Source organism: Ailuropoda melanoleuca, chromosome 3 (genome assembly GCF_002007445.2).
Source record: "Ailuropoda melanoleuca isolate Jingjing chromosome 3, ASM200744v2, whole genome shotgun sequence".
Lineage (NCBI taxonomy): Eukaryota > Metazoa > Chordata > Mammalia > Carnivora > Ursidae > Ailuropoda > Ailuropoda melanoleuca.
Window position 1 is genome coordinate 13,461,563 of NC_048220.1, and position 72,089 is coordinate 13,533,651.

The 72,089-nt window shown below is 37.0% G+C and overlaps 1 protein-coding gene across 2 annotated transcripts; it reads left to right on the top strand.

Moving 5' to 3' along the window:
• Positions 1-9,436: 9,436 nt before the first annotated feature.
• SNX2 (sorting nexin 2) lies at positions 9,437-59,435 on the top strand. Of its 2 annotated transcripts, XM_002925658.4 has the most exons (15): positions 9,442-9,608; positions 26,112-26,229; positions 31,390-31,553; positions 32,819-32,885; positions 33,219-33,262; positions 34,606-34,747; positions 40,321-40,399; positions 47,615-47,690; positions 48,655-48,768; positions 49,023-49,116; positions 50,501-50,706; positions 54,612-54,755; positions 55,956-56,036; positions 56,121-56,192; positions 57,363-59,435. In XM_002925658.4, exons 1-15 carry the CDS (start codon positions 9,501-9,503, stop codon positions 57,411-57,413), a joined length of 1,560 nt encoding a protein of 519 aa, XP_002925704.1. In that variant the 5' UTR covers positions 9,442-9,500; the 3' UTR covers positions 57,414-59,435. The 2 variants fall into 2 exon arrangements, with proteins under 2 accessions (XP_011231186.1, XP_002925704.1); XM_011232884.3 differs by lacking the exon at positions 54,612-54,755 and having other exon boundaries at positions 9,437-9,608.
• Positions 59,436-72,089: the final 12,654 nt, after the last annotated feature.

Genomic DNA, 72,089 nt, shown 5'->3' on the forward strand with positions numbered 1-72,089 from the left:
AGGGACTCATGCCCCCTCTTCTGCATTGCTCTCCCGGTCCCAAGTTTACTTCATGGTCCAAGATGTCTGTCAGGGTGCCAGCAATTATGTTTAAATTCCAGCCTGCAGAAGGAGAAAGTGGGGGAAGGGCATGTTTCATCCTTTTAAAGACATTTCCCAGAAGTCGTGCATGAAATTCTGTTGACATTAAATAATTCAGTATTAAATAAGACGGCCAGAATTTAGAACATGGCCACCCCTGGCTGTAAGTAAAGGAGGAAAAAGTCTCTTTATTCTGGGTTGCCATGATGCCTGCTGAAACACAATGCTTACTACTAGGGAACAATGGGGTTCAATGTTCATAGCAGCAATATCCATAATAGCTAAACTGTGGAAGGAGCCAAGATGCCCTTCAACAGACAAATGGGTAAAGAAGATGTGGTTCATATATACAATGGAATATTACTCAGTCATCAGAAAGGATGATTACCCACCATTTGCATCGACATGGACGGAACTGGAGGGGATTATGCTAAGTGAACTAAGTCAGGCAGAGAAAGTCAATTATCATATGGTTTCACTTATTTGTGGAATGTAAGAAATAGCATGGAGGACATTAGGAGAAGGAAGGGAAATTGAAAGGGGAGGAAATCAGAGGGGGAGACAAACCATGATAGACTATGGACTCTGGGAAACAAACTGAGGGTTTTGGAGGGGAGAGGGGTGGAGGGGTGGGTTAGCCTGGTGATGGGTATTAAGGAGGGCACATATTGCATGGAGCACTGGGTGTTGTAAGCAAGGAAACAATGAATCATGGAACACTACATCAAAAACCATAGATGTACTGTTTGGTGACCAACATAATAAAAAGAAACCAATGGGGTAAGCCTAGATTTGGGGGATCAAGCCACCCGGGGGAGGGTGCAGGAGGGTGGGAATTCCTTCATGTTGGGAAGACAACAGGGTGAACTGGGGACTTCACAGAGCTGGAGCGTGTATACCCATAGAGATCTAGACCATACATAGCCAGATCTTTTAGTTTTTTAAAGAGAAGCCAGCAATCTGGATTTTTATGTGAAATTCCTGATTTTTAAATATTGCCAGTTCATTAAAATGTAAAAAAAACCAGTGTGGGCCAAATAAAACCCATCTGTGTCAAGCCCACAGGCTGACAGTTTGCTTCCTTTGATCTAAAAGAATTGGCCTTGTTTCTTTTTTAGATTTATTTTCAATTTAACAGCAAATATTGAGAGAGTATGATGTGTAAGGTACCAGGTCAAGGGCAATGAAGGACAAAAAGATATAATCTTTCCTTGGAACAAGAAAGTCTCTGATATAGGAGACAGGCTTTATGACACGAATTGGAAAAAAAAAAAGACGTTGCAATAACTGGTTTTTAGTTTTGTTTTATTTTGTTTTCATTTCGGTCCACTTTCTTTACCTGACCTCCAACACCATCTTATTTCCCTGGGTCTTTCCTCCATGTTTAATGGTTTCCATTCCCATTTTAGCTCACCCAAGCAAATAACTTTGTCCCCAGAGTTCTGTATTCATAAATACATCTCCTGGAAATATCAAATATCCTCTTATTTTTGTTGCCAATATTCTCTATTTTCCAAAAAATTGCCTTAAGCTTTTCTTCACCTGCACCAGTCCTTGGAAAGCTAACCTTATAAACATGCATTTCTGAACTTGCCTTTGTCCTCCAAAGAATGTATTGATGGGACAAGAATTATCAATATGTAAGTGTCTATAGCATTCACTCTGCTCCTCCCAGAAGGAGAAAGTTGAAAGCCAAGGGTGAAGCCACCAAAGCCACTTAATCAATCCTCTTAGGAAAAGCATTGAGAGTGGAGCACAAGCTAGTCTCCCTCTGCCCTGGGGGACAGGAGACACCCAATCCCTCTGCGTCTCCTGGTGCTGTCCTAACTGGCAGACCAGAGTCAGAACTGGTTATAAAATTTGCAAGACCCATTGCAAAATGAAAATGCAGGACCCCTTGTTCAAAATTGCTAAGAATTTGCAAACAGTGACATCAAAGCATTCAGCTAAGAGTGGGGGCACTTCTGAGTGCAAGATGCAGTGTGACTGCACACGTCTCATGGCCGTGAAGTTGGCCATGAGCACGGCAGTGGCCAGGGAATGGGGCAGCACGTGGGTGGCAGGAAAATACCATCCAGAAACATAAGGGGAGGGGTTCTGCAGGGGTATTGTGGGGTGAGAGAGGCACAGGGACAGTTGGTAGTATGAGGGGAAAAATGAAGGGGAAGGGATAATGGGGTTTTGTTCATTTAAGTGTTAGGATCTGCATGTCTCCCTTTATTGTGTTCAAAGAAATTTAAAACAAAAGTTATTTTGAGAGAATGGTTTAGTCTCTAGGACTCTGGTGCCATTCAGAGACTGAGACACAGGGGGTTACAACTATATATTCATTGCATAGCTATTAGTCAAGTCACAGGTTAAGGGATCACTGACACTTTGAGTAATGGTAGCTTGTTTGCATTTATGATCTGTAAGAACACCATGCTTGACTGACCGACTTCCTTCCTTCCTCCAACAAATGTGAAGTCCTTCGTTATCTTTCAGTAAGGAGCTTAAATATTTTCACTGAACAATTGTTAAAGTTAAGCAACCAAAGGATTATTTGGTTAAGCAACCAAAGGATTATTTTTCTCAATATAATTGCAAAGAAGATAATGACGGATCTCATGTGGTTCCTAGCTGATACCCTCTATGTCACCTCACTCACGAGAAGTTATGTTCAGGGGTAAGGTCTCTCCAAAGTCTTATTGATCTGTTGGCCTCACTCTTCCACAGCCTTCCATCCATATCTGACTTCCATTTCTCTTTTCAATATGGTCCTACAGCCACAATTTCCATGCAAACAAATGTTCTTACAACATCGATTGGTTCCCAGAAAATTCCTTTGACCCCCTTGCCTTGAGTAATAGGTCACTTTTCTCCAAAAGTATAGCCCCATATTGGGTTCTATATATTACTTTTATGCTGCCACTTTTTAATGTCCCTGAAAAAAGTTCTCTTCTTTAGATACACAACACCTGCTATTGCTCCTTGTCGTCGGAAACCTCCTACTTCTGGACACCCCTCTCTTTTCTTTCTTTTTTTTTTTTTTAAAGATTTTACTTATTTATTCGAGAGACAGAGAGAAGGTGAGCAAGAGAGCACAAGTAGGGAGAGCAGCAGAGCGAGAGAGAGAAGCAGACTCCCCGCTGAGCAGGGAGCCCGATGCAGGGCTTGATCCCAGGACCCTGGGATCATGACCTGAGCCAAAGGCAACCGCTTAACCAACTGAGCCACCCAGGTGCCTCAAGGACACCCCTCTCTTTTGGGAGGCCTCAAAATCCTTCGCTGCCTTAGCCTTCTACCAATCTCATTCTAAGAATGTCTAACCTTGAATCAATCCCACCACCCACCTCTACTCCTACACTGCCAAAGCTAGACAGGAGAAAATAACACAAACGTTGGGATTATTGCCACCAGAAACATATGGTCTCCATCTCACTTAGGCTTCCAGTACTGTTTGCCAGTTCCTTATATGTCCCTGGTGAATGTTCTCTCCAGATATTCACAGATCTATTGAAAATACTCTACAATTTCCTCATGCCACCTGTGCTGATACTGACCTCTTTTCTCTTAGAAATTAACCTCTCTTTCCCCACACGGGAAAAAAATATTGCTGTTGGGTGTGGACTTTTTCCATTTCCTGCTCCTGTTGTATTTACAAATAAGTCTCTGCATATATCCACCCTGTGGTAGACTGATTGCATCAATGGCCCAAATTAATGGCTTCTCTTTTCCACACCCTTTGCCCTGCAACTCTGTAGTCCCCTCCCTTTGTGACCCTGGACTTGACTGTGGGACTTTTGTGAAGGCTTGAAAAAGTTCTTGTGCGTCTCCACCTTCTTTTTTTTTTTTTTTTTTTGGNTTTTTTGGAACCCTGCCGCAGCCTTGAAAAGAAGCCCAGTCTAGAAGGATCAGAGTACATGCAGCAGAGCTGAAATGTCCCAGTCAGGACCAGCCTTGTGCTGTCAGCCCCTCGTCAATTCCTCAGCCAAACACAGATACAATACAAACAACCTGTAAGACAAGATTTGCCAAATCCGGCCCAGTAAAACCACCTTGCTGACCTGCAGACTCATTAGAAATAATAAACGGGTTTGTTTTCATTGACATAGTTTTGAGTGGTTTGTTACGCACAATAGCTAATACAAACTGTCACCCCCCCTTCTCTGTTCTCAGAGAAGAACTATACCTTCTTTTCTTAAGGCAAATTCCTACTTCTTGCTGTTTATACCATTCCTGCCTGTACACTTTCAGATCTCTTCCTTTCTGATTGTATCTCTCTATATTTTCAACCTCTTGCTCTGCTCTCATTTCTTTCCCAAATATATAAACATGTAAATCTCTGTAAAATAAAACAGACATGATAAAAAAGAACCTGTGTCTTCAGCAAGTTACTGACCTATTCTGTCATTCCTTCTATTTATTTGTCTTGAAAGAATAGTCTATCCTTCTACAGTTGTCCAGGTTCTCCAGAGAAACAGAACCAACAGGATGTACTATATATATCTAGAGAGATTTATTTTAAGGAATTGGCTTACACAATTGTGAAGACTTGGTGAGTCCAAAACACACACACACACACACACACACACACACACACACACGTATGATGGGTAGACCAGCAGGCCTGGAGACCCAGGGAAAAGTTGCCGTTCAAGTCCAAAGACAGAAGACAGTCTGGTGGCAGAATTCCTTCTTGCTTAGGGGAGGTCAGTCTTTGTTCTATTAAGGCCTTCAACTGAGTGGATGAGGCCCACCCATATTATACAGGATAATCTGCTTTATTCAAAGCCTGCTGATTTAAATGTTAATTTTATCCCAGCTACATCTGGGAAAATCCAGAAAGATGTTAGACCAAATATCTGGGCACCCATGCTCTGGGCAAGTTGACACATAAAATTAACCATCACAACTTGCTATATCCATTTCTGTACTCAGTAAGGCTTCACCCTTTTCAGTTAACATCTTATTAATATACCCAAGGCATTTGATACAACCACACACACTTGGTCCATTTACTTCCTTTGTAACCCTCTCTCCTAGACTGCTTCCTGTCTCTCTGACTACTGCTCTTCTGTTTTCTTCATAGCACTTCTTCCTTTGCCCGCTTCTGAAATGATCCTTAGGGTTGTGCTGCCCAGACTGTCTGGATCCTTGCTGTGCGAGTTGCTTTTTTTATGTTATATCTTCTACTTAGCCCTCTTTTTTGAGTCACGTACGCATTTATTTATTCATTGAAAGTGTCTATATTTTATTGAGTACTAAACACTATGGCAGTTTATGGCAACCTCTAAAATGGCCCCCAAGATCCCTTCCTTCTGTTATTCACGCCCTTGTTTTGCTCCTTCCCTTAAGTGTGAACTTGAAATAAACAGAATACAGCAAAAGCAATGAAATGCCACTTCTGAGATTAGGTTATAAAAAGACTCTGGTTTCTGTCTTGCTCACCCTCCCTTGTCCTTTCTCAGTGCTTTCCCACTCTCTCTTTCCTAGAGTCCTTGCTCTGGGGGAAGGAGGCTGATAGATGGTATGGGAGGGCTTATGGGGGGCCTTTTGTGGCAGTGAATTCACACATCCAGTCGACAGCCAGTGAGAACTTGAGTCATGCCATCAGACACCCCAAGTGAGCTTGGAAAGAGATCCTCTTCCAGTTGGATGTTGAGTTGACTGCAGCTCTGGTAGTTACCTTTATTGCAGACTTGTGAGACACCCAGAGTCAGAGGCACTCAGCTAAGGTGCACTTGGACTTCTGACCCACAGAAATCGTGAGAAAATACATATTTGTGTTTTTAAGTTGTTACGTTTGGTGTAATTTGTTTCACAACAATAGATAACTAATACAGGGCTACCCAGGATCCAAAGTCAATTAAGAGATAACCCCTAAATGCAATAATCTTCCAGACTATCAGGGGTGATAGGAAAGAGGCCATGATCACAGTATAATATGATCAGTGTCATAGAATCGTACACTGCGGGATGCCTGGGTGGTGCAGTTGGTTACATGTCTGACTTGTGGTTTTGGCTCAGGTTGTGATCTCAGGGTTGTGAGATTGAGCCTCACATTGGGCTCCATGCTCAGCATGGAGTCCTGCTTGTGACTCTCTCTCCCTCTCCCTCTGCCCCTACTCCACCTTTAATAAATAAATAAATCAATAAATCTTTTTTCTTTTTTTTTTTTAAGAAACACAGCAAGTGATGGCAGAACACAGAGAATTTTAATTGTGCTTGATACTAAAGGATTTACTCAGCAGATTTTATTTTGTCACCGAATGAGGATGCTAAGTGGTGTGACATAAATGAAGAGAAAAAGTGATAGGACAGTTAAGAGAAAGTAAATTTTTAGAACCTCTACAACAGTTGAAGGATTTGACAAAGAAACAAATAATGGTATCCATGCAGTGTGGAGTTGGGATTGAAGATCATGGACTTCGGGACCTTCTGTCAAGGTTGGGTTTATGTATCAAATGGTCTTAGCAATACGGATATAAGACTAGAGAGGCTGGTGGTTGAATTTGGGATTTCAGAGAAGATTAAAGAGAAGAGCAAAAAAACCAATGAAGAGGAATAGCTGAGAAAAACAGACAATTTTTATAGTTCTGGCTCACAGAATTCAGGTTGAATAGGGAAAGAAAGACAATCAAAGCTGCTGAGAGTCTGTGGGAAATACAGCCAATTCTGACCTCCCACCAATCCCTAGGACTAAGGGAGTCTGTGCTATTTGGTTTAAGCCTGGGTCATGCCCTCCATTCTTGAGTTGGAGGAGACTTCCAGCAGAGTGTGGGAAAGGAATGGTTACCCAGAAGGAAATGCAGTTATGCTACCATGAAGAGTGAATGAATATTTTATAACGGAGACTGCTGGTTCCCTACCATAATTTCTATTTCTTCCAGAGTTTGAGAACCTCTAGTTTTTAGGGAGTGAAGTAACAACTGCCTTTCTTCATCTCCTGTAGCTAGGGATAGCCATGCAACTAATTTGCTGCTCGAAGGGATGTGGACAGAAGTGTGTGTACAACTTCTGGACTTGGCCCTTAAAGGGAAGGGGATAACATTCCGTTTCCCTCTTACTCCTCTTCTGCCAGCTGGAAAACGGTTGTGGTGGTGAGCCAACTTGGACCATGAGGAAGAGATTACATCCTAGGGAGGGTAGAACAACAGAAGGAACCTATAATCCCTGGATGATCTCACGGAGTTTCATGATCCTATATGAGGGACAATTAAGCTACATTTTTCAAGATGCTTTGTGAACCAGACTAACGCCATCTTGGACAGATCTGCCATGATGACCCCTCTGTGACCTGAAGCCTTCTTGAGCACAGCCCCACTGACACCCCCTTCAACACATTCTTTCTTTTTGTTTAACCACACCCTTAAGTATACCCTCAGGGCATAATGTCCCTGATCTGCTTTGGAGATAGGACTATGACACATACCTATTTTCAAACACTCTCCTCCTGGGTTATCCCCAGCACGTACTCCCCAGCCTCTAGCGCTATAAAAGCAGATTTTATGAGGAGTGGGGCTGTGGAGATCTACTCGTCTTGCTGCCATCGAAGACGCGCTTCTGTCTGTAAGTTCTCTTAATAAAAAAACCATCTCTTGTGAAGCTGGACTTGTCCGGCCTTTTTCTTTGGTCTTATTGCCCCTTCAGCCTTTGGGGATTGTTCTTAATATACCTTCCTTTCACAAAACAGCCACTTTTTTTTTTTTTTAAGATTTTATTTATTTGACAGAGAGACAGCCAGCAAGAGAGGGAACACAAGCAGGGGGAGTGGGAGAGGAAGAAGGAGGCTCCTAGCAGAGAAGCCTGATGTGGGGCTCGATCCCAGAATTCTGGGATCACACCCTGAGCCAAAGGCAGACGCTTAACAACTGCACCACCCATAAAACAGCCACTTTTAATGTGGTCCTCTGTCACTGGACAGAGAATTAGGTCCAAGTGGCTGGACCTATATGTCAAGTAATTCAGATATGCAGTACAAAAAATAGCTGGAAATAGAAATGACCATGGCAGAAACAGAAAATACTAAGCAATAAACAAAGGCACAGGCAAAAATTAGGAGTGGGGAGAAACATCATTTCAGTCCAGGCTGCGAGCTTTCAGGACAGGTCGAAGTGTCTGATCATTTACACACTCCAAACTGCTTGCAGGTTGGTGGGGTGCAGGCCAGGGAATATGCCTCAACAGCATGATTCTTCCAGACAGGAACACAGCAGTGGTCCTAGGTAAAGCAATGATGATTGGTAGCACGATAATGACAAATGATCTATGCATCATGCTGACCCAAGCAACTTTTGAACCTTAGTATACTTACTTAAATTAATCAGGGTTTGGGCTATTGCTTCTTGATAATCATCATAGAAATTCAGAAATTTAGGAGCAGAACAAATCCTAGCAGGTAGAAAAACCTGTTGCAATGCGGTTTAAAAAATACGTCGAGAGATGCTAAGTAAGTTTTGAGCATAGCCAGTAGAAGCCAGGCATAATTCCCAGGCCAGTGAAGGCCGAGAGTTTGTACTTAATTTGTAAAGAATCCCATTGAAGCTTTTTATTCCTCCAGCAAAATTATAACCTCAGGTTGCTATTTGCAATGCCCTTTTTTAATTTTCCATGAGCATACCTTGCATAGTACTTTTTAGCTTTCAGAATATTTTCACGTATTTTCTCATATGATCCTGAGAATAATCCTGTGCAATGAAGTGAGTGGAGGATTAATAACATTTCCATCTTGCAGCTAAGGAAATTGAAGCCGAAAGTCTTCAAGAGACCGTCCCAGGATGAAAGGCTAGTAATTGCGGGGAGGGAATTGAGTATCACGCTCTTAGCGATCATCCACTTATTCTCCTGTTATTTGCTCAGCCTTTCTCTTAATTTATGGAGGAAAAATATTGTGTGGCTCATGAGGAAATAGGAGCAAACCTCAGACAAATTATTCGGGTTATTTTTGTTATCTAGAGCTACACTGGCCAGTAGGTAGCCTCTAGCCATATGCGGCTATTTAAGTAAAATCTAAAACTCAGTCTTGCCCTCAGTCTGTGTATATAATCCAAGCCCTAAGACCGGTCCCCAAACTCTTCCACTTCCGAAAGCAGATTTGAAAAGTGGTTTTAAAACTGGTATGACGAGAAATCGTTTGGCCTAGACGTGCTACGAAGGTGAGGGTCATAAAAGCCCCAAAGCCTTCCACCCAAGTCAGGACTGCAAGTGGGCGGTCAAAGGCAACCGCGACCCAGACGCAGAGGTGGAAGGAGAGGCAAAGGGGCGGAGCGGAGCGCGGAGCGCTCGGGGCGGGCGCCGTCACGAGGCCGGGGGCGGGGCCACGAGAGGCGGGCCGGTGGGTTGGGGGGAGCGGGGCGGCAGGCGCGCCAGCACTGCCGTGCGTGCTCACGTGACAGGTCCGCGAGGCCCCGCTCGCGCAGTCGTCTGGACGAGCGAAGATGGCGGCCGAGAGGGAGCCTCCTCCGCTGGGGGACGCGAAGCCCACCGACTTTGAGGAGCTGGAGGACGGAGAGGACCTGTTCACCAGCACTGTGTCCACCCTAGAGGTGAGACCGCGTCGCCGTGGGTGTTGCGCTCCGCTCCTACCGCGCGTCTCATCTTTAGGTGCCTTTCCCCAGCCCGGACTTGTCCCTCCCCACCCCCCGGGTTTCCAGGGACCTGCTCGGGGCGACACCTGTGACGCGGGCCCCCACCTCAGGTACCTGTCAGTGGGCTGGAGCTTGGCTTGGACGGCTAGGCTTCCTCAGGAGACCAGCCCCGCGGGCCGGGGGCCGACCTGATTCTCTCTGGGGGGGCAGGGACCGGCCCGAGCATCTCAGCGCCCTTTCCCCGCTCAGCTGGCCTTCCCCGGTGTCACTTGCACCTCTTCTCCAGACCAGAGAACGGCTTGCCCTGAGTCTTAGTAAACCTCACCACCTTCCCGGCGACCTCCGCAGCCTCTTTGGAGAGGTGCTTGCTTTTCCCTTCCCAAGGGAGGGTGTGCCCCTGAAAGGAGAGAGCTGTGAACTGAGTGGTGAGTGGCCGTGGCTCTCCAAGGAGTGTGTAGATGCACTTTTCCCAGTCCAAGACCCTTCATGGACTGCTAGTTCCCCTTGAGGGAGGCGCCTCAGTATTCATTACTGTTAGTTAAATGCATTTAACCGGTTTTGTCGTCTTTAGTTCCTAGACTTTTTAAAGAATAAGAGTGTTCATAAAATATTAAGTTGAAGGGAGGGAGTGGTCCAGGAAAGTGCTGGTTGGTTGTTGGTGTTTTGTTTTTGTTTTTTTTTTTTAAGTTACCACGGAGAAGTAAAAACAGATCTTCACTCCCTTTTTCCTCTTTTCTCGCATGGTCAGCGATCTCTGAAGTTGAGTGTTCCTGTTTTTGTCAAAGGAAACACTGTTAACCGTATTGGCCTCCTAGGTCCATTTCGGGTTTGAATTCCTTTGCGTTCGGTGAGGGCGCCCACACCTCATATCCCAGTTGTTTGTGTGTATGTGTTATTAAAATGTATGCAAATTGCCCAGAAGATTGTTTACCTTGGGGTGTATTTCCTTATAAAGTGCTTTTAGTAAGCTTTTTTGGCTTTGCAACTAGACACCAAATCAATTGGAAATTACTGTAAAATACCCTTTATTTCAAATTCATTTACTGGGAACTTCCGGGAACCACTTTCCACACTGACCATACTCTGCATATTGTGTATACAGGTTCTCAGTCAAACCACCTCCCCTCAGATTATATTTTTCTTGGGGCTAGGGATAGTGCCTTGATCGTCTTTGTGTTCTTCCCAGTCTTGAACATTTCCATTTAGAAAACCTTTGCTGGATTCATTGTCAAACCAGCATCTCCTAAAAATTGGTAAAAATTGTCTTGCATAACAGATTAACCTTTTGGTTTTAGTATCTTTTCAGCCCTTTATACGTACTGTATAACTGTCTTAAAAAATGTAACTAGAGTTAGTGTCTATGCAGGATTCTATGACCTGTATTTCCTTGAGGGCTACAAAGGTTTTCCACCAGCTAGGATCAAAACAAACTATTGACCTAGTATAAACTTGAATACTGTGAACACTAAGCATCCTGTTTAATGGAGGTTTTTAAGAGTTGAGTAAAAGGAACTATAATCTGTATTTCCTATTTGGTTGGGACTTTTTAGTAGGGTATTTGACTTTTTTTCAATAAAAATCTACAGTAGTTTTGAATACGAATAAATTTATCTTGGTTAGTGCACTGTGAAAGTTGTAAATAAAGTTGGTTTTGATTGTTTACGTAACCCCCACCCTTTTTTAATAGATTCATTCAGGTTATTAATTTCAAGGTAGTATAACTGAGATTTGTAAATTACAATCTTTTTGCTTTCCAAACTGTTACAGGAAGGATATATAGCAGTGTTTTTTAGTATACCAAAAGTGCTCTGAAGGAATGTTCTTTTCAGTAACTCCACCTTTCAAAAGTGCTTCTCAAACCTTACTGTGTAGGAGAAACCAGGGGATTCTTGTTTGAAATGCAGATGCCTTCGTCTCACTGGAATCTGCATGTGAAATAAATGGTCTAGATCAGTGCTTTTCAAACTTGATACATAAGTCACCTAGGGATCTTGTTAAATTGCAAATTATGATTCTGTAGGGCTGGGATAAGTCCATTATGCATTTTTTAAAAAGATTTTGTTTATTTATTTGACAGAGATAGAGACAGCCAGTGAGAGAGGGAACACAAGCAGGGGGAGTGGGAGAGGAAGAAGCAGGCTCCTAGCGGAGGAGTCTGATGTGGGGCCCGATCCCATAACGCCGGGATCATGGCTCAGGGATCATGCCCTGAGCCGAAGGCAGATGCTTAACCGCTGTGCCACCCAGGCGCCCCTATTATGCATTTTTAACAAACTCCTTGTGACTTTGCTTCTGGTCCATAGACATTATAATAATGAGTTGCTAAGCCCCAGATGATTCTGATGCAGATCATCTGCTTTGAATAGTTACTACCTAAGCTGCAATTGGAAGACATGTCAATTAAAGAAAAAGTAAGTCATAGTTTAAAAAATTATATTATTTATGTAGAAGCTTTTTCCTTTGAGGGCATTTGGAGGGAAAAATATCAATTGAAATCCATATAGGTGAAAATAAAATTATAGACATTTTCAGTGTCATCATTGTTACACTTGTAATGACCATACAACTTAGCGTATGAATATATTTTTAACACAGCGTTAGACTCCTTTCCTTTCAAAATTAAAGAGCAGTCATATAAAGTCAAATTCAGTAAATGAAGCATATTTAAAACTTCTAGTGTTTGTTTCTGTTGTGACTATGAAACAAGAAATTGGTAGCAGCTGGCATAGGCAGGGAATGGAATTAAAAGGAGAAAGAATCTAGTGAAAACTTGTTCTTTTCGGTACCTGAGAGACAAGGCTTTAAATTGTTCAGGAATACTGCTTTTTCCTTAAATGATACAACCCTAAGCTTAAAAGGTGCTTGCCTTAAAACAGTACAGAGTAATAAGACAACACCTTGAAAAAATAATAAAGGGGTGCCTGGGTGGCTCAGTTGGTGAAGCATCTTCCTTTGGCTCAGGTCATGATCCCAGGGTCTTGGGATTCAGCCCCGCCTAGGGCTCCCTGCTCAGCAGGGAGTCTGCTCCCCCGTTCCCTGCTCATGCACATGCGTTCACGTTCTGTAGATCTCGTGCGTCCTCTCTCAAGTAAATAAATAAAATCTTTAATAAAAAAATAAGTCAGGAAATTTATATGCTTTGTTCTCTATTTTAAACAGCTATATTGAGGTATAATTTACATACCGTGCAATTCATTCATTCAATGTGTACAATTTAATCATTTTTAGTATATTCACAGATACATGCAGCCATCACCACAGTTAGTTTTAGAACATTTTCATCACCTCAAAATGAAACCCCGTGCTTCTTAACTATCACCCCTTGCCCCCATTCCCCAAGCCTCTCTGTCCCCAGCCTTCAACGGTCACTAATTAACTTTCTGTCTCTCTGGACTTCCCTTCTGTCTCTTCTGGACTTTGTATGAATGAAATCATATAATATGTGATTTTTCGTGACTGGCTCCTTTCACTTAGCATAATGTTTTCAAAGTCCTTTTTACAGAATGGAATGGAATAATATTTCATTGTGTGGCTATACCACATTTTGCTTATCCATTCCTCAGTTGATGGACATATGGATTGTTTCCACATTTTGGCTGTTGAATAATTCTGCTGTAAACATTTGTGTGCAAGTGGAATTACTGGGTCCTATGGTAACATTTAATCATTCGAATAATTGCCAGACTGGTTTCCAAAGTGGCCACACCATTTTACATTTCTACCAGCCGTGTGTGAAGGTACCAGTTTCTTCATATCCTCACCAACACCTGTTAATAAGACTTTTTTGGTTCTGTTCATCTTAATGAGTGTGAAGTGCTATCTTAGTGTGGTTTTGATTGCATTTTCCTGGTAACTAGAGATATTGCACGTCTTTTCATATGCTGGTCCATTTGTATATCATCTTCGGAGGAATGTCTGTTCAGATCCTTTTCTCATTTTTTGAGTGGTCTACTGTTGAGTTAATAGGAATTCTTTATTCTAGATAAAAGTTCCTTATTAGATGCATGATTTGCAGATGTTTTCTCCCACTCTCTGGATTATCTTTTCATGTTCTTGATAGTGTCCTTAACAATTTTTAAAACTGTTTGACAAAGTCCATTTTATTTTTAAAATTTTGTTTCTTATGCTTTCACTGTCATATCTAAGAATCTCCTGCCAAATCGAAGGTCATGAAGATTTACATGTATGTTTTCTTCTAAGAACTTTTTGGTTTTGGCTCTTTCTTTTAGGTCTTTGATATGTTTGAGTTAATGTTTGTGTATGGCATGAGGTAGGGTCCACCTTTATTCTTTTCACATGGCAGTTCAGTTGTCTGAGCACCATTTGTTGAAAAGACTGTTCTTTCCCCCTTTGAGTGGTCTTGGCACCCTTTTGAAAATCCCTTGACCATAGATGTTCACACCTGGTTCTCATACTAACCTCAAATACAAGGGTCAGTTGAAGTTAAGATGAGGACCATAGTTTGCCCAATTGTGTCACATGATAGAGATTATAGAGCATTTCGTATTGAATTTCCAGATGGTTTTAAAATTCCTTTTCTAACCCCATGCTCAGAAGACATCTTACTTCGTTGATTTCAACAAATACTTGGGTATTTACCCTCTGCTATACTGTTTAGATAATAATCAGAGTGCAAGTATCAGCAAGTCTTTTGAGGACAGAAAATCACCGGTGGAGAAGAAAGAGGTGTACAGAAAACTCTGATACAGGTTGTGATTATTTGGTCTGAAAATACATCAGTTTTCACTGAAAGTACCAGTGAAACAGTGGGGAGACCCTAACTCATCATTGTTCCTGACACATAGTAGATGAACAGTAAATGCTTCTCTTGGCTGGGAGAAGCTCATTGAAGAAATAAGATTTAAGAGAGACCTTGAAGGGGTAATGAAATTTCAAAGTGAAAGAATAACAAGGGTTACTCGAGGGTCAGTCCATTCTAGGGAACCATAAAAAATTCTGAGTGGCTGAATATAGGATGTTATACGTTTACTATGTGGTGAGATTGTGAAGGGCTTTGGAATTTGTTATGTAGGTGGGTGAGAGCTATATGAAAGATTATTATGGCAGGTAACATCATCACCTGGGAAGATTAATGTGCTAGCAGTCTGAGAGGTAAATTTGGGTGGGAGGTATTACTGGTAAGTTGATGAGTTGGAGGCTATTTTAAGCCCGAAGTTAAAGACCTTAAGAAGGAAAACACAATAAAGAAAAGAAAATTGATGAAACAGTAGATAAAAAGACATGTAAAGACTTCATTTATGTCTCCCTCTCTTCAGGTGATTCTTAGACAAAGGAATTATAAGTTTCATTTCCCTCAGGGATACGTTACATCAGTGAAGAGATCATCAAGCAGTTAGAAGTGCTGGATGGGGGCGCCTGGGTGGCACAGCGGTTAGGCGTCTGCCTTCGGCTCAGGGCGTGATCCCGGCGTTACGGGATGGAGCCCCACATCAGGCTCTTCCGCTATGAGCCTGCTTCTTCCTCTCCCACTCCCCTTGCTTCTGTTCCCTCTCTCGCTGGCTGTCTCTATCTCTGTCGAATAAATTAAAAAAAAATCTTTAAAAAAAAAAAGAAGTGCTGGATGGTCTAGAAATGTAAATTTAGGAATCTGTCATAAATTTCTTGAATGATGACATTAAACCAGACTGTGGCCATCTAGTCCCTGCCCTAAGGAGTGTATGAAAGGAGTCAATATAATAAACATAGCTGTGTGAACAGACACCTGCAGTACCAGGTGATATATGTGTAACTGAAATATGCACATGGCGCAAAAATGTTACAGAAGACTGCAGTGACTTAATTGCATAGAAATGATCTTTGAAATCCTGAAAGTGGGTGAAATTATCAGGAGAGACTAAGTAGAGTAAGACAAGAGACTGTTGATAAAGAGCTACTAAATTAGTATGTAACGGTGCTTACACAACAGGTAGTAATAGTGTGTAAGTTGTTTTCTTAATTTTGTTTTCTGATCTCTGGGTAGGCCTCCAACTTTAAATGTATTCATTTTTCTGAATATTTCAATGTAAGTTACCTTTGTTTCAGAGAAACATTTTGTGATCAGGTGTTTAAAGGGGGTGAGCACTGAAAATTAAAAAGATTTATGAAGCAGTAGCACTCTAGTTTACCACTTTGCCTTAAAACCATTAAATTTAAGGATTTTAGAATGAACTATTTTTAGTGCCTCTAAAAATGTTATTAAATGAAGTTGCTTGAGGTAGTTACTTTTTTGCAGACTTTTTTCTTAAAAAGAATAAAATTTGCCTTTAATGTAATTTTACAAATACCCACTTTCCTACGAAATGGAACTGTTGTGATTTTTTTTTTCCTTCTGTGATGATAGTTTCTACTTGGGGCAAAATTAACCTCAATTTAGTAAAATTCACTACCGCCTCAATCAAGATACAGAACACTTTCATCACCTAAATAGTTAACACTTACCACTCACATGGTTAACACTTCCCACTCCTAATCTCTGGCAACCACTGATCTGTTAAATGGAATCATACAGTATGAAACTTTTTGAGTCTAGCTTCTTTAACTTAGAGTCAAGTCTCTGAGACTCTGTGGTAAATATTATGTTTGCGCTTCAGAAGGTTATGTGTAGCCAGATGTTGATGGGTGGAGTGTTCTATAAATGTTATTTCAAGTTGGTTGGTTGTATTTTTCAATATACACAGCATCATCAATGAATTTCATATGCTTTACTCTAAGTTAAGCTAGATTTGAAAAGTTTCTTGATGAGTTGCCTTTGCATCTTTCTCGAAGATCAGTTGAGCATATATATAGTGTATACATCTATTTCTGGACTCCCTTCTATTTCACTGATCTACTGACTCTCCTTTTGCCAGTTGTATGCGGTCTTACTGTAACTGAGTTTTGAAATTAGTAGCGTGAGTCCATTGACTTTTTTCTTTTCAAAATTGCTTTTGCTTTTCTACTTCTTTTGCCTTTCCGTATAAGTTTATGTCAATTTATTGATTTTTACCAAGACTTCCACCTCAGATTTTTATTTGGGATTGTGATGAGTCCATAGATTAGTTTGGGGGAGAATTAACATATTAACAGTATTGAGCCTTTAAGCCATAGGTTTGCTATTTCTTTGCATTTTTTTGGTTTACTTGATTTTTTTCATAGTGTTTGTAGTTTTCAGCATACCAGTCTAGCGCATATTTTGTTAGTTTATACTTATTTCATGGTTTCTTTTCACATTTGCTAATTGGTGGCACATTGACCTTCTATCCAGCAACTGTACTAAACACTCATTAGTTCTAGTAGTTCTTTTGGAGAGTCCGTGGGATTTTCATGTGTATAATCGTGCTGTTTGTGATTTTGGAGTTTTATTTCTTTGTTTCCAGTCTTTATGCTTTAATGTAGCTAAGACCATTAATATAATATTGGATAGGAGTGGTAAAAGCGAATATCATTTACCCTTTTGTGAACTTAGGAGGGAAAAATTCTCTCTACATATGATGTTATCTGTTAAGTAGTTTTTAAAAGATTTTATTTTTAAGTGATCTCTCCACCCAACATGGGACTTGAACTCACAGTTCCAAGATTCAGTGTCACCTGTTCTACCGACAGAGCCAGCAAGGTGCCCCGTACAATTTTTCTTGTAGATGTCCTTCACCAGGTTAAAGACGTTCTATTCGTAGTTTTCTGAAATTTTGTATTGACAAATGGAGGCTGGTTTTTGCAAATTCTTCTTCTGCATTTAATAAGGTGATTATGTAGTTTTCTTCTTAGGTTAATGATAATGTGGGTTATATTGATTGATTTTAAAACACTGAGTAAACCTAGCATTCCTGGGATAAGCCTGTCATAGTCAGAAATGTATTGCTGCATTCAGTTTGATAGTATTTTGTTTAGGCTGTTATGTCTCTTATGGTAGATGTTTGTGTAGTATTTTCTTTTACTTGTAATATCTTTGTCTGATTTTGTAACAAATACTGTTCTCATTAAAGGAATTGAAGAGTGTTTATTCCTCTTCCCTATTCTTGAAGAGGTTGTGTGAATTAGTTTTACGTCTTCTTTAAAGGTTGATAGCCCTCAATGATGAAATCATCTGAGCATGTAGTTTTGTTTCGGGAAGGCTTTTAACTTTGAATTCATTATCTTTAATAGATACAGGGTTATTTTTTGTTGAACTTCTGTAGTATGGGTCTTCCAAGGAATTGGTCCATTCAGTCTAAGTTGTGAAATTTATGAGCATAAGGTTTTTCATAATCTCTTTTTTTTTTTAAAGATTTTATTTATTTATTTGACAGAGACAGCCAGCGAGAGACGGAACACAAGCAGGGGGAGTGGGAGAGGAAAGAAGCAGGCTCCTAGTGGAGAAGCCTGATGTGGGGCTCCATCCCAGAATGCTGGGATCACGCCCTGAGCCGAAGGCAGACGATTAACGACTGTGCCACCCAGGCGCCCCTTCATAATCTCTTTTATCCTGTGACCATATCTGTGGGGTCTGTGGGTGATGCCCCTGCCTTTTTATTCCTGGTATTGGTAATTTATGTCTTCTGCTTGTTTACTCATTTATTCATTTATTTTAGTCTTGCTAGAGAATATCTTGGTATCTTTTCAAAGAATCAGCTTTTGCTTTCTTGATTTTTTTTCTATTCCTAGAGGCTTGGATCATTTATTTGAAACGTGGTTGTTTTTTGTTTGGTTCTTTGTTTTGTTTTTGAGTATTAGTTACTATATATTTCTTTTGTAAGGACAGCTTCAGCTGTATCCCACAAATTTTGATGCTGTGTTTTGTTTTCATTCAATTTAAACCATGCTCTAGTTTCCCTTCTGACTTAACTGTTTGACCTATGAGTTATTTAGAAATGTGTTAATTTCCAAAATTTGGAGATTTTCTCAGTATCTGTTACTAATTCCTAGTTTAATTTGATTATGGTTAGAGAATATTTTATGATTTTAGTTCTTTTTAATGTGTCTCATGGCCCAGGATATGGTCTCTTAATGGTGAATATTCTGTCTGTGCTTGAAAAAAATATATAATCTGATGTTACTGTTGGAGTTTTCTGTAAATGTTAAGTCAAGTTGGTTAAAAGTTCAGTTTTATCTTCATATTAAAAGCTCTGTTGTTAGACACAAACTTAGCATTGTTATGATTTCTTGGTAAAATGATGATCTTTTTTTCATATGATGTCCCTGTTTATTGTTAATAATACTCTTTATCAGAAGTTTATCTGATGTTAACGTAGCACTCCCATCTCTTTTTTGATTGCATGACATAGTTTTTCCATTCTTATTTCTGTGTCTTTAGGTTTTTTATAGGCAGCATATTGTTCTGTGTTGCTATTTTTATAACCAGTCTAGCTTCCTCTGTTCTCTAATTGGTGTGTTTAATGTAATTATTGGTGTAATTGGATTAGATCTACCATTTTGTTTGTTTTCTGTTTTTCCCTCTGTTTCCCCTTTTCTCCTTTTTTTTTTTTATTATCTTAATGTCTGTAAGTAATTTTAATTTTTCTACTGGATTTTTTGCTTTATCTTCCCTTCCTCTCTATAAATACATATACTTCCATATATATATATATATTTATTTATATTTATAAATGTATGTGGTTGCTGTCGGGATTACAAAATATATATGTAATGATTTACCATCTAATTAGAGTTAATATTACACTTCTACAAATAAAATGCAGATCCTTACAACCATTTACCTCCCTTCCTCTATGTTACAGTTTTCACATATATCTCCATACATTGAAAACCTTACCAGAAAGTGTTTTAATTTTTGCTTTCTTAGTCATATACATTTTAAATAACATAGGAGAAGAAAAATCGTCTATTATATTTCCAGTTAGTTAACTGTTCTGTGATTCTCACTGTATTCCTGAAGATCCAAATTTATGTTAACTCTTATCATGTATCTTCAGGCTAATGATTGTCTTTTGATGCCCTCACCCAACACATTTTTTTTTTTTTTTTTTTTTTTAAGAACTGGCCTAGTGATGACAGATCCCTATAGTAGTCTTTCATTTGAGAATATCTTTATTCCATCCTTGTTCCTGGAAGATATTTTGCAGGATATAGAATTATGTTGGCCTTTTTTTTTTTTTTTTTTTTTTTTTTTTGCTTTGTAAAGATACTGTGCCACCATTGTGTTCTCTAATTTTTCATGAGAAATATGCAGTCTTTGTAATTGTTTCCCTGAACATAATTTTTTTTTAAGCTGCTGTAAGTTTTTTATTTTTAATCTTTGGTTTTTATGATGTGGCTGGGTATAGTTTTCTTTGAAGTTGTTCTCTTGGAGTTTCCTTGTTCTCGAGTCTGTAAATTTAGGTCTTTCAACAGTTTTGGGACTTTTTATCATTTATTGAAAAAAATTTTTTTTGTACTTCTCTAGGATTCCAGTGACATGAATGTTAGGCTTTTTAATATTGTCTTACAGGACCCTAAGTTTCTGCTTTCTTTTCCCCAGTTTTTTTCCTTCTCTCTTATTCAGATTGGATATTTTCTAATAATTTTTCTTCAAGTTCACTGACTTTTTCTGTCAGGAACTGTAAAGAGTCTGAAATTGTACCTTCCTTCTAAGCTCACAAACTAACTTGTTTTATGGTTGCTGGAGGAAGACTTGATTAAACAAGCAGCAAGAGTATCGAGTTTGTGATAATTTCCCCTCTCTCTCTCTCTCTCTCTCTCTCTCTCTCCATGGGGTGGTGTGATGGGTGGGAGGGGGGAGGTTGATACTGCATCTGTCTTTGGTTTGTGTCACAGCTGAAGAACCTGAGCTTAGGAACCCAAACCATTGTAAAGGGCAATATGTGTGCCTTTTCTTTGCTCTAGAGGAGACATTGCCTGTATTATAATGGACAATAAACAAATCTGGTCTTCGGGAAGGAGATACTGACCTCTGTTTTCCAAGGCTGTTTGCCAGAAACATTGCCTTCTGTCAGAGTTGTAGCTGCCTGCACCGTCACACACTTTTGCTCAGCTTGGGTCACTCTTACGGAAAAGCAGTGAAAGAAAGGAGAGAAAACACTAATGAGGATTTCTGTCCCCTCCTCTTCAGATTTCTAGGTCCCTTTTTCCTGGTTTGGCTGTCCAGAAAAGTAGATTTTCTCTTGGGATTTTAGATGTCAGTGCCCTCGTCATTGCTGGTTTCATGCATCTAAGCCAGTGGGTTTGGCCTCAGGGCAGAGACAGAAAAGAAAATGGGATAGGGAGAGGAAGAAAAGGAAGAAAATTTGTACCTACATTCTCTTGGTAGTAGGGGCCCCTGGTGTTACAATCAGAAGGTAAAAGTTTTTCTTAGAGTCATTGCTGCTCACACTACTAGTATTGGAGCCATTCTCAGGGTAAGCTGAGAGAGATTAAAGAAGGGGGAAAAATAATAAAATTCACCCTCAACGTTTTTTTCTCCTTCCCCAGTCTACCTGCCATTATTTAATTTTAGGTCTTTGTTTTTTGTATTGTATCCAGAGCTTTTAGTGTTAATCAGTGGGAAAGAAAGGGACTCTAATAGGCTTCTTTAATCTTGTTCGAGATCTTAAACACTACGTTTTAATGGAAGAGAGTTTTGCAACAACCTTGGAACTTCTATAAAAATAATTTCCAGCACACTACTAGGTGATAATGTAGGGGGGATATACACATTTATTAAAAATACTAATGTGTCTACAGTTGCATGTCTTGGAGAACTAGTTCTGATCACCCAGAACTTGTGCTCCAGGCAATTAAGTCATCAGTGTTCCCTTCCATCACTTCCTCATTCAGTGGCCACTCTTTCCATACTCCTGTTCCTGCAGTGGAGACAGCTCTTGCACTCACTAGGAAACTGAAAGTCATGGGGAGGCAGGAGCAAAGACAAGTAAGTTCTCACAGCCTTTAGTAAGTGAATGACTGCTCCAGTTTATTGTATAAGTTATATATAGGACCCTAGTGCCCTTGTCTTACTCAGTACACATACATCTTGGTTTTAATGAATATTATCAGAAGGCTGAATCGTGTGTAGGTACCTACTCTTCCCATATAATGGCATATCGTAAGCCCTTTCCTGTGCCACTCTGCTTCATTTTTTTAATGAACTTTATTTTTATTATTTTTAAGATTTTATTTATTTATTAGAGAGAGAGGAGAGAGCATGAGAGCAGGGTGAGGGGCAGAGGGAGAAGCAGACTCCCCACTGAGCAGGGAGCCTGATGTAAGGCTCAATCCAAGGAGTCCAGGATCATGACCTGAGCCGAGGGCAGCCGCTTAACCGGCGCCTTTAGACTTTATTTTTTAGAACAGTATTAAGCTCACAGCAAAGTTGAGTGGACGGTACAGAGGTTTCCCGTATATTGCCCCCACACATAACATTATCCCTCATTGTCAACTTCCTCCACCTGAGTGGTATGGTACATTTGTTACAATAGATGAATCTAGGGGCGCCTGGGTGGCTCAGTCGTTAAGCGTCTGCCTTCAGCTCAGGGCTCGATCCACGGCTCCTGTGCTGGGAGCCTGCCTCTTCCTCTCCCACTCCCCCTGCCTGTGTTCCCTTTCTTGCTGGCTGTCTCCTCTGTCAAATAAATAAATAAAATCTTTAAAAAAAAAATAGATGAATCTACATTGACACGTTGTAATCACCAAACTTTATAGTTTGTGGTGTTTTACATGCTGTGGGTTTGGACAAGTGTGTAAGGATGTGTATCCACCCTAATAGTATCATACAGGGTGGTTTCACTGTCCAGAAATGATGTGTGCTCTGCCTGTTCACCCCTCCTTCCCTCCTGACCTACTACTGATCTTTTTACTGTCTTCATAGTTTTGCACTTTCCAGAATATCATATAGTTGGAATCACGTGATAAGTGATCTTTTTAGACTGGATTCTTCCACTTAATAATACGCATTTGAGTTTTCTGTCTTTTCATGGCTAGATAGCTCTTTTCATTTTTTAGTGCTGAATAACATTCCATTGACTCAGCACCAGTTTACTTTCCCATTAACCTCCTGAAAGACATCTTGGTTGCTTCCAAGTTTTGGTAGTTGAATAAAGCTGCTGTAAACATCGTGTGCTGGTTTTTGTGTGTACGTAAGTTTTCGGCTCCTCTGGATAAATACTAAAGAGAGTGATTACTGGACTGTATGATAAGAGTATGTTTAGTTACTATAAGAAACTGCCAAACTGTCTGCTGAACTAGCTGTACTATTTTGCATTCCAACCAGGAGTGAATGGGAGTTCCTTTTGCCAGCTTTTGGTGTTGTCAGAGTTAAAGATTTTTGACCATTCTAATAGCTGTGTAGATATACTGTCATGAGGTATAGTGGTATCTCATTGTTTTTATTTTCTTGACAGTATCTTTCACAGAAAGTTTTAATTTTAATGAAGTTTTATCAACTTCTTTAATGGAGTGGCCTTTGTTATTGTATCTGAAAACTAACTGCCAAATCCAAGGTCATCTAGATTTTCTCCTGTTACCTTCTAGGAATTTTATACTTTTGTGTTTTACATTTAGATAGGTAATCCATTTTGAGTTGATTTTTGTGAGGGGTGTAAGATCTCTGTGCAGATTCATATTTTTGCGTGTGAATGTCTCGTTAGGCCAACACTGTTTACTGAAGAGACTATTTTTTCTCTATTGTCTTCTTTGTTCATTTGTCAAAGATCTGTTGATTGTATTTATGTAGGGTCTATTTTGGGGCTTTTCTGTTCCGTTTATTCTTTCACCAGTACCACATTATGTTGATTATTAGAAGCTTGAAGTCAGGTAGCTTCAGTCCTCCAGTTTTGTTCTTTAACTTCAGTGTTTTTGGCTATTCTGGGTCATTTGCCTCTCTGAATAAACTTTAGGATCATTTTACTGGTATCCATAAAATAAGTTTCTGGAATTTTGATTGGGATTGCATCAGAACTCTATATCAAGTTGGGAAGAGCTGACATCTTGAAGTATTTAGTCTTTCTATTCATGAACATGCACTCTCTCCATTTGTTTAGCTCTTTGATTTCATTCATCAGTTTTGGAGTTTTTCTCACATAGATCTTGTACATATTTTCTTAGATTATACCTAAGTATTTCATTTTTGGGGGTGCTAATGTAAATGTTGCTGTTTTTAACTTGAAATTCTGTTTTCATTGATGCTATGTAGGAAAGTGATTAACTTCAGTGTACTAACCTTGTATGCTGCAGCTGTGCTATAAGTGCTCATTAGTTCAGAGAGGTTTTTTTGTTTAATTTTCTACTTGGACCCTGATGTCATCTCTGAACAGAGACAGTTTTATTTTTTCCTTCCCAATTTGTATACCTTTCATTTCCTTTTCTTGTTTTCATGCATTAGCTAGAACTTCCAGTACAATGTTGAAAAGCAGTGGTGAGAGTTGATGTCCTTGTTTTGTTCCTGATCTTAGTGGGAAAGTTTCTAGTTTCTCCCCATTAAGTTTGATGTAGGGGGCGCCTGGCTGGTTCAGTGGGTAGAGCATGTGACTCTTGATCTCAGGGTTGTGAGTTCAGGCCCCACACTGAGTGTGGAGCTTACTTTATTTATTTTTAAGATTTATTTATTTATTTATTTGCCAGAGAGAGGAGAGGGAGTGAGAGAGCGTGCACACATGTGTGCGCAAGCAGGGGGAGCGACAGGCAGAGGGAGAAGCAGGTCAGGACTCTGGGATCATGACCCGAGCTGAAGGCAATCACTTAATCGGCTGAGCCACCCGGTATCCTGTGGAGCTTACTTTTACAAAAAAAAAAAATAAGTAAAAGTTGATGTAGGCTTTTGTAGCTATTCTTTCTCAACTTGACGAAGTTCCCCTGTATTTTTAGTTTGCTGAAAGTTTTTATCATGCATGATTGTTGAAACTCCTCTGCTACATTTTTACGTGGGCATGCTTTAGGCTATTTCAAATTTTTCAGTATTGTAGATAATCTCATTGACAAACTTGGGGCCAATTCTTAGGCATATTCATAATTACTTTCTTAGAATTCAGTTAACAGATAGTCATTGAGCATTTGCAGCCAGGAACTGAGTCAAAAATTAGTAAACAAAAGAAGATAGTCTCCTTTCCTTGTAGAGTTTGTAATCTATGAACAGTTAATTATAGTGTGGTGAGAGAAATTATGATAGAAGTAGTAGATACTGTGTGTTGACAGGGATGTGGGGCAATTGATATAGTCATACGTTGCTGGTGGGAGTGTAAAATATGCAACCACTTTAGAAGATTGCTTAGTGATATCTTCTAAAGCAGAATGTTCATCTACCCTTGTCATCTAGTTATTCTGCTCAAGCATACGAAACACAAATTTGTTCACATGTTTATTAAAAGATACATATATTAGGAAGTTTGTACAGCGTTATTGATAGTGCTACAAAACCCAAATGTCCATCAATAATAGAATGGGTCGATTGAGGTATATTTACACAGTGGAATATTTTGCAGCAACGAGAATGCATGATCTGTTACTACACACAACAGTATGAAAGTATCTTGAATACATAACCTTAAGAACAAAAACAAAAGAATATATGCTGTATGATTCCACTTTTATGAAGAACAAAAACAGGGAAAACTAATGCATGTTGATAGAAGCTTCAGTGAGGAGAGGATAAAGAATGGGAGTAGAGTTTCTGGGGTTGATGATAATGTTCTCTTTCTGGATGTGGGTGCTGGTTACACAGGCGTGTTTGGTTTGTGAAAATAGCTATACACTTTCAACATAGTGTCATTTTTATGTGATTTTTTTTTTTAAAAAGTACTGGTTTTAACTATTATAAGAAAACTATACTAAAGTTAAAAGATTCAGTCTGGATTCTATTATGTTGGTCATTATACTTCAAGAAGTACAAAAGCAGTCCTTAAGTTTAGTTGAAATGTAAATCTTTGGGAGGGCATATTTTTAGTTTTAAACCATGGAAATTTTATAATAATTATAGTCTTAATTCACTATTAAACTCTTCTGTTAGAGTAAAAGAATACTTCTTATACATACAACATGTTTTCAAGATCTGATTTTTTTACTATTATATATGGCTGTAAAGCATTAAATTTTTGTGTATTATAACTCAACATGACAAATTAGTATCTCTAAAGGGATGACTGAAAAAGATTTTTTAATCTTAAGTAACTTTTTATTAAGAAGGAAAATGAATAGGGGCGCCTGGGTGGCTCAGTCGTTAAGCATCCGCCTTCGGCTCAGGGCGTAATCCTGGCGTTCTGGGATCGAGCCCCACATCAGGCTCCTCTGCTGGGAGCCTGCTTCTTCCTCTCCCACTCCCCCTGCTTGTGTTTCCTCTCTCTCTCTGTCTCTATCTCTCTGTCAAATAAATAAATAAAATCTTTAAAAAAAAAAAAAGAAGAAAGAAAATGAATAAAAATATGGTTTTGGTTTATTCTTACAGGAGGAGGTACTGTGAGTAGCAGTTCTTTTTCTTTGTTCCCTTTTTATCAAGAGAGTGTTCTATTTCTATAATGTATAGAGATGTAGTTACAAAAGTTAAACGTCCTAATCCATCATCTATTACTGTTTTTTTAACAGTCAAGTCCATCATCTCCAGAACCAGCTAGTCTTCCTGCAGAAGATGTTAGTACAAACTCTAATGGTCCGAGACCTGCGGAGGTGGTGTTAGATGACGACAGAGAAGATCTTTTTGCAGGTAATTATGAATATCTTTATTTTTTTAGTAATAGTCCACTATATCCTGTTACAGGATGTTCTCAAAAGCAAAACTGAAATTTGATGTAAGTGGTAGCTCTTTTTCTTACCGACTTGGAAGGATAAGAAATTTCCAATCAGATCACTTTGTGAAAAATATAGACTGTTGAGAGAAGCAAACGTGATCCTTTCTGGTTTTAAGCATTTGAAAGTAAATCACATATTATAATTTGGTGTTTTGATCAGTACTAACACTCAAAAAACTAATGGTTGTGGCATTCATACTTTGAGAAATACCAGTGATTGTAATCTTTGTTACTTACAGGTTGTCACAAGCAAAATTAAACTCTGGATTTTAAAATCACTTAAAAATCTCTTTGTTTTAATAGAATACTTCAGTATGTACCACCCTGTTGTATTTTGATTCATTTTTTGGTGAGTAAATTAATGGTTGAGGAATTTATTTTCTTGGGCAGGATTTAGTATAGTCCTACCTTTAAAAAAATTTCATTCTCTTCAAAACAGTTATATCTGCTTTAACATCAAACCTTAGGTAAAAGTTAATGTTTGGATATTGAAAGGCAAATCTTTTTTAGAATTAATGACTCAAAAAATTAAAGTAGTAAATATTTGTTTAATGACTTAATTTACCTGAACTGGTTTTCATTGGGTTAAAATTCAATAATGTGTCCTCAGCTTTTATAGTAGTTGCATATTTGAACCATTCTGTATAAATATGTTTGAAGATACAATTCTCTATCACAAAGGTCCATGTGACTTTCCACTTGATTAGTTTTATGAAGAGTTTTTACTTCAGGTGAATTGTATTTCATCATGTCAGAAAAATTAAGCTATTATACCAAATACCAGTCATATTTCCCACTTATTTTTTAGTTAGTAGCTACCTAACAACTTTCAGTTTAACCAAAGTTGTAATATTTGTTTTTGTTTTCTTTTATGGACTTTTTCCCAGACATGCCTTAAAAGTTTTTATGGCATTTATGTGTTAAACTAAAAGATGACATGAGTCATTTCTCTCTTAAGTGGGCACTAATCTAAAATTGTGTATAACTCTGATATTATAGAGTTATACGTAGAAGTTTCAGATTATCGGTTTCCTAAAAGACCCTTTCACCTTGAAGCCTCAGAATTCATACATAAGGTGTATGCTAAAGCTAACAACAGAACTATGTGAGGGTTCTGTTGGTTTTTTTTAAAGATTTTTTTTTTTTTTTTTTAATTTATGTGACAGCGAGAGAGAGAACACAGCAGGGGAGTGGGAGGGGAAGAAGCAGGCTCCCAGCGGAGGAGCCCGATGTGGGACTCGATCACGCCCTGAGCCGAAAGCAGACGCTTAACGACTGCGCTACCCAGGCGCCCCTCTGTTGGTTTTTTTTTGACAGCATGAACAACTGATTGGTTTTCCAAGTGAGGACTATACAAAGATATTCACCTGCTTGGCTTGATTAGAAGAATCTTGTTCATGTTTTACTCTACCTAGCAATCTGTACTAAATATTGTCATTCAGTTATGGTCGCCTGTGTTAGTATTTGTTTTAAGTGGGGGGGGCGCCTAGGTGACTCAGTTGGTTAAGCATCCAACTCTTGGTTTTGACTCAGGTCATGATCTCTGGGTTGGGACCTGAGATCAAGTCCCGCATCAGGCTTCACATTCAGTGAGGAGTCCGCTTGAAGATTCTCTTCCCCTGCCCTTCTTCCGACTCACGCTGGCACTCTCTCTCATACACGAATAAATAAATAAAATCTTTTAAAAAAAATAAAATAAGAGAGAGACATAGGGACTAAAAAATAAACAGTCATCTGTTTCTGTTTTCCTTTGCTATCTACAAACATAGAAACTATGGTGGAGGAGGGGAGCCTCGATCTTACAACCATGAGATCCTGACCTGAACTGAAATCAAGAGTCAGATGCTTAACCCACTGAGCTCCCCAGGCGCCTCTTATGCTTAATCTTTTATCTTAAACTCAGGTGCATTTCAAAATGACATCATTAGGTGTTCTAAGACTTAATCTGGTCATTTTTACATGAATGGATTAATACCACACTCGCCTCTTTCTTTAATGCCTTTAAGCAGGTATACCATTCCTCCTTCAGTGGAGGAGTATGATTCTTAGAAGCCATACTAAAGAGTAGCATAGATTATCAGGATGGTGAAGACTGTTGTCAGGTAATAAGAACATACTTAATTTATTTCCCCTAATCAGAGGAGAGAATGTTAATATTGCTCTAATGGTCTAGCCATTTGGATTTTAAAACCATGAAGAGATTAGATAGTATTGGTACGTTTTGGGTAGCATTTCAGGTACTCTTTTGTCAGACATGGTACCAGAAAGAGTTGGAGTATGACATATTAACTGTTACTACTTGACTTGGAAAGCCTTCACTGACTACACAGTCCCTCCGCTTGTTTGTCACATCCTCCACACTAAGCTTTGCTGAACATGAAGAAACGATCACAGAGGAATGAGTGAGGATGAGCAAATTGCCGATGTTGAAATTGTCCTGGACTTTAAAATTTGTTTCTGCCAGAGTCCTTAGTTTATTTCACTTACGCATTCCAGCAAATGATACAAATTATAAGTTTAATGAGTATTCCTTTAAAAAATTCTTTGGTATCTATGTTATGAGTGAAATATTTCTTCCCTGGCATTGACATCATCAGTTTATACTTGTCCTCAAAGTATCTCTTCCCAGGAAAAGTTCATCTTTATACTTAAAACCTGTGGGGCATCTCCTGGAACCTTCAGGTCTGGTTTAAATTAACATCTGTGAATTTGTAGTATATTAGTTTACTTAGCGAAAAGTTACAAGAAGACTTTAAGGTGGACTGCATATTAGTATGCTAAATCTACATATCCATTTTCGTTTTCCTCCTCCAGATGAGCTACTTAGCTCATATTTAGCTTTTCTTATTTTGAGGTTGCCTACTATTTATGAAATAGCCTGTCAGAGTCCTTGCAGAGAATTCAAAATCTGATATCAGCGAAGTAAAATGTGATTGAAAACTTAAAAGTTACTTTATCTGTCCTGGTAGCTCAATAAAGTTAATATGCCTTTCCCTTTGTCCCTGGGTCTTTTGCCAATAGCAGTACCTCTTTCAGAGAATTTTAGATTTCTTTTTGTTTGCTGTCTGCTTTTTTGCTTGTTTGTAGGTAATAGATCTCACACCTCCTAACTTTGATAACACTGCTTTCTTATTTTCTTATGTTGCTGATTGGTTTCATTTCTTTAAAAAATTAATAAGTACTAGCCATCTTAACAGCCTGAAAGCTTTTCGTTTTTTATGTTAGGGTCTTTTATTGTCTCAGTGTCTATTTTACATCTTTAGTCTGTTTCCTTCTCTGGTTACCACAGTTGGAAAGATTTCTGGTTTAATATAAAAATCTAAAGAGAGCTGTGTCAAGTAAGGATCTCATTAACATGAGAAAACCAGTAAGAGTAGATTGATAAAATGTTGACCTGTTTACATTAAAATGTAAATGTTAACATTATTTACCTTATTTCAGGTAAATATGTTGTTACTGCTATACTTTTTGAGGTATTAAAATGGATCACTGACTGCCATTACTACCTTCCCAAACCTCAGGTTAGAAACCACTGGTCTGATTCTGTTTCCCTTACAGCCCTGCCTTTTTTTTCTTGTTATCAGCTCTATAGTCCTGCAGAACTGTGGTTTTCTTTATGGCCACTGAGTGTAATTTTCATTTTTCTGGTTTTGCTTTTTGTTTGTGCTGTTGTTTCATTTTCCTAGAATTCTTCCCCCCTTTTTTTGTCTACCCGTTCAGATCCTCTCAGATCGGTTTCATAAGTTATTGCTGATTTCCCCAACCTAAAGTATTGTCTCCTGTCTGAAATTGTAGTGTTTGTTCTGTAGTTCATATAGCAATTAAATGTAACATTCTTTTTAGTGTTCTCTTGGCTGTTATTTGTCTTTTATTATCATTTAACATTCCACATGCTTGTGTCTTATTTTCCCAACTAGATTATAAACTCCCTGGGGGCAGGTATGATAGTTTACATTTCTTTGTGTTTCTCCATTGCATTTAGCACAGTGTTACATAGCTTGTAGACAGTTTATTGATTTGATTTGGTTTTAAATATGTTTAATTTTAGATTTTTCAAGTGGATGAGCTTTTTAAATTAAAACTTAAACAGCTGTTTGCTTTGTGTTATATTCGTGTATTCAACTAATATACAGTGATCTTTAGCAGTTAATTGCTTTAGATTACTAACTTTGTGGGTTTTCCGTAACAGATTTTTATTTTTATTTATTTATTTTTTAAAAAGATTTTATTTATTTATTTGACAGAGATAGAGACAGCCAGCGAGAGAGGGAACACAAGCAGGGGCAGTGGGAGAGGAAGAAGCAGGCTCATAGCAGAGGAGCCTGACGTGGGGCTTGATCCCATAACGCCGGGATCACGCCCTGAGCCGAAGGCAGACGCTTAACCACTGTGCCACCCAGGCGCCCCTCCATAACAGATTTTTAATCCCAACTGGGATAATTCTGGGCAGCCTGTTGCCATGAAATTTGTGTTTGTTATGTATAAAATAATCATAATGTTAGCCTAAATAAACGATTTTGAAAGGTAAGTTACCCCAAGCATAATATATATTACAAACCCAGCACAAATGAATGTGGAATTATCCACATCATTGCTTTCCTACTAGCTTTATCCCTACCACTAGTATAGATAATTAAGCTGACTGACTGTAATTCTTCCTAAAATCAACAAAGTCACTGTTGGTTTTAAAGTATTGATGAACAACTAAGGAAGGATTCATTAAACTATTTATAACAACTATTTTTTTTAATTATTTTATTTATTTATCTGACAGAGATAGAGACAGCCAGCGAGAGAGGGAACACAAGCAGGGGGAGTGGGAGAGGAAGAGGCAGGCTCATAGCAGAGGAGCCTGATGTGGGGCTCGATCCCACAACGCCGGGATCACGCCCTGAGCCGAAGGCAGACGCTTAACCGCTGTGCCACCCAGGCGCCCCTATAACAACTATTTTTAATAACTGTTTTGATATTCTTTGTGGGTAGTCTAAAAATATTTTTCATAGCTCATTTACTGCAAATAGACTATTGGGGTTTGTTATCGGTGTCCTTAACTAACTTCTTTAATTTGTATCTAGAAGCCACAGAAGAAGTTTCTCTGGATAGTCCAGAAAGGGAACCTATTCTGTCTTCAGAACCTTCTCCTGCAGTCACACCTGTGACCCCTACGACACTCATTGCTCCGAGAATTGAATCAAAGAGTATGTCTGCTCCTGTGATCTTCGATAGATCCAGGGAGGAGGTATGGGAAAATGTTTGTATTCTAAATTGATATGTAAATAGTAAGCTTTTTGTTCCCCCACCCAACATCACTCTCCTGTTAGTCATCTCTAATCAAAGCCTTTAAACACTTTGGGGGCAGGTATTGGACTAAAGAAGTCAGCTGATTTGGCTTCTGATTTTATCTTCATCACATTTTAATTCAGTAACTTGGGCACATTACTTTCCTTCTTAAGTCTTAAGTCAAGGATTTTATCATTTGTGATCTCATGATGCTTATTCATGACACTCAGAGTTTCTGTATTAGTCAAATGAGAAAATGTATGAAAGTGCTTTAAAAACTTAAAGTGACATTTTGAATAATTTTATTGATGAGTCATGCAGTAAATGTTAGTGGTTATGTTGGCAGGGTACAGAATGGGTTGTGAATGGAGAGGAAGCACAAGAGGACCTTCCTATGAATAATGATGCTGTTTGTGAAAGTTACTGAGCTGTATGCTTAGGATTTATATAGTTTGTTACAATTCAAAGAAGGTTTAGTTTCTTAAAAATCTGTACAAGAAGATTACAAAAAAAAGTTTACGGTTAGAAAAACTCATTTTCTTTTAGATAGTCTCAGGCTATTAATACTACTCTAAAATAGTTTCAAGATTTAACAATTTGTGTGCTCTCGAGAATAACAAGACTTCCCTGCAGAGCTGCTCCTAGGATTGCTTATTTATAATGGCCTTAAAAAGTGCTGCTCGTCTGTCTCATAGGGTTATCGTGTTTCCTCCTTACTGCTTTTTTCAGTGAACTTTATAATGCTCTCATTGGCTTCAAGAAGAGCATGTGCTCACTAGGTTATTAGAGAAGTCATGGTGCTAAAGATTCTAAGCGTAGTTATTTCTACAGATACGTAGAGTTCTACCAGCAAAAGTAATGGGTACCTCAAGGTGTTAGTTTAATCATCTGAATCTGAAGACTCGATTTAGAGAACAACAACAAAAGAATTCCTCAGTATTCCTACAGAAAACTAAATCTGAGGAGTTGTGAGAACACAAGATTTTCTGTAACTTCTCCAGATGATCCTTTTCCTGTTGTCTTTGTATGTGTGTGTTTTGTATTTGTTTAAATATTGCCACAGAAATGTGAAAGCTTTATTGTTTTTCAGAAACAGTGCCGAGTGGCTTTTAAATTGTTAAGACAGCGACCCTAATAAAAAAAAAAGATGGTAAAAATTGAAGTTATTAGTGTTACAACAATAATAAATTGGAATCTTTAACATAAAAAAATTACCTTTTCTAGATTGATGAAGAAGCAAATGGAGATGTTTTTGATATAGAAATTGGTGTGTCAGATCCAGAGAAAGTTGGTGGGTCAATATTTACTCTATTTTAAATTTGCTTCTTTTTGATAAGTACCTTGGTTGTTAATGTGCTATTTTTCTTTATTAAGTGCAGTGTTAAGTATTAAAATGGTACTTTTATTTTTAAGCTTGTGGGGCTTTTTTCTCATTTTTTTCAGCTTTATTGAGTTTATAATTGAATGATTTTATATATTTAAGATGTGCAGTGTGATGATTTAATATATGTACACATTACGAATTGAAATCACAAGTCAATAAACATTTCTTCACATAGTTAGCTTTTTGTGTGTGTGATTAAGCTTAAGCTTATTTAATAGTATTGTTTGACTTTTCTTATAGGTGATGGAATGAATGCTTACATGGCATATAGAGTAACAACAAAGGTGAGTCTTTGCTCCTTTAGAAAAATAGTGAGCCCTCGTCATGTGTAGTATGAGCTTACAATAGCGAATTAAGGTGTAAGGATTTCCTGTCTTTACAAAGATTACCATCCAGTGAGATTTCAGTTAAGTAGTTACAGTGAGGTGCGAACAGTTTAAGTGTAATATTCTCTAAAGTAGAGGTAAAGTATTCTGTGACAGTATGCAAGAGGGATTAATATAGACATAGACAAAGATAGGGGAAAGTGATGGGGGGGGCGGGACACGGAGAAAGAAGAGTGCTCGTTCCAGGCAAAGGGATTTGCTTTTACAAAGGCCAGGAGTCAACAAAACATTGTGCTTTGCAGGGTCTGCAGGAAGTGGTGCCTAATGAAAATTGTTTGGCAGTAGCCTCCCTGTATTATGAACAGCCACATTAAGGAATTTGGGCTTATCCTGAGTATAATGGAGAATATTCAAAAAGATTCAGGCAAGAGTGTGGCACAGTTGAATTTTTGTTTTAGAAAGATCTCTCCGACTACTAAGTTGGGAGTGCAAAGTAGAGGACAGGATTTCCATGTAATTTCTTTGCAATTCCTAAAGGATTGTAGGCCTTAGATCTTAAAACGACGGAGAGATCTACAGCAGTCCTGGCTGTGAGAAGTAATTTTTTATACTAAGAACTGGATTCTGAAGCCAGAATGATGGCTTCTTGAGCTGTGTAGGAAGAGGGAGAATCAGTAGGGCTTGGGTGTAAGGAGTGAAGGAGAGACGCCTGGGTCACTGACTAGAGGAGCTCCGTGGTTGTCAGAGGGATTGCAGAGAAAAAGCAGCACAGTTTGGATGGGCGTGAGGCTTTCTTAATTCATTGAACAGATATCTAAACACTTAACCATGGGGTCCAGCTCTGTTCTAAGCAGGAAGGTTTAGTAGGAAACAATACGGACAAGTGCCCTTCCCGCACGGAGGTTATATTCCAGCTAGAGTAGTGATGAGTTTGAGGTGGCAGCAAGATTTAAGTGCAAGTGTACCTTGGGCATTTTGATATCTTGGACTGAAGCTCAGAGGAAATCTGGGCCAGAGGAAAAAAGATTTAAGAGTCATTAACATAAATGTAATAGAGTTGATGAGATGAGTCAAGGATAGAATCAAGCAAACATTTTGTCCTTTAAAGTTTCTGTTAAAAAAAAATGGGTAATGTAGGTTTTTTTCGGTTAGAGATGTATCAGCCACATTAGTTAGCTACTGTGCATTCTTTTCTAGACCAGAGTATGTGTGTGTATATGTGTATGTTCACGTTATATGTGGTATTAACTTTAAAGAATTGCTTAGTATCGGAATTTGAAATACCTCTTCTTCATTTATAGACTTCTCTCTCCATGTTCAGTAAGAGTGAATTTTCCGTGAAAAGAAGATTCAGTGACTTTCTTGGTTTGCATAGCAAGTTAGCAAGCAAGTATTTACATGTTGGTTATATTGTGCCACCAGCTCCAGAAAAGAGTATAGTCGGTAAGTATGAATAACTTAAAAAAACTTGTTACTGTTACTGGTTCAGTTTTAACTATACAGATTAGGATACCGTGATCATTCATTATGTGATAACTCATATAATGTCTAACGGTACCGAATTTAATAAATATTCCATTTATGATAATCATTCATCAACCAAGGAATGTATAATGTAATCGTTTTATTTTCTAACATCTTAGAATTTTGATTTATATAGGATCAATTTAGGATTTGATTTATATAATCTAATGATGTTAAATATTGCGTCAGAATTTGCCAAGTTGAAAGCAGTTGAAAACCCTAACATTTTAGGTCATATTACTAAGTAACACTCAAAAGATACTTAATATTATTAATACTTTTTTTCTAAGGGATGGAGGTGTTTGGCTTTCAACTATTCATTGTCCAAAAAAGAAGATTCTGTCCAGTCTGGATCTTCTAAGACCTATCATGTTAATGTATTTCATGCTTCAATTTGATGTTTAAAAACATTTCTACCTGTGGGGTACCTGGCTGGCTCAGTCAGTTTGAGCATGCAACTCTTGATCTCAGGGTTGTAAGTTGGAGCCCCACATTAGGTGTAGAGATTGCTTAAAAATAAAATCTCAAAAAAAATTCTACCTATATAAGTAGTAAAGGCTTAGTTAAGAATATGCAGAAGGAGGGGCTCCTGGGTGGCTCAGGCGTTGGGCGTCTGCCTTTGGCTCAGGGCGTGATCCCAGGGTCCTAGGATCGAGCCCCGCATCAGGCTCCCTGCTCTGCTGGGAGCCTGCTTCTTCCTCTCCCACCCACTCCCCCTGCTTGTGTTCCCTCTCTTTATGGCTATCTCTCTGTCAAATAAATAAATAAAATCTTTAAAAAAAAAAAAAAGAATATGCAAAAGGAAGCACCTGGTTGGCTCAGTTGGTAGGGTCATGAGTTCAAGCCGCACACTGGGTGTAGAGTTTACTTTTTAAAAGGGTCAGGGGCATCTGGATGGCTCAGTCAGTTAAGCTCCGATTCTTGATTTCAGCTCAGGTCATGATCTCAAGGTCATGAAGTAGAGCCCCTAGTCAGGCTGTGTTCTCATTGGGAAGTCAGCTTGATATTCTCTCTCTCCCTCTGCCCCTCCCACCAGCTTGTGTGTGCGTGTGTGCATGCACTCTCAAAATAAATAAGCTTTTAAAATTTTTAAAAAGAATATGCAGAAACTTAAAGAAGAGGACAGCCTCCATTGTGCCATTAAAAGACATCTGTCATCTCTTAGTATTTTGTAGTTTTTTCCCGTGTTTTCAGTTACGAGTTTTTATTTATCATACTTTGTATTTATGTGTAAGATTATTCAGAAAATATAAAAATGAATTCTGCTGATCTTCAAGTTTTTGAGTTTTTTTAAACATTTTGTTTGAAAAGCACTTATTGGTATCCTTAATGATTTTGAAACCTGGTATATTTAAATGCATTTGTTATATTCTCTGTGATTATTTTAATTATAAAAACTTTTTAGGGTCACCTGGCTGGCTCAGTTGGTAGAGCATGTGATTCTTGATCTCCGTTGTGAGCTCAAGCCCCACACTGGTGGTAGAGTTTCCTTAAATTAATTAAAATTTTTAAATTTTTAAAAAAACTTTCAGGGGCGCCTGGGTGGCACAGCGGTTAAGCGTCTGCCTTCGGCTCAGGGCGTGATCCCGGCATTATGGGATCGAGCCCCACATCAGGCTCCTCTGCTATGAGCCTGCTTCTTCCTCTCCCACTCCCCCTGCTTGTGTACCCTCTCTCGCTGGCTGTCTCTATCTCTGTCAAATAAATAAATAAAAAATAAAAAAAATAAAAAAAAAAATAAAAAAAAACTTTCAGAAAATGTGAAATAGTAATAAACTCAATATTTGTAAGACGAAATAAGTTTAGTGTTAAGAGTGGCTTGCTTTTTGTTTTTGTTTTCATAGTTTTCCACATCTCCAGTTTTCAGCTTGATAGAAAATAACTGTGCTCTTACGTGTGTTTCTACATTCATTCTGTTGTGACATAGCACACCATATAACCTTTGTAAAAGTCCACTGAGTTCTCATGAAAGAATGAGAGTAAGAAAGACAATAGTTTATTGTTACAAAAACAGCTTTTGGTGTATACTTCCCCACACCCCTACAAAAACGGGTCTCAGAAACCTTTCTGGTATTCTGACCATACTTTGAGTACTGCTATTCTAGTTAATAATCTTATCTCTCTTACCTTGAAATTTTTGTAGTGGTATCTTTTGGCATCGTTCTGTTTATGTAGAAAACTATTTTTCTCATTTTGGTGATTAACATGCTAATCTAGTCCTTAAACAGTGAGCGCCCCCCCCCCAAAAAAAAGAAAATCGAAAAAAGTAAATTTTAATGCCCATGTTTATTATGTTTCAGGCTAACACCTTGCTTTAGTCAGCCTTCCACAAATTATTACAGTATAATAAATAGCATATGTAAATTTAAAGTAGAAATGAGAAACTAAATCCTAAGAGCATCCTTTTCTGATACTGATTATGACAGCCTTTAAAGGGTTAATAGGGGATAGTCACATGGTTTTGTTTGAATTATCCATATACATGGCCAAGATAGCCCATTACATTGTAAGGCTATCGATTAAATCATAGGAATAATTAACATTTATTGAGAGCTTACTGTACTGTGGTGCTGTACTAAATAATTTATGTGCATTCTCTCATTTAGTCCTCATAGCAACTTTATGAAGTTAACTTACTGTTGTCCTTATTTGGTAGGTGTTAAGGAAGCTAAGATTCATCAAGGTTAGGTAACATGTCCCATGCCATTCAGCTACTAAGGGGCAGAGCTGAGCTTTGAATGCAGGACATCTTATCTAGAACTTAACAGTTTTAATCACTCTTCTAATCTGCCTCTAATTTTGGTATTTTTAAAATATGGTTATGGTCTGCTTTTATTTTTTATCCAAAATAAAAAACTTCCAGTTTTAAAAATACCCTAATGCTATGTTATTGTAGACTTGTCTAATGTGCATTTAAATTGGATTGAGATGTTTTAAAATTATTTATTTATATACCACTTCATTCCAGAAAGGACTTGAGGCAACTACATACAATGCAGTTTAAAAAAAAAAGGATCAGGGACGCCTGGGTGGCACAGCGGTTAAGCGTCTGCCTTCAGCTCAGGGCGTGATCCCGGCGTTATGGGATCGAGCCCCGTCAGGCTCTTCCGCTATGAGCCTGCTTCTTCCTCTCCCACTCCCCCTGCTTGTGTTTCCCTCTCTCGCTGGCTGTCTCTCTGTCAAATAAATAAATAAAATCTTAAAAAAAAAAAAAAAGGATCAAAATAAAGAAACGAGCAGGAAAAATAGTCAAATAAGTAAGATGAGGTCAAGTTAAACATTTTCTTCAAAATGTGTGCATAAAGTCTGAGCAGTTACTAAAGTTGGGTAAAAAATTGATCTGTGAATTTCCTGGCAGCCATCCATATAGAGAAGAAGTCATTCTTTTCATACTGCCCATGTTTTTTTTTTAAGTAAAAATGAATGGTTGTCTAAGAAACTTGAAATATGGGAAGACTTTTTGTTTACGTAGGCAGTGGTTTTCAAGTGACGAACACTTGAAGTGGGATAGCAGGAAAGGAATAGTAACTTGCCTTCGTTGCTGAAAAGTTGTAATTACCCCTGAAGGAAGAAGAGTCTTTTCATTAGCCCACGATTGTTACCCCTTTATAAGGTTAGTTAACTTAAAAACACCATTTCACTAAGCTTTTAGAAAAGAGCAACAGCAAAGTCGAAGAGTTTTAAGAGTTAATTGATGAGAGAGTATTTTTTATTTGCTGCTTTGGCCTATATTGCTTACCTGTAGGAAGTAGCATGAGCAGAAGATCCTTAAAGGGAAAAATGCAAAGAACTACATAGTGGTAAGATATTTTCAGGGAAGCGATATGTGTAATAATTCATGTCCCGCTTCTATTAGTCCATTCAGGGTAGATAATTTTAGGTGCTTGGGTTTTCTTTTTCGAAGTTGTATTTCAGAAGTTAAACAATACATTATTAGGTGATATGTTTGTTTACCAGATGTATCAGCCTGAATGAGCGTTACATGGTTTTACTTAATCCTATTTTTAATGGCTTTGTTGAGATATAATCCATGTGCCGTATAATTTATCCATTTAAAGTGTGTATAATTCAGGGTGTCTGTTTGGCTTGGTTGGTAGAGCGTGCGACTTAATCTCAGGGTTGTGCGTTTAAACCCCATGCTGCGTGTAGAGCTTACTTAAAAAAATAATAAAGTGTATATATATATAATTCAGTGTAGTATATAAGGCTTTTAGTATGTTCAGAGTTGTGTCCACACCACCACGGTTAGTTTTAGAATATTTTTATTACCCCTTAGCCATCATCCTGTGATTTCCCCAAATCCCTAGCCCTGTGCAATCACTAATTTACTTTCTTTCTCTGTAGATGTGCCTGTTCTGGACATTCCATATAAAGGGAATCAGACAATGAATGGGCCTTTGTAACAGAGTTCTTTCCCTTAGCATATTTTTTTTTTAAGATTGTATTTATTTGAGAGAGAATGAGCACAGGGAGGGGCAGAGGGAAAGGGAGAAGACTTCCTACTGAGCAGAGAGCCTGATGTGGGCTTGATCCCAGGACTCTGGGATCATGACCTGAGTCGAAGGCAGACACTTAACTGACTGAGCCACCCAGACGTGCCTCACTTAGCATATTTTTAAGGTTCATCCATGTTGTAGCCTCTGTCAGTACTTCATTTCTACAGAATTGATGTTGAAAGGAAAAAGGACAAGGGGAAAAAAAAAAATCTGCAGTATGATACAGTAGTGTTGAAATTGCTGTTACAGAAATGGTTAACATGATTTTTATTTTTTAAATTTTTAAAAATTTTAAAATTTATCTTGTTCTTTCAACTATTAAAAAATCAGCTATGCTAAACAGCATGTTCTCAGACTCTACTATGGGGAAAATATTTAGCAAATATTTTTCTAGTCCCCAAACTAAAGAACCTTAATTACTGCTTATAAGAAATGAAAGTATTAATTGAGGGGCACCTGGGTGGCTCAGTCAGTTAAGCGTTTGCGCTCAGGTCATGATCCCAGGGTTCTTGCGTTGGGCTCCCTGCTCAGCGGGGAGCCTGCTTCTCCCTCTCCCTCTACCTGCCACTTCCCCTGCTTGTGCTCTCTCTCTGTCTGTCAAATAAATAAATAAAATCCTTAAAAAAAAAAAAGAAAGAAAATTGAGCTTAAATTTGCTAATGTGAATCTCTTTATGCATATTGAAATGCTCACACATTTTAATTTACCGAGAGTGTAGCATATCACAGACGGATGAGGAACCCAAATGGGTGAAAGACTGCAGACACAGCTCACCCTCTGCTTGATCTGGTTTCGTGTTGTAAGTACTTACCAAGTTGAGATGTTAATATATCATGAGTTTTAATTCCTCAGAAGTTTGATGCTAGTGATAAATATAGGAGCTTTTTTTTGGTCCAGTTCAAACTTAAAGTATATTTTAAATTACACAGAAATGACTATAAAAGATGTTTACAATAATATAAAATTATTACGAGTCTCATTCAATTTTTTTCAAAGGCATGACCAAGGTCAAAGTGGGTAAAGAAGATTCATCATCCACTGAATTTGTAGAAAAACGGAGAGCAGCTCTTGAAAGGTAATTGTAGACAGCTGTGTGGTATTACTCATGTTTTTACTTCAGTAATAGGAGTCTTAATTCCGTTGCATGGCACACTGTATTTTAATGATTTTTTTCACAGTACCTTTTCATGACCGTTTACTAAGAGTGCTTTAAACTTTTAAAAAAATTCTTCTAACAACACAGTACTGTGTTGTCCTTTTATTAATGCTCAGAGTGGATTAATATTTAGCAGTAGTGTGTCTAACAAAATAACACCTATTTTTGTATCCTGCGATATAAGCAGAAATATAAAGGCATAAGTTAGTCGGAAATAGAATTAATGTATCATGGGGCGCCTGGCCGGCTTGGTAGAGCAGGGGACTCTTGATCTTGGGGTTTTCAGTTCAAGCCCCATGTTGGGTGTAGAGATTACTTAAAATCTTTTTAAAAAAAGAAAAGGAAAGAATTAAGGTATCATAGCTGTAGTCCACATGAGAAGTAAGAAACTGCCATGCTTATAAAAAAGATCATGAAACTTGTGAATGAGAAGAAAAGTTTGATGAAATATTTGGATTTTTAGTATTTAGTATTATTTAAGTTCTTAGGAAGTTCTACCTGTGTTCAAGTTCTGTGTTGAATAATTTAGCTAATTATAGTTGATCTAAAGTAATTTTTCCTTTGAATTATTACTTGATTAGGAACATTATTAAATACAACAAAAAATTAGGTTTGTGCTCCCTCCTTTAATTTTGTATAACTGATTTTGACTTTAGTGCATGGTAGTAGTAGTCATTTATTGAGTTAGTCAACTTACTTACTTACTATACGTACTTAGAGTCCAATATATTTACTCTACCTTCCTTTAGAGTACTTGACACATTTCCTGTAGTTTTGAAGACTTGTCTTCAACATCACAGACTAAAAAGAGGAATGTATGGGAGGAACCCAATCCCAGAATCTTGACATTTATTCCTTGATATGCTGAAAATTGAGAAAACAAATTCGAAACTGTCTTAAAGCCCAATTTTTAGAACATAAGTTGGTAATCACCTAGACATACTTCATAGGGTTTTTATGTTTGTTACTTTAATTGAATTTTATTTTGATTGAATTTTGCTTATTCTTTATTTTCTCTTTCGGCTTAAAATTGGTGGTTGTGGTAGTTCAGACAGATTTTAAGAAATAGTATATTTATCTCCAAGGATGCACATTATTTTTTAAACTATTTTTAAGGCACCTTATTTCTGGGTTTTAGTTATAATGTGTTTACATTTTAAGAAAATGCCACAGAAAAATCAGCTTTGAACAATTTACAGTAAGAAAGCTAAAAAATAGTCAACTTAATATTAGGGAGGACTTAAAGGATGAGATTATGTGAGAATTTCAGTTACTCAGGAAAAGGATTTAAATTGTATCAAGAGAGGTTTAGGCTAGGCATTAGAATTGTTTATGTTGTGAAAGAGGTCATAGACTGAATGTTTTTAAGAGTAAAGGGTAGATAATGTTCCATTTTGATTTTGCTTAGTTCTTCCTGAAAGTGTAACCATGACCCTTTGAGAAACCTTTCAAGTCCTATTTTTCTATGAGTAAATTTGAAATATTTCAGATGGCATGCTTGATAAGGAACTTAATGAAGATTTATTGTACCAGGGACATATAATTTGATTCTGCATTCACCTTTCTTGCAACTTGAATGCATTGAAAGTACTTACCATAACATGATGCAGTATGAAACATTGAGGAGAGTTGTAAGGAAATATTGAGACTTGACCTGCTGGATATTTGAAAATAGTTTCCTCAGTGATAAATGTTACTTGTTAAATGCTACCTTTAGTGGACTTAGCAGCTTAAAAAAAAAAAAAAGGAAACAATGTAATATGAGGGAGAAATTCATTTTGCATTAAAAATTATGACTAAAGAAAATTTAGGTGTAAAGGTCTAGAAGCAGAGGAATTGGAATGCTTTCTCTGAAGGCAGTTTTCTGTGGCATTTCTTAAAATCTAAAAATTAGAGAACAGTCTTATCTATGGGATACCCAACCTAGTTGAATCTGGTGGGTCAAGGAGGTATTTCTATTTCTCTTTGTATATACTATAACAATTTACGTATTTGTTTGTTCCACTCAGAAAATCTAGGTGACTGTCTTGAGTGAAAGGATGAGCATCTAGTATTAAAATACAGGAAGAGAAAGGGAATGGTTAAGAAAGGTACTCTCCTGACACTAAAGTAAGCAGAAACTACTTCTAGGAAGAGTGTACCTAAAATCCCTCTCTCGATTTTCTTGAGTGCTTCATATTTTACCTTAACTCAAATTGAATTTGTTTCATAGTTAAGAATACAGTTCTGCAAATATAAACAGAAAAGTGTAGAGTGGCATGAAAGGGATTTAGAATCCTTTTTTATGTTGAAGCCTGTACTCCACACTGTACACTGTGTGTGTGACTTTGGGCAAGTTATTTAACTTAAATGCATTTTTACTTTATAATGTATCAGGATTGTGTTCACTCCAAGCAACCGAAAATTCAACTGGCTTGGCCTAAACAGTGTAGGTTAATTAGTCTGCTCTTTCATATCAGGAAGTATTTAGGATTATCCAGTTCATAAGGAAATCTTGTGGCTTCTTTCTGATATCTAATACAGCCATTTCTCACCAATACAGTACTAATCTAAATGCTGGAATTAACTGCAGTAGACTCCTGATTGGCCTCTTCGTTCGTTTCCATCCTTGAACTTCTACTCTTTCAATACAGCAATCAGAGTCATCTTTTTAAAATACAAATCAGATAATAGTCCCCCCTCTGCATTTCATTCCGTAAAGGCCAGAGTCCTTATAATGGTCTGCAGAACTTTGCATGACATGCACCACTCACTCTTGGTACCTCCTTGATCTCATGCTCCTTGATCACTCTGCTCCAGGCCGCAGTGGGGTTTTGCTGCTCCTCAAAGATCCCAGGCATTTTCCCACCTTACAAGTTTTTTCGCTGGCCTCTCCCACTGCCTGAAAGCTTTTGTTCCCAGCTATCTGCATGGCTAGTTCCTTTATCTCTTTTAAGTTCGGATGTTGAAGTATCATCTTTCCAGTGAAGTCCAGCCATTTCCTCTCTTTGGATTGCCACCAGCCATACCTTATATACTTGGTCACATTTGCTCTGCTGTTCTGTCCTTTCTTTTTCCACAGCATTTGCCAACTTGTCACATAGTATATAATTTATGTGTTGTATTTATAGTTTATTACCAGTCTTCTCTTACATTTAAAATACAGTTTCTACTGATGTATTGATTGTTCAGAACAGAAAATGACATGTAGTAAATGCTTAATAAATATATGCTGAATGAACAAATGAATGTCATCAAAGATCCAGGCTCTTTCTGTCTTTCTGTTCTCTAGTTGTTAGCACATGTGTTTAAGTTTCAAGCAAGAAAAATATTTTTAACTTTGTTCCTCTGAATTTTGTATAACCTGCTTTATGTTCTTCTATTTTCAATGAGTAGATAGGAGCTTAACACCCTCAGTGATTCTTCTGAATTTATCAGTGACCTTTCCTTGGAGCAAATATGAAAAACAACTACAACTGACTACCTCTCATTGAGTGTGATACAAACTTTTCATCATTTCCTTTGTGTCTTTCATTTCTTTCTTCCTTCTAGTGTTTCTCTTTCTCCCCATGCCTCTTTTCTTGTCTTCTTCCTGTATTCTTTTCCTCTTTTTGTTCTGCATCCATCCTTTATATATCTATAACCTCTCTGACCTTAATACTGAATTGGTGAGTATTTTACAAATACTCAATGATTTAAAACCTATCTTAAGATGGGCAGCATCACTCATCACCAGGGAATTGCAGATACCACCTCACACCTGTTAGAATGGCTAAAATAAAAAACACGAGAAACAGGTGTGGACAAGAATGTGAAGAAAAAGGAACCCTCTTACACTATTGGTGGGAATGCAAACTGGTACAGCCACTTGTTTCCTCAAAAAGTTAAAAATAGAACTACCCTGTGATCCAGGAATCACACCCTTGAGTATTCACCCAAAGAATACAAAAACACTAATTCAGAGGGATGCATGCCCCCCCCCGTGTTTATTTCGGCATTATTTACAATAGCCATATTATGGCGTTAGCCCAAGTATCCATGGATAGATGAATGAATAAAGAAGGGGGTGTGTGTGTGTGTGTGTGTGTGTGTGTGTAATGGAATATTACTCAGCTGTTAAAAAGAATGACATCTTGCCATTTGCAATCATGTGGATGAAGCCAGAGAATATTATGCTAAGTGAAATAAGTCAGTCAGAGAAAGACAAATCCCATATGATTTCACTCATATGTGGAATTTAAGAAACAAAACAAGCAAGGGGGAAAGCAAAGAGAGGAACCAAGAAATAGACTCTTAACTGTAGAGAACAAACTGATGGATACCAGAGGGGGCGTGGATGGGCTCATGGTTTAAATAGTTGAGGAATTAAGCAGTGTACTTTTCCTAAGTATGGAAGTATTGAATCACTGAATTGTACACCTGAAACTAATATTATACACTGTACAACTAACTAATGGTTAGCAGAGGGGAGGTAGGTGGAGGAATGGTTGAAATAGGTGATAGGAATTAAAGGGGACTCTTAACTATGATGAATGCTGGATAATGTAGAGAATTGTCGAATCGTTATATTGTACACTTGAAAGTATTATAACACTGTATGTTAACTATAATGGAATTAAAATTAAAAACTTAATGAAAAAAGTGAAAAAATATTCATTGGTACGAACATAAGGATTATGAAGCTGAAGGATAGTTTCATGGCTTCTAAGAAATGCTGATATTGATAATGGTATTAAGGTTGATGTAAAGGGAGAAAAAATGCAAATCCATTCCTTTATTGTCTGATTTAAAAACACAAACCACTTACTAAAGAAGGGAATTTTCATTTAAAATGTGCTATTGAGCAAAGCAAAGTAAGCATACTAGATAAACATACGATTTGAAGAATAAAGTTCCATTGAATATATTAGTACTTTGCAAATTATAAAAAAGCAAGTAGTGGTCATTGTAGCATTAAAAAATAACAGCATTGTAGTATATCTATATGATAGAATTTCATGTAAATTCAAGTGGCATTAGAGAATAATATTTAATGCTACAGAAAGTTATCTACAACATACTGTTTTGTGTAAAAGGATGCACGACTACAAGCATAATGGTGTAATATCTTTGTGAAAACCAAAGTATTGTGAGTTTGTGTGTGTACATACACTCCTAGAAAAAACATTAAAAGGGTATTATCTCTAGAACCAAAAATCTTTAATGTTTCTATTCTTTATTTTAACATTATGTAAATTTAGTACTTTTAAAGAAATGGCCGATTGCTGTTTTCTTCTGTGTAACCCTTAAGAAGTGAAGTTTTGCTGTCTTTTTCTAGTATACTATTTTCCATAGTGATTCCTCAGAATACTAGTATGTGGTAGGGTGAAAAAAGGGAAATCGCCGACTATTGAGTCTTGCTAACATAAGGTTTAACAAAGTTAAACCAGGTTTATTTCCTGCAGGACTTCGCACAGTGTCCATTATGCTGCTGTCCATTATGGCTCAGAGGAATATGTATGTAATATATTTCAGACTTTCTTGATTATAGAACCATTCTTTTTCTGGAATACTACGTGAGGCTAGTATTCCACAGAACTCACTTTAGAAAGCTGTTTTAGAATATAAGTGGTATTAGGTAATTATATTTAGGTTTGGAATATTGGGATGTTCCAAGTTTGGGTATAACATGTTTTGTCTTCAACGAACAACTTACGCAAACTGCTCTCACAAGTACACATTCTACACAAGTAAATAATAGTATTGGAGAACTTGTTTTAAAATTTTAAGTAAAATTCCGGTAGAAAGATAGCAACACAAAATTAGTGTTCATGATGCATCTTGTTTTTACCCTGATACTATCGGCAGTATATATATATATTTAAGCCACAGTGGAGTTGTCTTGCACATATCTATTAAATGCTCTATTTCTGTGATAATGTTTTCATATGTGGGTTAATGACTTGAAGTTTAATTTATTTAAATGTGTAGAAACAGAAGTTAACATGTAAGCCGGGATAAAATAGTTATTTTAACCATTGTATAGAATTTGACTTTGTAGAAGGTTACCAATGTTTTTCAGAAACTTCAGGCATATTTTATAATCTTATACGAGGTAGAAGAAATTACTGATTACATTTGTTCTGCAGAAATAGAATATATTAACTGCGAGGTAAAATACTGTAATTGAAATACACATGTAATCATTATGGAAAGAACAGTTTTTTTGAAAAATGGGATTAGAAGGGCCTGGGTGGCTCAGTTAAGCGTCTGCTTTCAGCTCAGGTCATGATCCCAGGGTCCTCGGATTGAGCCCCACATCGGGCTCCCTGCCCCATGGGAAGCCGGCTTCTCCCCTCCCATTCCCCCTGCTTGTGCTCTCTCTCTTGCTGACTCTGTCTCTGTCAAATACATAAATAAAATTTTTAAAAAATGGGATTAGATAAGCAATCAAGAATCATTAAATAGTGGACCTTTTTTCTTTTCATGAAAGAATGTTAATTTTTTTTGGATGATGGAAATTTGGGCTTTTTTGTTTTCTATAGGAAAACAACTACAGTTGGGATGATGGTGATTAATAATGGTGTTTCTGTTTACTTCTCATTTTTATTTTATGTGATGTTATATAAGAAAAACATAAACTTTTAGCAAAACCTCTTTAAAAATAGAATTTTAAGGAAAATTTAGCCCTTGTCAAATAAGGATCAAAGCTGATTTGATAATTTTAATCTGCTGACAAGGAAAAAAACTGGTAGACTTTTCTCTGTTTTGGTAATAGGAATAACAAAAATAATTGATAGTGATGTGTGTTGGGACTCTGAAATAATAGCTGGGAACATGGTGACTCCACTCAAAGATAAAATTACTCAACAAACTCATAGACCCTTTCACAACTGTTAATACTTTGCAGTGTGAAGTTTGGTAAGTTATTCAACCTCTCCTATATCCCCCACCTACATGACCTACCATGTCTCTTTTTTACATAATTATGAATTTGCAAAAGTTAAAAAGCTTTTTAATCCTTAAATTGCTTTTAAGAGTCTAAATAAATTAATGTGAAGGCAGACTGAGGATATTGTTTTACCTAATTTTTATTGTTTATTTTTATTCTTTTGTTAAAATAAGATTTAAAATAAGATGATATTGATAAAGGAGAAATTTTATTCTTAAATCTAGGTATCTTCAAAGAACAGTAAAGCATCCAACTTTACTACAGGATCCTGATTTAAGGCAGTTCCTGGAAAGTTCAGAGGTACTGTTTCTACTTTAAATTTTTATAAGATATGAATGTTCTCATTATTTATGTTTGTCATTTTAATAATTTTTATAAAAATATATATTCAGTAAATAATTGGATCAGTAAGTGGAATAAAGTGGTTTTTTTGGCTTAGTATTTTAATTAGCTTTGGTTATTTAAATTACTAGCAACGTATCTTCTTTGCACTGAAATTGTAGGATGATCAGTTTCTTTTTCAAAAATTTTAAATCACATTTAGAAGAATGATTTATGAGTCTAATTCTTAGTGTCTGAGTTTTTGCTTTACGCATCACATTGAAATAAGTTTATTCGGGACTCCTTTTAGAGACATTTGAATGCGTTTGTATGTCTACATTATAATATTCTTACTGACGTTCTGAAATGCAGATTTGTGGCTTAAAAGAGCTTAAATTATAACTGTGCCACTCCTTACATTTGAGATGTTTGGTGCATTTGGGACTTGTCACAGTTTAGAGTTTTAATTACTACCCTTTGAACGTTTTAAGAAAATTTATTTGAATCCCAGCATTTTTGAAAAATACAGAATCACACTGTCCTAACTGAGCATAAGGAGATTTTTCTCAAGACTTTGTTCTTCTTTCCTTATAAACAAGTTTATTTCTGCAAGCAAACAGGTGGCCAGTGTTAAGGTACTTGGCAATTTCTTAATATATTTTGACAAACAGAGTGTTGTTCCATCTAAATGTAAACGTGCAGAAGAAAAGCAAATGGAAAGTCTGTTTTTTAAGTTTCCCTTTGAGAGTGTACAAGTAGTGTATTTGAGAAATTAGATCTCACTATTTAAATGTATGAGAGTGAAGAAAATGCAACCTTTTTTTCTTTTCCTTTTTCTTTTCTTTTCTTTTTTTTTGGTGGGGGTATGCAGTCCCTTTTGTGCCCAGTTAAACCTCTAGGCTTTTAACCAGTTTGTTTGCCCTTATTTGTCATTCAATTCCAGCTGCCTAGAGCAGTTAACACACAGGCTCTGAGTGGAGCAGGAATATTGAGGATGGTGAACAAGGCTGCCGACGCTGTCAACAAAATGACAATCAAGATGAATGAATCGGATGCAGTAAGAGCTGATTTTTCGACTTGAATAATGAGATGAATTAATGAGCCCAACAATTGCATTTTAAAGCTGTACAAGTAGAAAATAGGATATTAATTTGCTTATTGAGTTTAGTTCTCAGCCACATCAGTTGACTACTGTGGTTATACATGGTTAATTTGTTGCTTTAAAACAAGGAATGTGCCTTGCTATTGGTAACCTAATTTACAGTGGTTTATTCTTGCTAAATTAGCTCCATTTTTCATTTTTTTTCTTAGTGGTTTGAAGAAAAGCAGCAGCAATTTGAAAACCTGGATCAGCAACTTAGGAAACTTCATGCTAGCGTCGAAGCTTTGGTCTGTCATAGAAAAGGTGTGTTTGCCTTGTTATTTATGTGTTTAATACTGTGTGTTAATTCAAATATTTTATTTAAATTTTATTAAAAACATTCTGGGCTTACTATAGAAGAGAGAGAGCAATAGTTTAAGAGAATGTTTTCTATTTGAATCTTGTTAATGTTTTTTATTCTACTTTAGCCTCACTTGTAGTTGAAAAGTAGGAAAATCCTGAGCTTATAAAAATATATTTTGAATTTTGGGTTAAAACTGTTCATTTGATTAGTAACTCTTTGTTAAACATGCTTACAGTTTAATGAATGAAGATGTCTTATTAGTAACTGATAATCAGTTTTATATTTGAAATTTATCTTTAAAAATTTTTTGTGTACCTGTATTTCATAGAAAACTCTGAATTATTTTCTTCATTTTTGAACAGCTATATTGGAAAGTGTTGGGAGAGGAAGTTTGTTAAAAATTGATAGAAAATTTAAGTTGCCATATTTTACTTCTATCACGAGATGTTTATTGTTTTTTTAAGAATATAAGGATTTTAATGTTAGGTTTCTAAAATACCTAATAAGTAATTTAGTAGGTGCCATGACCAGTAATCCATTTCAGTAAAGCAATTACAGAAATACACCAGTACACTCATTATTGAAAGTAATTTATAATAGCTCTTGCCGTTTGTACTCTACCTTTTAGGGAATGGCTTTATGGTTCTTAGAGAATGTTACATAATGTAGAGCAGTTTCTAGGCAATGTATTATTAATCATTGACATTATGTATTCTGTAAACATCTGTTTTTCTTTATTCAAAGTATCTGAAATAATGTTCAAAAATCTCTTTTAGAAATTTTTAGTATTTCTGCTGAGAATTGTTCAAGCATTGTTGTACACAAAAAAAGAATAAGACTTCTATGAATTGTATGTATAATTTTACCTGGCTTTTCTCTTATTAGCTAAATAATATTTTCATTAAAAATTATAGACATTTTCAATTTCATATAAACGTTTAAAGGCCAAAAAATGTAGTATAAATTGATTGTAAGTATTCCCATTGCTTTCCATATTAAAAATCTTTTTTCTTTTGCAGGAATACAAAAAAGCAGTGAGCACTTTAGGAAGAACGGGGAGGCAGATTATTATATTAAATTATTAAACATAGTTCCTCCCCCTGAGAATATAGGCAGTGGTTCTTCTTAATTTTCCTATAATCTTCTTAACTTGCAGTAGAGCGCTGAGCAGTTGGCATTTATGCCAAAGGCATTTTGATAACTGGTTGTTTTATGTTAATTATTTTAGAATAATTATTTGAATGATACATGAACTGATAAAATTTAGAGGGAAGGTAGAAAAACCATTTCAATATTTAAAAACTATACTAGCGCACACTAAAAGTGAATAATTCTTTGTTTCAGAACTTTCAGCCAACACAGCTGCCTTTGCTAAAAGTGCTGCCATGTTAGGAAACTCTGAGGACCACACTGCTTTATCTAGAGCTTTGTCTCAGCTTGCAGAGGTGGAGGAGAAGATAGACCAGTTACATCAAGAACAAGCTTTTGCTGACTTTTATATGTTTTCAGAACTACTTAGTGACTACATTCGTCTTATTGCCGCAGTGAAAGTAAGCTTTATTTTGCAATCTTCCTTGAGTTCTTCATGGTGCCTAAATCTTCCCGCTGTGTATTTTTACATTCTCAGAAATTATACTTAGATTCATGTTTATCAGAATAACAGTGACAGTAAAAGAGGTACCATGATCAACTGAGTTTGGGAGATAATGTACAGTATCCCTGTCTTACAGATTCATAGAGCATTAAAATGCTGAGATTGTCTGCAAGTAAAAAAACAAAACATTTAACTTTGTTTAATCCAGAGACTTGCAAGTTCATATGAGCAGGAGTTCTTTTCCATTTAATATCTTTTTACGTAAATGGAACAGAGTTCAGGAAGAACTGAATTAGTGGCTCATTGATAAAAGAAAGTTAAAGAGCTGTGCTCAGGTTATACCTTGAGGTAGACTAAGCTATTTCATGTTGGCTTTGTGTTTCCTGCCGAAACCTAGCCCAGGTCAGCTGCACCAAGGGGTTGAGAAATTATGGAATAGCGTGACAGGGAATTTTTGTGCTCTTTATGTTTGGTTTGGTTTTTGTTTTAAACTGATTCATTTGTATTTGAAAAAGTGGTACATGGACATAATAAATCCAAAAGCTCAAAAAGGTCAAGTTCGCTACCCAAGACCGCTAGTCTCTTTCCTTAGTCAAATGCTGTTACATTGTTGTGTGTCTTTACAGAATTAGCTGTGCATGTGTATGAAGCTAATTTTCTCTTTTTTTCTTCTCAGCTCGCTCGCTCTCTCCCACCCTCCCTCCATCTCTTCCTTCTTGAAGAAGGAAGATAGTATATGCACTGTCCTTTGCCTACTTTTTCCACCCATTACATTTTAGAGAGGTGTCCATGTTAGCATATGTTGATATGTTAATTCTTTTTAATGTTTGCATGGTATTCTATTAGATAGCATGTAAAAGTACCATAAATTATTTTATCAGTTTAGTTGTAAATATTGTTCTTTGAAAATAACTCTTGGGGCATAAAATACCTAGAAGTGAAGTTACTTGTCCAAGGGGTATATGAATTTTAAATTTTAATAAATATTCTCATATTACTGTCCAAAGAGATTATACTTCTCTCTATTCCCATCCACATATGTGCTCCTTCTCCCACCCCATGATGAAGGTATTTTTTTGTATAAGTTTAAATTTCTTTGGTTTAGTGTGAATTTAAGCATCTGTACAGATGAAAAGCCATTTGTATTTCTTTTTGGTATATGTGAAATCTTCATGTCCTTTGCCCAGTTTTCTCTTGTGTCTAGTCTTAGATATTTCTAATAGCTCTTTAATACTACTTAGCCCTTTGTTTTTATCCATATCCAAAAGAAAATACCTTACTTTTTAAAAAATGTTTGTTTATTTATTTATTTATTTATTTATTTGAGAGAGCAAGTGCCAGCCCAAGCACAGTAAGAGGCGGGGATAGAGGAAGAGGGAGAGAGAAACTCAAGCAGACTACTTGCAGAATGCAGATGCTGATGTGGGGCTCGATCTCACGACCGTGAGATCATGACGTGAGCTGAAACCAAGAGTCAGATGCTCAACCAGCTGTGCCACCCAGGTGTCTGAAAATACTTTTCTGATAATAAATTTGAAACTATGAGTACTTTGAGAATTAGAATATAGAGCCAAAACAGGGAAGGAACTAAGACAAATCAAAATTTGGGCCCTAAAGAAAGGTGAATTTCAGCCATTTACAGTATTACCTAGGCCTGGCCTTCTATCCAGGAAACTCCTGCTTTCCTCTTTGTACAGTGCATGGCCTCTCACATTCAGGACTCCATATTTTGGGTAGCACTGTTACCTAACATATTAAATAGCAAACTCGTTGCATGCGTTCTCATGTTTTGGCCTTCTGTGAACCACTAGAGTAGTGTCAGGGATTGAAGATAATGGTTTTCAATATGTTTAGCACTAGAACTCTTGATAAAAAGAATTCACAGGGAATCTAAATATATAAAATGTATCAAATATTTTTTAAACCAGCCCAGTAGATGGGTTCCCCAAGGAGTGGAAAAGCCTCATTGTTTGGCTCTAAGTAATCAGCATCCTTTCAGGACTCCAGGAAGCTGAGCCACATACCTTCGCATTCACTGAATTGGAATGTGATATTAATTAAAATTAAAATTCCAGTTCTTGATGGGCCAGGAAATACGTTCCACAGCTGCAGCCATGTCTAAGCTAGACCAGTTCACACACAAATGTATAACATAAATTGACAGGGGGTTGGAGGTCCAAGGCAGATCATCAGTGTCAGTCTGTCCCCCTTAAAGGAGTGGCCAGTTCTACTAGAGCAGACTAGCATCTTCACGGGGTGAGCATTTGTTTTAAATGGTAGTGACTTTCTGAATCTAGTTATGGTAGCTGTATTATTTTCGTTGTTTTTGTGATTTTGTTTCAAGTTAATGTGGCTGAAGCAGAATTAATTTATAATAAGAAATGTCTTAAGGAAACTATAAGAAAAGCAGACAAAGGGGACAGTAAGGTGTACTTAGTAATGTGAGAAGAGAAATTATATGAGACAACAAATGAAAACTAACAAAGTGGAGAGATAAGGTGCTTTGATTTACCAGTTTGCCCAGGATATCTTTTATCCTGGTTAATATGAAATATGCATAGTCTTTGGAAAAAAATAACTTTGGTTTCTGGTGAAGTTTTCAGTGCTATTCCCCACATTTTAAAAATACACAGTATGATATGAATGCAATCTGATTATGGGTTTTTTTTCTGTGTTACCAAGTTGTTACTATTTGCACTTTTAGTAGAAATCTTGAGTTAATCAACTCTAATTAATATGTTTGTGTTTAGAAGTCATCCATGATAGTACCTGCTAATTACTAAACATCCGCTAGATTCAGTTATTGTGCTACATATTTTTCATTTTCTTTCCAATCCACTAATAGAGATCTCATTTTCTTCCATCTATATTTCGGGAAACTATGGCTTATAAAAATTAATTTACCCAGGATCATAGAGTGACAAAGCTAGTATTTGAATCCGAATTTGATTTGTTCCAAAGCCTTTGTTTTTAAAGATGTTATTTATTTGAGAGAGTGTGTGAGCCAGTGAGCAAGAGAAAGAGAACATGAGTTGGGGGAGGGAGAGGGAAAAGCAGACCCCCTGTTGAGTAGGGAGCCTCGACGACGCAGGGCTCAGTCCCAGGGCCCTGAGATCATGACCTGAGCCCAAGGCAGACACTTAACTGACTGAACCACCCAGGCGCCCCGAAAGCTCACATTTTAAAAATAAATTACATACATACTTTTCTCTTCAGCAAGTCTCTATAAGAACATGTATTTATTTACTGTTTGTTGATCCAGAACATTCTTTGTTTAGAATAATGAAAGTAACTCTGGTTTGGTGCTTTCTGGTACACCCAGTTTTGTTAATGCTTGCTTCATGTGTTCAGTTAGCAGATACTAACATGATACAAATGTATCCCCAGCATCAGATTAGGAATTACTATTGAATTTCTCCCCTCCTCTCCATCCCCTTTTCTCTTGAGATTCTAATTACGCTCATGTTCACATTTTCTTTCTTTTTTTGCATCAACCTGCTCTTTTTCTGCCAAACCCCTTGAAAGAATTAGTGGATTTGGTTGACTTGGTCTGTTAACAGTCTTTTTGTCCAGTTCTTCATTTGGCCCTGCCTCCTAGATAGGTGTGGTATGTGTGTGTGTGTTTTGTTTGTATATTCAGAGCTGTTCTGTTTCATCCAGTCACAGGAGCCTTTTTTTATTTTTGTCTTTAAGCAAATGAAAGTGGATGTTTCTTTTATATCGGCATGTTTATTTTCATTAATCCCAGTGTATGAGAATAGTGTTTCTTTGTGTTTGTTTTCAGTATCACAGCACTTCTGGTATTTTGAAAGTATTTCAGTGTTAACTGTCACTTACTAGCATTATGTCATTCACTTATAGGGTGTGTTTGACCATCGAATGAAGTGCTGGCAGAAATGGGAAGATGCTCAAATTACTTTGCTCAAAAAACGTGAAACTGAGGCAAAAATGATGGTTGCTAACAAACCAGATAAAATACAGCAAGCTAAAAATGAAATAAGAGAGGTGATTAATACAAAATGCTTTACTTATCACTTTACTCAAATTTTCCATGAGCCATTCATATATGCATAATTTTTCATAAATTTTTTTCTGAACCATTCAACACTAGCCATTTTTCCATAATTTTATGAACTGTGTTAGAATTACTTTAACTTTTTGATCATTTAAAATCTCCAGAGCCCTTTGTTATTTCCACAAGATTATGGAATGGAATAAAGAAGCATACAAGGAAAAGATTTAAATTAACCTTTAATTAATAATTACACAGTTCTTTCGAGATGGTCAATTTGATTTTGGATAATTACTTATTTTAGGTCTAAGAGTAGTTTTAGAGCATAGACTTGCCCCACGTTTAGCTTTTCAAGCAACATTATCCCCCATATATATGTACTATATATGGTATTTTAGTAAATTTGTATAAGTTTATTATAATTTATACACTTTTTTTGCCATGCTTCAATAAGGAAATTGAAGAGGTAGGACAACCTTTATATTACTAAAAGTAAATGTATCTGCTCTTTGAAGAGTATGTACCACTGTTTTGGTTACATAGTGGGAAAATATCATTTCATTGCTTTAAGTCTTCAGTTATTTTATTTTAGCTACTCCATTGGTCACTAATCATGTTTTGTTGTTTCTGTACTGAACTTAATGTTTACCAGTAGGTCTTTGTAGACCATAATTCCACTTTTTTTTAATCCGAACATTTTACTATTAAAAAATGTTTTTAAATGTTTGTCCTACAGTTTTCTTAATTTAAAGTATTTCCATGGGCATATAAATTGTGGTGAACATGTATTCTTGAACTTGGCAGAATGTTGTTGATACATTATGGAATCTTTAATGATATCAAAAAGAAGTGATAAAACTACCCCAACACTGCTAAATTGGTAGTGAATTTTATACTCAAAATCTTCTCATCTGTCTTAGTCGTATTCAGTTAAGCTATGGAGATTGTAATTGATTAAGTATTAGAATCTCCTAATCTTGAGTATATCTGACAGTGAAATATTAATGAAAATTAAGCTGATAGGCATTTCTAGTATTGAAAAGCTAGATAAAAGTTTGAATGACCCTAAATTGGGCTTTGCCAATATTGAGCTTCCTCAGGGTTTACAGACATTGAGTGATCGTGACAGCTAGTTCTATAATATTTTCCTTACAAGAATTAAAAATGTGTGCATTTTTGTTTATTTCTGTTAGTGGGAGGCGAAAGTACAGCAAGGAGAAAGAGATTTTGAACAGATCTCTAAAACAATTCGAAAAGAAGTGGGAAGATTTGAAGTGAGTATAATAACGTCATTTTTTGCTGTGATTTTGTAGTAAAACCAGAGTTTTGTACTGATGGACTTTCTTTATGTACTACAGAAAGAACGAGTGAAAGATTTTAAAACTGTTATTATCAAGTACTTAGAATCATTAGTACAAACACAACAACAGGTAAGCTCATTTTTTATAACTTATTTTATAACTTACAAACTTCTTCTAGAACTTTTGGTATACTTTTTCATTTTAAAAGATGTCTGTGAAAGGAGTTTTTAAACTTGAGGAGGAGTAAGAAATGGAGTAGAGAAAACTGATGACCACAGAGGAAAACATGATAGTTAAATTGGAAATTCTCAGGTCGTATCTGCCTCTGCTCCTGAACTCCAATTGAGATAACATTTTTCCAAGATTAAGGCGAGCAGAAACTTGTGAATAGCATTTCCCTTTTTCTGTCTTCCTAGTTTTATTTCCCTAGTGATCCCACCTGTTTGAGTAAATTCTTAGAGTAAGTTCTCTTCCATAACAGAACTTAAATTAAAAACTGGCTTTTTTAGGGTTGGGGGGTTATATTGTGATTTTTGTTTTATTTTGTTTGTAGTTGGTGGTGATGGTATGGCACAGATGGCATTTGTCTCCTTAACTAGAGAACAGAAGACCATGGATTTTAATTAAAATCCTTATATAATATATAATAGATTGATTTTTAATTGAGAGATGACATGATACCTTCAAATTATATTTAGTCTTTACTTCATAAAATAATTTATAAGAATTTGTTTTTAAAGGAATTGTTTTAACTGTAACTTGTTTATACCTTCATTAATTCTGTGGACTACGGAAGAAACACAGGCAGCAAATTCCTTCCACTCTCAAAAGAAAACCACATGTCCCTTTCTTGCCTAATACTTTTCTTCCACTTTTTCATTGTTTTTTGGCTAGAGTAACATAAAATGTGAATATCCTCTGAATTAGGGTATGTTATCGCTTTATACTGGAAAGTTCATTGCAGTTTTTTTTAAGGTAGTCTCATTTAATTTATATTTAACCGTCTGTTTCTATATACAATTTTGCATAAACAAAGTCTTGTTATAAGATTTTTAAAAATTTTTTATCATTTACATCAAAAACAAATTAGCCAGTAGTAATTGACATTTTAAATAATTTATACACGAATTATATTGACAGACTTCAGATAGGGAAATTTGAATGATCCCTCATAGAACTAGACTTCAGTAAATGTTTATCATTTTTCGCTGCTCGCATAGACATTTTTAAATGCTGTATGGAATATATGCATGTAAATGACAAAAAGATAATTAGAATATCTTTGGTTATGATCCGCAGCTGATAAAATACTGGGAGGCATTCCTGCCAGAAGCCAAAGCCATTGCCTAGCAAGAAGATTTCTGTTACGAAGATCTTGGATGTTTGTTCCCGTTATGCTGAATTCCACAGTGAAATCATTTAAAACCATCTAAATAAACCACTCTATATTTTCTGAATTACATGTGGTTTTTTTATATACATATATATGTATATATCTATACTCTGACATTTTATGACAGGCTGCATGTCCTGACCCTCTTTGAATTAAGCGAACTGTGGCATGACATTCTGCAATACTTTGCTGAATTGAACACTATTGTGTCTTAAATATTTGGCACTAAAAGGTGCACTGCAAGGCCAGAAAATTTTACAATATTTTTTTCTTTAGTATGTTCTTCTGTAGTATGTTCTCCCTCTTTATGAAGTGAATTATCAATGCATTGATTAATGTTCACTTATACATTCCTGTACAGAAATTATGATTTTGTGATTACAGTAATAAAATGATATTCCTTGTGAAGTATTTAGTAACAAATTATTTGGGTATGTAAACATGTTAGAGAGCTTTTAAAAGCATTTTTAATCAGAAGAAATTTTTGCTTCTAGATGTACGTAGGTGATGCTCTGATCCATTAATTTTTTTTAGTTGACAGAAAAAGCTGAACTCTTTCATTATAAATGACTAAATGAAGGTTAAGTTCTCTTCTGAAATCATCATAAACCAAAGAACATATATCTTTTGCATAAAGGAGAGAATGAATACTTTCTTTGCTTGTTTTACTCCTATCCCTATTACCAGTGCCCAATTTAGGAATTAGGAAAAAAATGTATTTTTGTGCTTCCGTTTTAAGTTCTCTGATTTTGCTCATCTTCTATCTCCAAAGTCCTAGACTTTGCATGTATTTAATTTATTCTTTGCCTTTTCTTTGTTTTTCATTTTAAACTAAAGGTAAGATCATCTGTGGTCATAACTGACAAAGAATGGTACCATGCTAAAATTCCCCATGATTCGATGAATAACCAAGGATACTGGAAAGCACATTTGAAGCAAAATGAATTTGTCTTTGGCACCCTTCTTACCTATACTGTATCTTGTTCAGATGGCTGTTATCTAATAACCCTTGATGCTAACAAAAGTTTAAGTTGTGACTGGCATCAGTGTTTTCATTTTTTAAAGTGTTTTTAAAGATGCCTCTCTGAAATTTACCAGTTACAGCTCCTAGAGTAGTCAAATATGGTATGTGTAGCTGAGTCCTCTCTAGCCCTTTACTGGATACAATTAATACATCAGAGTATGCTCAGGATATGTTTGCTTCCACTTCTTTTTAAGCCTACTGTAGGCATTACTGATTTTTAGACTCCTAGAACTCAGAAGAGTACCTAACACGTAATAGGTTAATAAGAAAGACTGGATGAACAGGAAAAGAAAATCCTGGAAGATGCAAAATAATACATGCTACCTTAAGAAGCAGTAACTGAAGCAGAAATAGGACTTCCCCTGTTGCTTCTGTTAGAGATAACTTAGAAACTTTGGAGAAATGAGCAATTCATAGTAATATCACATGCTATCTTGTCCCATTAATCCTGAGCAAAATCTACAGTGATGTTTTACTGTTACAGACATCGTTGCATTACTTCCAAAGATACAGTTTACATGGTAGGTCAATAACTTAGTTATTCCAGTCAAAATCTTCCATTCTTCTGTGGTATGTTCATTAGAATATTCAGTACCTCCAAATAAAATAATAAATATTTTCATTCTTGATCAAGCCGAAGAGAGTAACAGACCCTGACACCGTTCCAGACTTCATTCCTCTTAACCTTCACTGAAAAAGGAGTCTGTTGGAAATACCAAATAAATTATATGAGCCTCTGATAGCTACCAACCTTTTTAGTATCTTCACTCGGCTCACTTCCACCTGTCAATCTTCACATCTATTCATGTTACTAAAATACTTTACTCCAGTAAATAGAACAAGGGCATTAATTGTGCTGATAACATAGTCTCTTGTATAGATCTGAATTTTTTTTTTCTTAAACCAGATGAAGAAGGACTAAGCCTGTTACAGTGGGACAAGCTGAACCTGGAGTCAACATACATGTGTTCAGTCTTGCTTCTGTCACTTTGTAGCTATGTGACTTTGGCCTTATCACGTAAAACTCATCTATAAAACAAGGGTATAAGACTGGTTCCTGAAGTGCCTTTCTACTTTAAAATAGTTTGCTTAAAATACCAAACTTCACTATCAATATTATTCCATTAGAAAATCAAATTCTAATCAAAATCACCTATTAATAAAACAAGGCTAGAACGAAAATGTGTGTAAAAATAGGATTTCTAAAACCTAAAAGAATGTTTTTCTGGTGGTATTTTTTGACAAGCTATTTTCAACTATCCAGCTCGTTTTATACATGCATATATATTTATACTGGCCTCAAAATACCCTTGTTTCATTGTTGCTTTTCTTTAAACTTTTTTATTTTATTATCTGGATCTAGTAAAGTTTTACAAGTTCCTGTACAAGTTGTTTCATGTGTGGTTTTTAAAGAAGCCTTTTAACAAAATCAGGTTTTTCTGAAGGAATGAAATAAGATGAATAGAAAAGTGAGACTATATTCTTTTAAAAAATGCTTCTTGATGTTTAAGGGAAATATAAAGACTTCTCTTTTTCTGTCTTAATGCATATGACTAGTTATAAAGCTGATGGCACTTCACTTGTTGTGGCTTCCTGCTTGGGTAGTCACATGATTCACAAAAGTCAAGGATGGACGGCAGAAATTCAGTAATAGGAACTACCGATAGGCTGAGCAGAGAAGTCCTCTTGTTTTAAAGGTGGTGAGGAAGAAGGAGAACACATGTGGAAAGTCCATTCATTGGCTTGGAAACTGCAGGCATTTTCATGTCCTATTCATTAGTCTGCAAGTGTATTTCTCCATGTGACAGTGTCTGTTTCAAAGTATTGAAAAAAGACTTTGAAAAGAAGTACCATCCCCTTCCTTTTCCAAAATGCAGAATCTGATAAGAATCACTGTTAATCCTTACAGTGAAGGATATGGTTTCAAGTAATAACGAAGGTAAATGGTTGGCAAGACAGAATTAGCAAGAAGAGGGAAATTACGAGAGTGATGTGAATATGTGCCGACTACTCTGTTTTTTTTACAGTCAGGGCTATGACGAGAGGTCACAGTAATCTGTGGATGAGGTCCTTAAAGAGTTCAGACCAAGAAAAATGCAGTGTGAGACATAAGTAATTGTAAGTTTTCCATAGCTTAATTTTAATGAATAAAAGAAACGTAAAGTTGATTTAAATATTTAAACCCAGTAGCTCCAAAATAATATTTTAACATGTAATCTGGGATATCGGATTATTGTGATATTTTGTCTTCTGTTTTTCATGTTAAATCTTTGATACCCATTGTGTATTTTACACTTTCATTACCTCTGTGCACACTGTCCACATTTTAAGTGATTAGTTGTCACACGTGGCTAGTGGCTAGAATACTGGACAGTACAGGTTTGAACAAAGCCTATGGAGATAGAGGCTAAGTCCCAACAGCTGGGTTATTTACCATCTCACATCCAGTAAAGAATTTGAAGTGCAAGAAAAGGGGCTAATAGCTGTTGCTCTCAAGGGCAGGTAGGATCTAGGGGCAAGACTTTGTAGCTTAGTTCTTTGCAGATAAGGATACTTGGTATCCAGGCTGAATAAGTTGTAGCACTTTGTTGCCAGAAGCCACTTAAAGACTAGTACAACTTCCTCTGACTGATGAGCAGATCCAGAGCTTAAATCATTATGATTGAACTGATTTTTCCTATTTTCCCTGTTAACCACCTGTGAACAGTCTTCCTTGAAAATGTGATAAGCTTTTCTAGCTGTTCTAATCATTAGCATATATAATTCTGGGAGGTCCTTTGGGATACAGATAATTCATTTCTTAAAACTGTTAATTCAGAAGTGGCTAAGAGTAGAAGATTGTACAGAACAGGAAAGTTGTGGCTTGCTGTCTAATTTTTTAACGTATGTGAAGAAATTAAAAATGCTCATCTTCCTTTCTCTTGTCACATGCTTTCTTTAAGGATTGAATGATTCCAAGTATTTTTTTTAATTAACTGGGTCAAATGGAAACTTTATAATTAAAGCTAATTAAGATGAAGCTGCCCACTTGTTAATACACAGAAAATTATTTATCTTTTTTACTAAAGCCAGTTAATGGGATAAACTGCTTTAAGGGAGTACTTTGAGAAAAAGAAGGTTCTATTTTAAATTTGTGTGTATATATATATATATATATATATATACCTATGTAACTGTTTAATAAAAACTAAAATCAGACAAAGTCTAACAAAACTAAACAATAAATTGCCTTATTGCTTCATAGTCAAGTCTCGAGTTATCTCTTGATTTTAATTTATGTTTTCTAGATATTTATTTCAGATGTTATCACTATATACGTGTGTGTGGATTTGTATATGTACATAAATATTTGTATGCATGTATCACAGTAGGCTTTTCAACTTCGTTTCTAAATTTCAGTTAAAAATGTTTCCCAGCCTCTTGTAGGTGAGGCCCCAAACGAACGTTTTATGCTGTCATTTACATTGCTTAGGTACCGTTATTTTGCCAAAACCAACATGAGTTGATTCTGTTTCTGAAATGTATTGCCCTCTCATTCCTATTGTTTCTCTCAGGGTCTGGGTCTTGTGACCATGTACCAGAACTGTCTTTAAGTCTCCTATGAAATGTGTGTTCTTTCATTCCCCCTATCCTGTCAGTCCTGTAGTCTGCTGCTAAAATTACTGTTCTAAAGAATTCTCACCACAGTACGGTACACAGAAATCCTCAATAGACCTCCCTACAGACTACAGATAAAGTTCCAAGGGATACAAAATCTGGTCTCAAACTGCTTCCTGTCCTTGTCTTACCCTTTATCTTTGCTTGAATCACAGATGCGCCTGTCTTGTAAGCATGCTCTAAACTTCCCTGGGTCACTGCTGTTGTTGATGGTACCTTGTCTGAGTTCACCTTTTCCCCTTTACCAGCAATCGTTTAAATCCTATCCATTCTTTAGACTTTAAGGCCAAATTTAAAAAGCCCACATCTTCCATATATCCTTTTTAGACTCCTAACTATAGAAGGACTCTAGTTACACACCTTGTGCCTTTCAGACTGTGCTAACTGGTGGCTGTGTTGCATTATAGCCGGTAGTTGTCTGACCTAACTGTTTCGACTAGTCTGTATGCCCTTGTTAGTTCTAGTAGAATCTAGTACGGTATAGCCACGAGATCTGTGTAGTTCTGACCTAGCCCTCCAGTTGAAAGCCTGGCCCAAGAATGTTCATCATTGACTCTGAGCTCGTTTTTTTTCTATAAAACTCAGTTTCCATATCTGTAAAGTGGAGAGTACTAATAGAACTTGTTTGCATGCTCCATAGGGGGTTAAGATAATTGATGTGAATTTCTGAGCGGTAGCAAGTGCTTAATAAATATTAGCTATTATGTATCCAATAAGTGTTTACTGAATAATTATTTCCATCTCAACAAAATACCGGCATTTTGGTTCTCTGTCCAGTATTTGGGGCTTCTTTAATAAGATGGGTGTGTACTTGACCAACTTTACTAGGTTAATGGGCTTACCAGAAGGATTTCCTCTCAGAACAGCACTCTTGAGATCTGCTTCTGGAGCCCTGGGCTGAGGGTCAGAAGGGGGGGGTGGGGGAGGAATGCTTCTGGTTAAAATCAGTTTGTGTTCAGCCAACAGAAGTTCAGAATTTTCCCCACTACGAATGGGTCTTGTCAAGAAATGAGCTAGAGACCTTTAAAGAAGCCTAAGGACAAAGGAGAGAAGGGTGACAGAAATGTGGGACTTGCTTAGGGAAAGAAGTTAATTTCTACCCACAAGAACTTTGTGGAGAACTTTGTAAGAACTTGGAGTATGTCGTAGACTAAAGGAAGTAGTCAACAATGAAAAAATACGGAGAATAAAAATGTGATAGTGGTTGATAGAGAAGCAGTCAGCCAGCCAGGTGATGGAGAGGGTCTAAGCACCCCGTGGAAGCAGGAAGAGAAACAGTTCAAGCAAGTGGAAATAAAAGTGGGTCAGTTTCATTCAGTACGTATTTGTTCAGTTTCTACTTTGTGTCAGGCCCTGAAGCACTGGATTGAGATCAGGAAAATACAAGAAAGTTGCCTACAATGATGCCCAGAGTTTGAGCTTTGATGACTGGATACTGCTGCTTTGCTTAACTGAGATCTTAGAGGAGATGCAGGTTTGGGGAAAGATGAAATTCTTCGGGACATGTTGTCTTTGAGATACTTTTGGATACCCAACATGAAAATATGAAAACCGAAGTCAGAACTAGATACCGTATCAAGTAGAAATGTGGACATGCTCCATCCCTTCAAACCGTGATTGTTCATGAAAGCAGCTTCAGGGAACAAGTAAGATGAGATCAGGTTGCTGAGGACAAGTCCTGGTTAAAACTAATGCGTAGGTGAAAATGGAAGTTGAGAAGTCCGGTAGATGGAAAGAGTCGCAGAAGTAGAGATACTTCTGAACGAAAAGGAAGGGAAGTTTGCATGTATTTGGAAGTAAAGACTGAAAGCTCTTGTCTTTGTGAAGTGGGAAATTAAGCCGTCGGGGTGATACCAACACGAGGGTTAAAGATTGCAGGTCAAGGAAATGGTACCTGTAAATTTAGAAAAACAGATGAGTAAGAGGGGTAATGACTCAAATGAGTCTGGAGATCATGAATTTACAGGGAAGCCAACCAAAGTATCCATTTTTTCAGCCATGAGAAAGCAGGACCTCACATGGTTGGATTCATTCAGATTCATTCAGAGCTAGGGATTATTGACGGGTATGAGAGAAGGTCAAGGGGAAAGGGATTTCCAAAATATGAATTTAAAAAGACTAAAGAGGCACAAATTGAGATATGTAAATGCAGTGATAAGGTGAAAGGAGAGAGTAGTCAAAGGAGAAAACCTAAGTTTTAAAAATGACATAAATTGTTAGTGTTTTGGCACTTTTAATTTTTTTTTAAGATTTCATTTATTTAAAAGAGCTCAAGCAAGGGTGAGGGGCAGAGGGAGAGGGATAAGCAGACTTCCCGCTGAGCAGAGAGCTTGATGTGGGGCTTGATCCGAGGACCCAGGGATCATGACCTGAGCCAAAGGCAGACGCTTAACCCCCTGAGCCACCCAGGTGCCCCCTGTTGGCATTTTTTAAAAAATACTTTGAATATGGCAAATAGACAGCTAGTAGTGTGATTAGGGATATTTCTGTGGATTCCTCAAATTTACTTTCTGATTTGCCAATCTGTTGAAAGCTTTTGCATCTCAGTAGATAAAAATCGACTTCAGTCTTCTGATATTTAAGTTCATGTTTATCTCATCCAGTTAATACATGCACACAGTTCGAAAACTAAACTAGCTTTGTGGGGTGCCTGGCTGGCTCAGTTGATAGAGCATGTGACTCTTGATCTCAGGGTTGTGAGTTTGAGCCTCATGTTGGGTGTAGAGATTACTTAAAAAATCTTCAAAAAATATGTATAAAACCAAATATATATATATGTATATATATGTATATATGTATGTATATATATACATACATATATATACATATATATATAAAACCATGAATGGGAAAAAGAAAACTAGCATCGGAAAGGCTAAGTGACAAAATGGAGTGGTTCTTTGCCCCACGTGGCCCCAGTTTCCCAGTCCCTTTCCTGAAAAGATGAGCTCTATTTTTAGCTCTTCTTCTCCCTTTTATTTCTAAGAGTGCATGTCCTGCTATTTTTGAGTTGTCAATTTTAGACCTCATTTACTTATCTTTTTTATGGCAAATGGACGTCTAGTTCCCTTCTTGTGCCATCTGTCTGCCTCACACCCTCATGTCCCTCCTTCAAGTGTAGTTAGATGAACAATTTCCAGTTAAATCAGTATTTAACACTTGCAATATTGTGCCCATACAAATACTGTTCATCACAGAAAGTTGTAGTCTATTTAATCATGGTTTTCTTTCATTTTTGAAAAATAAAGCTTTTTTTTGTTTTCTTGTTGGTTTTTTGTTTATTTAAATTCAAGTTAGTTAAAATATAATGTATTGTTAATTTCAAGGTAGAATTTAGGGATTCAGCAGTTGCATGTAACACCCAGTGCTCATTACACCTTCTTAATATCCATTGCCCAGTGACCCCATCCCCCTCCCATGTCCCTAAACTTTATTTTTTGGAGCAGTATTAGACTTACAGAATCTTGTGAAGATAGTATATATAGAATTCCCCTCTACTCTACATTTCCTTTCACTCATTATTAACATCTTCCATTAGTATAGTACGTTTGTTATCATTAATATATCAATTACATTGTTATTACCTAGAGTCTATGGTTTATTCACATTTCTTAGCTTTTGCCTTACTGTCCTCCTCCTGTGCCCAGATACCATCCAGGACCCCACATTACAGTTAGTCGTCTTGTCTCCTTCTGCTCCTCTTGGTTGTGACAGCTCCTCAAACTAACCTTGTTTTCAGTGACTTCCTACTTTTTTCGCGGTAAACCATGCCTTGATTTTTTTCATTTGGTTGGTGCATTTTTAAAAATATATTGCTATGTTTTCCCATGTCTTCACGTAGTCTCTTAGTTCGTTTTCCCACAAGACCACTCACATCAGGTAATCTAGCCTGATTGTTTTCTGAAAGCAAAGTCTTCTGGAGACTTCTATTTTCTCTGGACATGTTGTCTTCTTGGATGTCCCTTGCTTTTGACTTGGGAAGTGCCTTTAGCTTTCTCCTGGGGTTTATTCCCTACGTCCTGGATCTCATGGCTTCCTCTTTCTTCACTTATTCTCCTGTGTCGGTGTAGTATAAATTCTGCAGTACTTTTGTAGGTTGGAAAGAAGATATGGCAGAAAGCATTGTGAAGTCTCAAAATGTCTCTTGCTGGACTGAGTTTGCTCTAGTCGACCTTTTTATACCTGGACCGCAGTGGTAATTCTGAAGATTCCCTTTGCTTTTCCCTAGGTTATACCTCCTGTTCTTGATAGCCCATGCCTTCATCTTTCTTAATTTAGCCCTCATTTTGGTGGATATGCAGAGTATCCTGAAAATGGATGGATAGAAGCTGTACTTTTGAGACTCTATTTTACCTTAATTTTTTTTTTTAAAGATTTTTTATTTTTATTTTTTTGAGGAGATAGAGACAGCCAGCAAGAGAGGGAACACAAGCAGGGGGAGTGGGAGAGGAAGAAGCAGGTTCATAGCGGAGGAGCCTGACGTGGGGCTCGATCCCAGAACGCTGGGATCATGCCCTGAGCCGAAGGCAGACGCTTAACCGCTGTGCCACCCAGGCGCCCCCTATTTTACCTTAATTTTTAATCGGTAATTTAACTAAGTATGTGTTGAAAATAATTTTCTCTAAAATTTTGAAGACACTGCCTCATTGTCTTCTAGCTTCTAGTGTTGCTGTTGAGAATTCCAAAGCCATTCTGTTTTCTGATCTTTTGTGTATAAGCTGTTTCCCACCCCCACCCTGCCCACCCCTCTGGAGTCTGTAAGATCTTCTTTTATCCCCAGTGTTCTGAAATCTTACAGAGATTTGCTGTTGTGTATGTCTGTTTTCATCCAGTGTGGGTGCTTTCAATCTGGAAACATGACATTCAGTTCTGGAAATTTACTTGAGCTGTTTCACTCATGATGTCTTCCCTTCTGTATTCGTCTTCTCCTTCTGGAAGACCCATCATGTGGATATTGGATGTCCTGGACTAGGGCCATTGTTTTTCTTATGTTCTGTCCCTGTCATTTTGTTCCTACTCTCTGATTGTACTTTTTTGTTTTCTGACCATTCCTATTTTTAACTCCTGTATCACTGTGAGGATACTAGTGACAGTTTACTTTTAAAGTTATTTTCTTACCTGTTTCTGTTTCCTCACAATTATTTTCCTATTTTGGTATCTCTTCCACGTTTGATGGTTTCCTCGGACATCTGTTAATTTTTTGATATCTCTTCCTGTTTAGCAGTGGGAACTGAAAGCTGATTAGATGCTCTGAGCATAGTCATGGGACCTGTGAAATTTGAGTGTCACTGAAGAGTGATATCATTGGGCTGTTGGTAGAGAACTTCTAATGTGGGTGTCTCCAGATTTTTCCTCTTGCGCTGCTCAGATTTCCCAGAGAATACTTTCCCTGTTTCCTGCCTGGAAGGTAAAGGTATAGCTGCAAGCCTCTATAAGTGTTCAACATTCGTCATTCGATATGTATATCGTCAACAAGCCCCAGACCCTAGCTATTTTTTGGTAAAAGTTCTCATGCCCTCAGCCAGGCTATCAATTTCCAATGTGAAGACTCTCTTTTACCCTCTCTGAGGACATAGCACCCACAACAGTGTGGAGGTGGGGAGGGGCTTCACGGATCTTGGTACCTGCTGGTCCCTGTTCACTGTTGTGGCGCCTTTTGACTTGTGCTGTGTAAATGAGGTTGCTTTTCAGCTTTCTCATTTAAATTTGGCTTTTGCTTGTTTGCTAAAACAGTTACTTCTAATCCATCTGCTTTCTAGCTTACAAAAATCTTGTTGCCATTCCCTCTCTTCCTGTTTTCCCTATTTTTATGGGTTTAAAAAAAAGAAAAAGTTTCTTGTTTTTTATTGGATCTGGAGGAGGAAATGAAATTAGTTATGGATCTTTCGTTTGCTATCCTAACTCAGAACTCTATATAGGGTTTTTAACAGGTTACAACATTGTATTCATAGTGTAGATACGCTAATGTATGTTTTAATCTATAATGTGATAGAATTTGTTTCTAAGTTTTTGCCATCAATAACAACTCAGTGTTCTTGTACATACCTTTCCTGCCCTGCACATGGAGAACTACTTTCAGAAGTGAAATTTCTTCTCTTTCTTTTCTTTTTCTTCCTTCCTTCCTTCCTTCCTTCCTTCCTTCCTTCCTTCCTTTTCTCCCCCCACTTCTTTCTTTCTTTTGTTAAGTGCTAAAACAATGCAGGGTGCCTCGGTGGCTTAGTCAGTTAAGCGTCCAACTCTTGGTTTCAGCTCAGGTCATGATCTCAAGGTTGTGAGATCGAGCCCTTCGTCAGGCTCCTCACTCAGTGGGAGTCTGCTCGAGATACTTTCCTTTCCCTCTCCGCCTGTCTGCCCCTCCCCTGGCTTGTGTGCGCTCTCTCTGTCTCTAAATATAAATAAATAAAATCTTTAAATACTAAAATAATGCTTCATTTTGTTTTTTAATTCTTTTTTTTAAAGTTTTCGTTTAAATTCTAGTTAGTTAACCCAGAAGTGAAATTTCTAGACTGATTATGTGCCTTTAGAACTGTAATAGCTACTGTCAGCTTGTCATTCAGAGACTGTCCCAGCTTATGGTCTTACCGGCAGTACTTATTTCCCCACAGCCTTGCCAATACCGGAATAACCTTTGAAATTTTTGCCAATCTATAAGTTGCAAAGCGACACCTCATTATTTAATTTGCATTGCCTTGATTGACACTGGATTTGAGCATCTCTTCTCAGCTACGTGGTGGCTAGCCTCCACGATGGCTCCATTTAATTCCTGCCTCCTGAGATTTAAGCCATCGCATAGTCTCCTCCCACATGGAATAAAGCCAGTCTGTGTCACCAGTAGCATAGTACAGAAACGGTGGAGTAAGACTTCTAAGGGTAAGCGATAGAAAGTCATGGTGGCCTCTGCCCTGAGCTCTTGCTGATTTCTTGCCTTGGGGGAAACCAGCGTCCATGTCTTCAGGACATTTAGAGGGACTGATGGAGAGGTCCAAGTGGCCAGGAATACCGATGACCAACATTAACTTGCCAGGCATGTGAGTGAACCCACTCGTGGCCCAGTAGGTAGAGTCCGGAGATGACTGAGCCTTAGTGGACATTTGGACGGTGGCCCAAGCTGCTCCCAGATTCCTGACCCACAGAAACTGGGGGAGAGAAATACATATTTATCTCTTTAAGCAGCTAAATTTGGGAGTAATTTGTTATGTGTTCATAGTTAAATAACGCAGACGTTAGGGTCCATTTGCATTCTTCTGGGAAATGCCTACTCAAACTGTCCATTTCCTATTCTGCCATTTAAAAAATTATGTATTATTTACATATAAAATACATGGTAATCCTTTATTATACATGTTGAAATATTTTTCTCATTTTGTTAAATGTTTTTTTAAACTGTGATCTTTGGTTTACATTGCACTTGACCTTCAAACAGCATGAGTTTGAACTGTTCAGGTCCACTTATATGTGGATTTTTTTTTCTTTTTGATAAATACAGTATAGTACTGTATGTGTATTTTCTTTTATGATTTTAACAACATTTCCTTTTCTGTAGCTTACTTTATTGTAGGAATACAGTACATAATACATCTAACATACAAATTATGTGTTAATTGAAGGTTTGTGTTCTGAGTAAGGCTTCTGGTCAATAGTAAACTATTAGTAGTTAAGTTTTGGGGGAGTCAAAAGTTATATACATGGATTTTCAACTGCAAGGGGGGGGTCAGTGCCCCTAACCCCACTTTTATCCAAGGGTCGAGTGATATTTTAAATCCTTATGTAGTCTAAAATATCTTTCCATTAATGCCTTTGACATTTTGTATATTGTAATAAGACTTTGTCCACATTAAGGTTTTATAGCTTTGGTTTTTCATAGAGATTTTTACTATATATGGAATTCATCTTTAAAACCTGTTTTATTTTTCTTTCAAATGGATAGTGAGTTATCCATAAACTATATATTATAACTTTTATTTAAACACCATTTATTTTTAACATAATAAAATTTTACAATTTAAACATTTATGAAAACTATGTAAACCCCGTATATTGAATACTTTTTTTTTTTTTTTTTTTTTTACTCCCATGAGTTTGAAATAAGACTGTTGTTACATACTATTTTGCCACATATTCAGGGTTAATGTTTCTGGACTACTTGGTTCCCTTGATCATTTGTCTCATTCTGTTCCAGGAGCACACTGGTTTCATTACAGACTGTCCCTGACTTACGATGGTTTAACTCAAGATTTTTTGACCTTATGATGGTGCACAAGCGATACCATTCAGTAGAAACTATTCTTCAGATTTTGAATTTGTGTCTTCTCTCAGGCTAGTGATGTGCAGTCCGTACTCTCGGGTGAGGCTGGGCAGCTGCAGGCAATCACAAGGGTAAACAACTGATAGACTTACAGCAATCTTTTTATTTTTATACATTAAGTGTTCAATAAATGACTTGAGATACTCAACACTTGATTATGAAATAGGCTTTGCGTTTGATGATTTTTCCCAAATGGACACTAATAGAAGTGTTCTGAGCATGTCTGAGGTTATGTCTGAGGTTGGCTAAGCTAAGCTACGATGTTCAGTAGGTTAGGTGATTTACATGCATTTTTGACTTAATGCTATTTTCAACTTAAAATGGAGTTATCAGGACATAACCCCATCGTAAGCCAAGGAAGATCTGTACTATGACTTTATGTGTTTTGATGTCATATAAATTAACTTATCCCCTAGTTCATTTTTCTTCTTGTTCAAACTTGCCCTGATTATTCATTCTTCAAATGAATTTTAGAACCCGATTGTCACTTTTCTTAGCTTTTGGGGTTTTGATTGTATTAACTTAATAAATCATATTGGTGAAAACTTGTATCTTTAAAATATTGATTCTCCCCACTTGGGAACATGATATAACTATTTTCAGATCTTTTACGTCCTTTAATAAAGTTTTTTAGGTTTCTTCAAAAGATCTTGAACATTTATGGTAAAGTTTATCCTTAGACATTATCAGTTTTAAATGCTGTTATTAATGAAAACTTTCGGTTGTCCCTGTTATTTTTAACTGATTAATGTTGGTGTGTACGAAAGCTATTTTATAGGAAATCTATTGAGTAATATATATTGATTTACTATATGGCACCTTACAAAACTTTTATTAATTCTAATCATTTATAGTTGACTCTGTTCTATGTGGATCATTTCGTCTACAAACAGCCTTAGTTTTCTGTCTTCCTACCAATATCTGTACCTCTTAGTTCTTTTACTTGTCCTATTTCATAGGCGAGGGCCTCCAGCAAAATGTGAAAGAATAGCTGTGATTTAGGGGCTCCTGGGTGGCTCAGTGGGTTAAACATTGGACTCTGGATTTTGGCCCAGGTCATGATCTCAGGGTGGTGAGATCCAGCCCCGGGTCCGGCTCAGTGTGGAGTCTGCTTGAGATTCTGTCTCTCTCCCTCTGCCCCTCCCTGCTGCTCTTGCACACATACTCTTTCTCTCTCCTCTAATAAATAAATAAACAAATAAAATCTTAAAAAAAAAAAGAATAGCTGTGATGGATTTATTGGCACTGTTAACGATGCTTCCTCATCGTTAAATATCCTATGCTGAGTAGGATATTTGCTGTGGGATTATGGTAGCTAACCTTTATTAACTTAAAAGTGATTCTTGCTATTCCTAGCCTGCTAAGAACTACTATGAAGAGGTATACTGATTTACTAATGGTTTTTTAGGATTCATTAAGATATTCATTCATTTATTTTTCTTTTCTAATAGAACAATGTTGAGAAATACATGAACAGACTTCCTAACGTTTAACCATCTTTATGTTCCTGGGATAAATCCTATTTGGTCACGATGTATTAGTCTTATGATTGAATGTTGAATATGTAATACATTCCTGACAGATTTTGGTCTAAACTTCTAATATAAGGGTGCCTGGCTGGCTCAGTCGGAGAGAATGCAACTTTTG

Excerpts from the sequence above, each read along its gene's own strand:
- SNX2 (XM_002925658.4), top strand. The coding sequence starts at position 9,501 with ATGGCGGCCGAGAGGGAGCCTCCTCCGCTGGGGGACGCGAAGCCCACC. Across the intron at positions 40,400-47,614 it reads CGGAGAGCAGCTCTTGAAAG|GTATCTTCAAAGAACAGTAA; the intron begins GTAATTGTAGAC and ends TCTTAAATCTAG. Across the intron at positions 54,756-55,955 it reads CTAAAAATGAAATAAGAGAG|TGGGAGGCGAAAGTACAGCA; the intron begins GTGATTAATACA and ends TATTTCTGTTAG.